This window comes from Asterias rubens, chromosome 1 (assembly GCF_902459465.1).
Source record: "Asterias rubens chromosome 1, eAstRub1.3, whole genome shotgun sequence".
NCBI classification, from domain to species: domain Eukaryota; kingdom Metazoa; phylum Echinodermata; class Asteroidea; order Forcipulatida; family Asteriidae; genus Asterias; species Asterias rubens.
The window spans coordinates 19,173,801-19,245,889 of record NC_047062.1 but is presented as its reverse complement, the minus strand read 5'-3'; the positions used below and the strand labels follow the sequence as shown (position 1 = coordinate 19,245,889).

The following is a 72,089-nucleotide window of genomic DNA, read 5'->3' as shown; positions in this document are numbered from 1 at the left end:
TCTCTCCCTCTCTCTCCAAATTCCACAACACGTTACATGTATCCATTAGTCCGAGATTGTAATATTCCTCCGTGCTTTCAGATTAATTGGTATTTTGTTGCAACCCAGCATGGATGACCTTTTGGGTTGAGAAGGAAATGTTACCGATTTTGTATATTGTTGCCGAAGTAGAGCAAACTGTTAATATTTTATTTCAGAATCGAAAGGAACAAATTGTTTAGGCCTAATTGTTTAACCAGAATGACAAAATTTCAAAGCTTATTTTACTAATGTTAAACATGGGAGGAGAACAAAATCAAATGCTTCTAATTGGGATCTGGAAATAAGTTGTGAATTTCAGACTATTGTGTGTAAAGTGAAAGGGAGACTTGCCTTCTCAACAAATTTTCCCTGCACTATTTTTTGTTTCAGAATAAATAGACACAGCTTATGAAAGTTGTAACTTGTGTCATTGTAAACCTGTAAAAATATTGATTCACAGCATTTCACATTTTCTCCGATGAAGTATGAAGCAAAACTATTTTCCAGTGTGTTAAAGGCAGTGGACACTATTGGTCATTGTCAAGACTAGCCTCACAGTTGGTGTATCTCAACATATGCATAAAATAACAAACCTGTGAAAATTTGAGCTCAATCTGTCATCGAACTTGCGAGATAAAAATGCAAGAAAAAAACACTGTTGTCACACAAAGCTGTGTGCGTTTAGATGGTTGATTTCGAGACCTCAAGTTCTAAATCTGAGGTCTCAAAATCGAATTCGTGGAAAATTACTTCTTTCTCGAAAACTATGGCACTTCAGAGGGAGCCGTTTCTCACGATGTTTTATACCATCAACCTCTCCCCATTACTCGTCACCAAGTAAGGATTTATGCTAATAATTATTTTGAGTAATTACCAATAGTGTCCACTGCCTTTAAGCACTCATTCAATAAGGATGCTGATGACAACACTCACTGAAATATGTGAAGTTACCACCAATAAATCACTATTCCTTTAACGTTTTATTTTTATTTTTGAATATGCAAAGTGCCATGTTGAATTACCACACAGGATGTTTGCATATCCTGTTAAATTCGTTAATTTTCTGTCCATTGGATTACTGTGAAGGGAAAGTACACAAATGTATTTAGAAAGAATAAATTAATTCTAGTTCATCAATAGTTTTCAGTACACACACAAAACATACATGTCAAATAAAGTAAAAACCATTATTCATAAATACCTCAGACAGTTTCGCTATTCCTATTGGTGGAGAGCGCGTCACGTGGGTGTGTATAAACTTGTGTTTATGACCGGTAAAAAGTGTTAATTCATGGGCGTGACACGTGATCTTGCACCTGTTGTTATAAGACAGTTTCTTCATTCCTATTGGTCGAGAGCAACGGCTGAAACAGTTGTGCCACATCAGGCGATACGCGCGACGCGCACAGCATTCCCATGTAAGGAGTTGTTTACCCGAGGGCGGCGGAGGGCTTTACCATTTCATAGCTGGAGGGGTGTTGTGTTGAAAGAAATCATTTAACAATTATAATTTTTGCATTTATTTTACTTTTTGACCAAAAAGTGATGATGTTTTTTCAACTAGTGGTTTAAACCTGCCGAGGCCTGGTTCTTTATAATTTACCTCGACTTTGTCTTGGTAAAATTATCAAGAACCAGGCTTCGTTGGGATTAAATCGCTTGGTGAAAACCTCTTCACCATGCACACATTGATTCCCTTATTAAAAATGACATGTCTGCAAGAGGTCACACCTGAAAAAAATAAAAATAAAATGTATGCATAAACTATTTGCAGAACACAGCCTCTCTCCAAATCATTGAGGGTGTGCATGCATGCAGTATTGTGGTGAGAGTTCATAATTCAATGTTCAGCCACAGGCCTGCCTTGGTCATGACGCCACAACCCCTTTAAACATTTTGTTGAACAAAAATGTTTCCAGTCAATGGTGCAATATTTTCAACACTAAATGTTGTTGTAAAATTGTGTTTGTTGCTGATCTTAACTAGAGTTTTTACTTAACCAAAAATGTGTTTTATAGTCATTCAAGTGTGTAGTAAACTGTAATTTTTGTAACCTATAACTTTGTAGGGGGAGGTATGGACTTATAAGCTGGGAAAAGAAAAAAGCTTTTGTTGCACGCCAGCATGCATACTAACTCAGTCACAGCTCAGGTGTCTACTGCCTCATGAATAATTCATTTAATGCATGGGGAATCTGTCATTTTTCCATGGAAGCCTTCTTCGCCTGTCTGGTCAAAGACAAACATTCAGTAACATTGTTTTGGCACATTCTTCTCCCAGATAACTTGGATGGTCTGTTTGTTCCTGTCTGGGTATTTGTAGGTTAAATTCTGCACAATTGCCTTCTTTCAGAGAAAAAAAATGCATACTGTAGGCTACTAAATATGATAGATGTTAAAGTTTGCATCAGGGATAAAGAATATTCATTTGGGTTTTTACTTGTTAGCACTGTTTACTTGTATACTCAGTACTTATCTGAGTTCTGTGAAAAAAATCACAGGCATATTACTCGGGTGAGATTCGAACCCACGGCCTTCGCAATTCTATAGCAGATAGAGAGATATGATTAATAAAGCATTGATGAGAAAAGAATTATACAAATATTTATCTGCTTCTTAAACTATGAGATCCTCAGAAATCAATGTCTATATTTATGAGTACAAAAACATATCTAAGTGTAATGTTAATGTGGCCGAGCATTTACTTTGTTATTTAGACCTAGTGTAGCCCTGGCGACCTTACACTTTCGTTTTGTACGACAGTGACGTCCTGGACATCAGGGTACATTTCTGGGGCGGAAAATTTTCACAGCTTCATAACTCAAATCTTACCTGCAAGAAAGCACAAATTTCAACCGATTCACATTACATGGCAGCATATGTTTTTCTGCGGTGGGTTTTGATCGTCATATATTCTTCACAAATCCGTAATTTTCATGAAATAATGCAGCTCCCAACGTTAAGGAATTCCCATTTTAGTTCGTACTCTCACAGTCTGCCGTGTGTACGCAAGACGCATGACGCGCAAATTTTGAATTGTGTTGTTAACGCTGTGCAGTCAAGATACGGTGAGCAAGATGTTCATGCGTCTAAGCTTGCATCATGCGTCTTGCACGAGAATGTATACGCGTACGCACGACAACAGACAACACTGTGAGAAAACGATCGAAACGGGAATTTGTTAACGTTGGAAGCTGCATTATTTCACAAAAATGACGGGTTTGTGAGGAAAATATGAGGACCAAAACCCACTGCAGAAAAATGTATGCCGCCATGGAATGTGAATCTGTTGAAATTAGTGGCTTGTTGCAGGTAAGATTTAAGTTATGAAGCTGTGAAATTTTTCCGCCCCAGAAACGGGCCTCAATAGTTAGGACTCTGTTCCTGTGTACAGAGAAAGAGTCCTATATAGGGCTAGGCCTAGCGCTACATTTGTGGTAATTATCGTTCAGATTGTAGGTAATTAAGACTGCTAGCAGGTGGTAGGATTCGAACCTATCACCATGTTCATTCTAGGTTAGATTTGTTATTACCTAGACCAGTACCCTGGCCCTGTGACAAGATGGTCAAATTGATTTTTCATCACTTTGGAACTCCTTACCTGGTGTATGTTTACCTCCATCCTACAATCTGGACTGTTTTAAGGTGAATAACAATTCTACCTTCAGCTCCCCTTTGTTATTTTCATCTGAAACTTTGTCTTCTTGTGGCCCCTTACCAAGAGTGGCTTTTAACCTTGTTTTGAATAAAAAAGTACAATTTACACTTTTTACTAAGTTTGCTTGTAAAAATTTGTGTTGATTAATTTTGTGTATTGTAGTTTGAAGTAATTTGATTGCATTTTAGTGTATTTAAACCAAACCTTTTGTATAATGAGGTTGCAAATATATAAATGCTGTTCTAAAAGAAGTCACAAAAAATGGGGAAAAATAATACAAATATTTTTAGCCTAAACTCTAATAGGAAACATTTGAACCTAATGAATGGACCAGTAAATGACTTATGAGGATTTTGTTATTTGACGTGACCAGAGAATTCATTACTGTTAAGCTATAATAAAGAGTATGTTGTACTTTTTCTGTAGTGACGTGGGTTTGTACGTCATTCTAGGGAAGTAGAATTTGTACACCGAAAGAGTGGAGCTTACATTCCAGAGACGTGAATTAAAACAGGTCAATAAGGACAAGGCAAGAACAAAACAAAGTTGCCAAAATATCATTCTAGTTGGCCGTGAGTGTGAAATAATTTTTCATCAATAATTTTTGTTGAAGTGAAAGATTATATCTTTGCAACTTACATTTGGTTACATGGTGGGTTTTTAAGAGCATGTTTAAGTTATCTGATAACAAAATTAACACTCATCAGTTTTTTTATAAACCGTATTTCTGTAATATTTATAACTATTTTACTTGTAAAATGCAAAGATACGCTGAGCTCCCTTTGAAAATTACTCCTTGATCTTTTGAGGACTTGCATTTTTTATTACAAATATTTGCTTTCTTTCAAGAACACTTGACCCCTTTTTGATCTAATTCCAAAAAGGAATATTTACTCCACTTCAACCCCACCCTCTGTTCGAGATTATTCCTTCCCTTCCTTTGTATACTAGGCTTTTAAACAGGCGTTAACAATAATGGTGTGACATCCATCTTATCGAAAAACCAGCCAGAAAGAAGATGAAATTATCATGTTGCCACTCTTTTCGTGCTTCACATTACAAGCCTCAACCCTGGGGGTAAATCTCTGACTAAGGGTTGTCCTGTGCTGGTTATGCTTCAAATTGTAACCAACTTTTTTCCGGTGTGGAGAAAATGAGGGCGTGTGCCCCGCGGCACCAACGCTCCAATAAGCTGTTTTTTCTTCTCTCTCTCTCTCTCCTTTCTTGAGACATGGAAGGAACACAACGCTTGTTGCCAGCAATGCCAGGGCCTCGGCATTGAGCCGCACTGTAGTAGACCTAATTACCAAGCCCACTAACACTGCAAGTCGGTTGGAACTATGGCTGCAGGCTGTTCTGCTCATACACTCCTAGCCTCTGAGAAACACCACTTGATTGTTGAGTTTGTCACGTCAAACCGACCTCTCCTTTAAGAAGTGGGTCATGTGGGCATTTAAATCAGGCGGTGATTGCATGAAATATGCATGACTTGAAATTGAAACATCGTTTGCCTGTGACTTCGGCAGAGTGTGTGTGGGCCTGGCTGGTCTGAGACCCTTTTGATGTTGGCGTGAATCGGGCTTCGGTTCCCCAGCTATAAGTGCGGTAATGTGGCATATTTGCTTTAATACTGACCGGAATTAGTGCAAATGGTGTGGTGACATCAGTTGAACAGAATCGGATTTTACTCCTGGGGGAAATTTCTGCTGCTGCGAATGTGCTGATTAGTACCGGGCCAAGAAAGCCAAAAAAGGTTAATTAGTTTTGCTTTTCCCCCATTCAGCTGGGTAGTTTAAAGTGTCCGGTAAAAGGTTAGTGTCTATTTGTTTCCATGGTTAAATGGAAACCCTGGATTTTAATTTTGTTTATGTGGGTGAAGAAATTGGGATACTTGGAAGTGATTTTTAAAAAATTCATTAGGAAAAGATCTGACTGCTTTCCAACAATGGCTGATTGATATCAAATTGTTTTGGCTTCTTTCTCATCCATGAATAATTTTGCTATGAAAATCAATCACTGCCGGGTGAAATAGTGCATGTTTCATGATGTTGAGAAAAGTGTTTTTGAAGGTTAAAGCTGTAATGTGAGACAGTAAATGGATATTAATACAGTGAAATTTAAGTGGAAGTTGGTCTTAATTGTTATTTAGTTTTTGATATTAAGGGCCCTCTAATCTGTCATTTGAAACATTATTATTATTCTTTTATTGTTATTAATGTTTTGTTTGCTGTTTTTTATTACTTAATTATTTATTTATTGGGGGTGGGGGGGGGAGGGGGTCGACGGCCTGTGCTTGTTTTATTGTTTTGTCCGAAGAATCAAAATAAATAAATAAATAAACATATTAACCAGTAATTTCACCATCATGAAATTTGTAATAAACTGAGAGATTATACATAAAGTATTGTCATTCAAGTGACAATGTATTATTTTAGAAGTCTGGTAAACTTTTAGCTTACCATGTGAAGGGCTCGTCTTTATGCAGATGATCATGGTGATGTATAGCAAACAATATGGTATCCAAAGGGTCCTATGGTTTTATATGGACCTCATTTAAGTTCTGATAGAAACAATTTTTATGATTGTTCTGCACAACTTGTATGAATCACCTAAGGTCAAACTTTGCTCTCGCCTTCCAACTGTTTGATAAGGAACCTTTAGCCAAGGATGGTAACTTGGCCCTGCTCCATCCTATTAGAGATTCCATCTTAGACTAAGTTGGGAAGGAAGACTGATTGAGGGTTAGATACCAATACCTATATATAAATCTTCCTCAGGGCCTTTAGGGTATAGGTAGACAAAATGTGAAAATGTGTCCGAGGGGGGGGGGGGGTGTTGTGGAATCGGGGAAAGCTGGGGGAAATGAATGTTACCTAAAAATCAGAACGCCCTTCCACTCTGTATTTACATGCATGGTCCTAATTATACTGGCTTCCTATGATGCTATGGAAACTAATGGGGGGCCCTCAGCAAAACTTGTAAAACCTTGGTATAAAAAAGAGGTTGTGATATTTTTAAGTAGCTGTCATGGAGTCACCCCAGAACCCACTAATGTGATTCTGTGTTAGGTTTCACTCTGTCGTGTGTGGATCACCTACATGGAGGGTGGTAAACTTTCAATATGAAAAAAAAGCTTGTATTTGCTCGATCCATTAACAAATTAGGATTCAGGGGCTCCGTATTACCTGCCGAGAGAAGCTAGTTCCGCTGTGCACTCCCCTGCCTGAAGTATAAGTCCAAACAACAGAATTCACATCGGGAGCATTGCGACTTCCTGTCTGTAAGCCAATGGAGAATATCACAGCTTGTTAGAAACCAGAGTTGACATTGCAACAGCAAAGTGTGAAATTGTACAGATCGATAGTTATAATTATTTGATAGCGGATATAACGCATTTACACCCCCCCTCCTGCTGTATCAAATGAAAAGGGGCTGGCTGTTTGACGTCTTAAGCTCTACAGGAAATCCCGTGTGGAGTCCCCGTGTCGAATGGCAGAATTGGGACAGGATTCTGAGTGTATTACAGCCCTGAAAAATCATGCTTGTTTTTTAGGCCAGAATTAGCGGCTGAGTTGCTTGCCATGTCAAACCAAGTAAGGCCAGTAATATTTCTCTCTGAGACCTGAGTGGTTTAGTATGTGGCTTGTGCTGTCATAGCAGAAAACTTGCTTCCCCGTTTTTTTTCCTTGGAGCTTGCTCTGATTTCACATGGTTACCAGATTTCCATTGATAAGGAGGGAGGTCCCCCGGAAATTGGGGTGGAAAGTCGGGGATCGATGAAAGATACTGAACTTAGTTTAGTTTCTAAATATATTACTGCACTCCCTCTTCAAAATACAGGATGCCTCATTACATGGGACATTTTTATGAGGATCAGAGTTCAAAAGGGCAGATTCGGTAACTGTTTAAGGGTGTCCCAATGATAGACAATTTCTTTTCTTGAAAAGGTAATTTTTGCAAAAGGAGTCTTTTTGTGTCTGATTAAACCCCTCCAACCTCCAAATTAAGTCTGGATGTCACTTCAATGAAACTACCAAGCTCAGATCTTTGTGTTGTGATGTTTTTGGTTAAGTTTAGAATTGCCTGTTTTGTGTGGAAATACACTGTCTAATAATCCTGACATACTGAATAAGGTGCTTTTTGTATTAAAATAACAACTATGCTGAACAGGTATGGTACTTCTTATAGTGTTTGTTTGAGGGAGTGCTTATAAAACGTGTTTGTTGGAATAAAGAGTACTTTTCTTCTGAAATTCCTTCAAAATTAATTTTCAGGCTTTTTTCAAAATTTCTTTGTTGCATCTGTTGCTCTAGTATACAAATTTGTATTTACCTCTAGCAGTATGTGTACAGCTATTAAATGGTAGCAACCTCATGAAAAGACCTTTTGGGTCTATTCATTTAACTACAAACTACATCATAACTGGTTAAATTATGCTGGTATCATTCTAACATAGAATGAGCTTTTAAATACCAGTACAGCTGATTTTACGATTATTAAAATAAGATTGAAATTATTTTAAAAAAGTCGCTGCTTAAATTTTGTGGTGTCTAGACTTGCGTGTAAAAATAGAATGGCCACCTATCTTTGTTGATAGCACATCAGTGCATCAGGCCAAAAAAAGAAAAGAACGAAAAACATGTTCAGCGTCCTGCCTTTTTGAAAAAAAAGTTTTATTTTCTCTTCTTTTAGATAAAAATGTGCCGACACATTGAACTGGCTGGAATGTTTTTCTAAATAATGTTTTTGTCCGAGATCTTTAAAATTAATAAAACTTTTTGTTTATATACAAAAAGAAGAAAAAAAAGAAAGAAAAAAGAAGAAGAGGCGTCCTCTACAAACGAAGCAGGTGATGACGCTTTACATGTTTTTATTTATTTGGCCCTTATAGAATCCATGATTCTAACCTCTGACCTCAGCACGAGGCTGTTTACTGCGCACTAAGCTTGAAGCCACTCAACATACCAATATACAAACATGGATGTTATTCACATTATGGTAAAAATCTACCTGGGCAATGATATCAGGTCATATAATGTGGCGGTTACCATTAGCAACCACCCTCTGTCTGTCATGTTATCAAAAATATAAATTGTCTGGCAAAAACATATATTTTTTTGTCACTGACTTCTTTTCTTAAATATAACAACAGGTTTACTCTAGATCTACCAATTTGAACACTGGCCCATAACTAACAAACATTAGAACTATAATGAATGTACTTACTCTTTTCAAGACTTGCATTTGACAAGCCACTGAAGCGAGACCATGTTCCCATCCATATAGACTCATGGAATATTGTCATGCTCACTGCATGCACCCAACATTTGTACAGGTATGCTTCGTTTTTGAAAGGGCAAGGGCACCAAGGCATTTTCTCCTTTGTAAATGGCATACTATGAGGAAATTGTACATTTTTACTGGAGCATTTCAAGGGCACCAAGGCAATGACCAGGGGCATGGAGGCAGTAGCCTACGTTGCCTCTGTGAAGTATCAGGCCTGCGTACCAGCAGTAAAGTGATGCCACCAGCAAGGATGCTGGAGTTTCCCCCCCCCCCCCCAATTAATTTTAAAACCAAACGAGCTTGCAAAGTTATGCCTCCTTGGTGAACAGTTTTCCCACTAACCCTTAGACGAATCTGAGGGACTATAAGGTGCAGCTATAACATGGTACTGCACTGGCATTTTTTGTCTTTGATTTTTGTGACAAGTTGTTTAGTGTTTAGTGGGTGCCTTGGGCACTCTAAGGGTGAATATGAGCACAAGTTTATTTTTAGACATCAATATAAACCACAAGGGAAACTGACTGGGTAAATTTTGAAATGATTTTTGGGGGTTGAACAAAGAGTTGTATCGTAATTTGGGTGTGATCCCTGGCTACACGGCAGTTAACGGTTGTATGGCTTCTGACTGGCACCCCCGAACCAAAGATATTGACAAAATAGGGACACCGCCAATATAGGGCTAGATAGCTCAGTTGGTAGAGCACCAGCACGTTAATCCGGAGGTCGTTGGTTCGCATCCCACTCTAGTCAATTCTTTGTTCAACCCCCAAAAATCAAGTTTATTTTTAAACGACAAATGTGAAAATGGGTCTCAGTTGGATGATTCACAGATAACTTAACATACATTTCAATGATATCTTATTTATGACAATGACAACATGTCAAGCGGAATTGCCTCTCAGGATATGAGCACCATCATCCTAGGAAGCAGTTTAAGATCAAAGATTATTTTCGAATTATTAAGGGTAATTGGTGGTGATGTACATAACCTTATAACATTTTAATTGCACAAAACCCTCCACAAAGTTCCAGAATAGTTCCTCCACAATTCTGATGACTTAAGGAAAAATAGTCAAATTAATTTTAATTTAAAAATTTCATCTGAGAAAAACAGTTTATTAACATCCTGGTCAAAACTCATACTTTTGCAAATTTATTTCTTACACATTTTCATATTTTTATTGCGTAATGGCATTTTCCTCCAGTTTCACATCTTTAAATGTAGCAGTTATATAATCACTATAATTACCCCACTGACAATATCTTAAGATTTATATATTTAAGTTTACCAACTTACTGTATGTGTTTTACATTGAAATACATAAGACAGGCACAGTGCCAAAAAGTAGTTATTTGTGTTTTGAGGTATCAGAAGAAAATTTGTTTGATGTAGATAAGTTTATAGTCTTCACAAACACATTGCTTTGAACACAAAGCTCTACACACATACCTTATTCATTCAGTTGTTTACAAAGAGACACTCTTTAAGTTAAAATAATGTGGGAGGCTCGTAGCTTAGAAGCTGAATTGTGAAGAACAAGCTGCAGGCATGCCAGGACGCATTTGGCAGCCAGCCACATCAACCCATTCATTTGACCACGAAGCACAGCCAGAGATTGAAAGTGTTTGACTTTAATGGAGGGAGGAAAATCTGGAGGGCCAGGAGAAATGGCATTGGCGAAATGATTCCTGTAAGTGGTGGCTATCCGCTGTTGGATATCAATAAATAAATAAAATTAAAATAAATAAAATGAAAGAATTAATATAAATCAAGGGGCTGATCAATCCTCAAAAGCAACTAACATTGACTTCGTATGAGTTTTTGACAGACTTATCTATAAGCAATAATAATAAATGGACATTTAAAAAGCATGTGGTATCTGCTGCAAGTGGTCGGTCTTTCTAAAAAGATTTAAAGTGAAAAATTGATAATGTTGGTTGACTGGCTATTTCCAATATTATGTTTACTCCAAGTAATTAAATAAACCTTCTGCAAAGGGTTTCCCGACACCATCTTTGAGATGAAACCATGGTGTCATAAAAAAACAGCTACATTTGTAGTATGTGCAGCACATTTAAAAAACCAAGAAACAACCTTCTTTTAACCTCTAAGGATTAAGGGTAAACCCTATTACTGTGGTATAATAAATGAACAGGTACTGCGATTGTTTCTTATTCATTCTGAAGGCCAGCACTTTAAGTTCAACAGAATCATAAACTTTTATTTGTCACAGAATGAAATCATTAGAAAGGTTGTAATGTTGTTTCTGATTGATCCATTGACCCAAGCCACAAGAGGATAGTCTGTAGTTAAGCGCACATGCTTAACCCAGTTTCTAATGCCCACGAGAACTTGCGCTCTGTGTTGTTAAGATAATATTGTAAACATGTTAATGAAATAACGCTCAGCGTGCTGACTTCTCTATTACCTTTCTCAATTTGAATTCTTGACTTGTGAATGTCTTCAGTGTGAATGCTCCCAATGTGATTGCATTTTATTTGAAAACCAAGAGACCTTTTCGGCTACCATCTTCTACCATCATTGATAACAATGAAAGTAACAGCTCTTGAACGTCAACAAAAAGTGCAAACTGAGGTTGGCCAGAGAATGTATGTTGTAATGGGGTTCCCATATTGCTGATAAAACCCACAGTAAGGCTACATTGATGTGAGCTTGTGAGATAAGCAACATTAACTATTTTGGAACTTTGCAGACCTGGAATTTTATCTTTGAAAGTGCAAGGCCATTTTCAGTTTGCAATGGGCACTTCCATTGGAAAGGGGCACCAAGGCCAAGACCAGGGGCAATGAAGGCCATGGCCTCTGTAGCCTGCGTGTAATTCCAGGGCGGAACTTCATAGAACTGCTTAAAAAGAAAAAGTAGCCAAGGGCAACAAAAATTAAGTTACCAGAACAAGGTTACCAGCCAAACTACCATGTAACGTGTACAATTTGTGACTGGTATACTGCTCATTTCTGCTTAGCAGAAAATTGTTAAGCAATATTTTCTGCTTAGGCAAGTCTATGAAATTGGGCACTGGCTTGCACTTGTCTACTTCTGCCTAAGCACAGTAATGCTGCACTTCCAATTTTACTACATTCATTCCTCTCCCTGTTCCAAAATACCTTCATGAAGTTTCATAGCTCTCTTATGCTACCCATCCACACTACAACCAACCAAGAGACACCAGGAGCTCTGTGGACTCATTTTGTAATAAGACATTTTTCAGGTAGCATCAAGGGACATGAATAGGGTAGCCTTTTTCAGGGTGAGCTACCTATATATGGTATAGCTGGCCTGGATTGATTTTGAACTTTTGACAGGGGTAGAACATTGAAAATGGTATGAGGACAGGTTTGTAATGAAACAAAAATCTCTGTGAGTCAATCATGCAGTATGAATATTTTGGAAGATCTACCTCAACTATGCATTAGAAACTTTTCTGCTCTATTCCATGTGTTCACTTTTATTTCAGCACTGTCATTATGGGCTTACAATAAGATATGTACCTCTGTAGGGCTATTTATTAGATAGGTGTCTCAATTTGCTAACCAATCAAAATGACCAGGGCCCACCTTTAACTGCTGATTTTGTGCTTTTAAAATACTTCGCAAGTTTACATTTCATAGCGCTGCTAAAAAGACTTTATGCAAATGGTTAAGGCCAACCACAAATGGGTTATGGTAAAGATGAGCAGAATCTTATAGTTTTTAACATGAGATGGAATTGTGCCCCAATTGGCATTTCACCTGCATTTTCTAAGGAGCTGTACAAACACAATGAATCATAAATATTTATTGTGTGAATTGTCACCAAGAACCATAACTTTCATTAAAGATGAAGAAAACTTGTGAGTGCTTCCTCTCTCTCTTCTCTTTTATTGGGGAAACATTTTCTTGACTAATTATGTATTGTGCAATGGACACTTTGTCTGAGATTTCTTTTAATGACAATTCATTTCACATAATAAAATTGGTGAAAGTGCTTGTAACCGTTCCATTGAATGTAACCCAGTCGACTTTGTGGCACCTCGGAACAAAAACATTCTTGACGACGAAGCAATTAATAATGTTAGCATATTTACATTCCTAAATATGTTTTCATATCACATTGTCATTCAGCTTTGCTCAGCACCCCTGCCATTTGACCTGTGACCTCTGCGCCCGACCTGGGGTCACCTGTGTCTGCATTGGGCCATGACTCATGAGCGCATTTGCTGGGGCGAAGATATTCAATGGGAAGAATGTTAACCAACAAAAAGATAGGGGAGTCATGTTATGTTTGTGTGTACTCTATTTGACCCTGTGACCCCTGTGCTCATTTGCATGTCTGGGTTTCATGTTTACAATACATAGTGAACTGTTGGCCTATGGTGTGATTGTCAGAGTGCAACATGAATGTTCTAGAATGGGCCAGGTTTGGAACATGAGTTTTGCTTCAGGTATTTTTCCATTTTTTCCCAATATCTTTTGAAACGAAAAAGCGATATGAGTGGCATTGTAGTTATTTTGAAAACTCTAACAAATTGAGAACCAAGAGTGTCACTCCCTTTTGTCTCTTGGAGGGAGGTGAAAGGGAAGAAATCCTAATGAATTAATTGCAGTTAAATTTAACTTGCAAATGTTTATCAAGCAATAAACCACAAGGGAAATTGAATGGGTAAATTTGTAATAATTTTAAATGAACAAAGACAAATTGACTGGGGCCAGGTTCGAATCTGTGACCTCCAGATTAGCATGCTGGTGTACTCGCTTAGGCAACATAATGCAGCATTTGTAGTAGTCAAATGCACCTGCTCAAAAAGTATGTGAGGATTGACACTGCATGCAAGAGTGCACCAGACACATGGTTGGTTTAACAAAAGGAAAGTCAGATTCTTTTCAAAGCTGTTTTGATTTTTGACAAAGGAAATCATTCAATAAATGATTTTATGAGTGTCAATATCTACAACTTTTGGCTAAAGATTAAATCTAATGTTTAAAAAAAATGCATGAAGTTGATTTGATTTTTGTTTTCCCTCGTAGAGTGTAGGATTGTAGATTTCAAAATCTGTTATATTTTCTTTAAAAGAGTGTTTGTTAATCTGCAAAGCTAACAGGATATAGAGTTGGTACTGTCAATCCTTGTCCTAAAAAGGGTTCCACATGAACAAAATGTCTCTTTCAAGAAAACTTATTTGGAGTCTGCCTTTATAAAAACTGCATGGAAAGCATACAATCATTTAACTGTTTATAAACTGGTTTTGGGGTGTGTTTTTTTCCAATGGAATTTTTAAGGATGTGATTTTAAACACCACATAAATTCACATTCCAAAATATTAAACAATTACTCCTTCCTTTAAATATTTGACTGCATAATATTATTGTTTTTGGATAATTGTTTCCCCTTACATGGTGTTTAAAAAGCACTGTATATAAAATGACTCAATGTTTTTTTAAAGTCCACCAAAAAAAAAAACCTCTGCTGGAAGTCAGGTGGGATTTGAACCCATGACCCAAGTATAATAGAGCAGGTATTTTAACTGCTTGACCTCTGGTGGTCAGAGGTCACCACAAATAGAACAAAGTGCTCATATTTTTAGAGCAACTGTATTTGCAAATTAATTCAGTTAAACAGATGAAAATGCACATATAAAAGCAGTTCTAAACATCTGGAGTACCCTACAGGTCAAGCACTTTTACAAAGAAAATGTTTACTAACTCTTATAACATTTAGTATGCAAGAAAGCTACTCCATTACACACACACACACACACTAATGCTGCAGACAACATTCTGGCCAACACCACATTTTTACTGATGTGTTGAAGGTTTTATTGCACAATATAAAAGACAAGCATGAACATAAACTTAATTTCAAAAGTATCAAAGTTAAGAGGTAACAAGTTCTCTTAAAAAGACAAAAGTATCAGGTACCAAAGTATGCTCTTAAACAAAAAACACATTTTAATCAAAGATCTGTACTGTGATGCCATGTTAATCCAACATTTTATAGACTTCAGTCTTGACATTGACCAAAAGTTTGTCTGAAAACCGACAGGTTAACTCATTGTATTTGTCATGATAATTTTGATTCCATGTCAAATTTAATTGCATTCACACCAAGCTAATTCTCATGATTTAGTATGCTACTTATGAGAACCCCCAGTCTTTAATCACAGTTATCATATCTGAAGCACCAAATGAGCATTGACAGCAGGCAGCTACGTTAAGTATTCCCCCAGGTGCAGTCATGGGGGTGCGGTTTGCCAATTTACACCCCTGCTGACCCCCAGGGGTCAAACCACATCCATTTGCTGAGGGTTCACCCCCAGATTGTGAATGGTTGCTTATACTTTTAAGCCAGGGGAGGGAGAGAGAGAGAGAGAGAGATCGGGAGATTTGCTAGAGGGAAAATTTACTCCCTGAATGAGCACCTCTATCTCTCTTTGGTGGTGTATTTCTGGATGTTTGTTTGCTTGGATGTGGCTAGTGTTCCATCTTTAATAATAATAATACTAACTACAGCATTTAAAGGCGCACTTTACTGAAAAAGAAAAACATTCAAAGGCGCCGGTCAAGTTTTGTCAAGATGTTGGAAAGCAAGCAAGAACAAGTGTGTTTTGAGTTTCTGGTGGAAGAGAGGGATGTTGTGGATTTGTCTGAGGTATTCCGGAAGTGAGTTCCAGAGTCTTGGTGCTATGTTGGAGTAAGCCCTGTCTCCGTAACTGGCCAGGCCAGTTCAAGCAAAATGGAGCGTATTGAATATGCTTTAGCACCTGATGTTAAGGCATTATCTCTTTAAAACCCTAGCATTGCCCTGTCTTATAGAAAGAGTCCTATTTAAAATAAAATTAAAATAAATAAAATAAGAGTATAACTTTGTTTTTAAAAACCATTTGATTGTTCTGTATAGCTGTGTATACAAAAACACTAAAATGTGAAAAATTCACCTGGAGAGGTGGTGGTTTGTGTTTCATCATTGTGTTTCATGGTTCCATGTAGGTATATAACTCTAAAACAATAGCAGTGCCCTGTCTTAAAACAAAATGTCCAAAGATTTACACTAAGCATACACAGTTGGAAGATAGAGGTGGGAGAAAGCTTCCCTTAAAATATTACTTGCTGAGGTGCTGTGGTTTTTGAGAAACGAATAAAAAAAAATCACGAAAAATATTTTAATATTAAAAAATTAAAAAAAATATTTTAGCATGTAGGCCTACAGCGTATTTACCAGTTAAATACTAGTACCCAAACCCTTTAAATATGTTTACCATACATGTAATGCCATACATTTTTACAAGTCTTATTATTATTATTATTATTATTATTATTATTATTATTATTATTATTATTATTATTATTATTATTATTATTATTATTATTATTATTATTATTATTATTATTATTATTATTATTATTATTATTATTATTATTATTATTATTATTAAGCTGTGCTTTAATTTCTACGAACCTGCAAATACAAATTCTAGACACAATGACTACAGTCAAGGCCTACACATTGTAAATGCTCACTCCATAAATTGTCATTTGGTTCTGTCTTGAACTCTCGCAAAGGGCACTTTAAGGTCACACAGTGTGTTTTTAACCTATATAAAACCTGTTATAAATAGGGCCAATTTAAGTCTGAAAATTGGGCCGATTTATTAGGCCCATGACACTGTTGGGTTGAAACAACATTTATCTCTGAATTATACATCATGGACAGAGGTATAGACTATTACTAATAAGCAGCATTGACAGCAAGAACAGCAGTTTTTGCTTTCAAGAACTGATCAAAAATCTAACCTCTGATATTTAATTGATGTATAAGGTGTATGGGGGACTCCCCAAAACTATTCTAACTTGATACTATGATAACCAGTCTTGTTTAGGCATTACAAATAGTGGGGGGGGGGGTGACATGTCCTCCTCACTTTTTAGACTGGAGGGGACAGCATCCCAGATGTTCCCTCCACTTTTTGGTTGACTATTCATTAGAAATATGCAACAGAGTATAAAATTACACACCATTTTGGGGGGTTTTATTTCTTTTAATTTATTTATTTTAATTCTTCGGACAAAAGAAGCAAAACAATAAAACAAGCACAGGCCGTCCAGGGAAGGGCAAAAGTAAAAAAAACTATCATCAAAAAAGATGTGCTCTCCCAGACCTAGCTCATAAAAAATACACATTATATATACTATACAATAAACATTATCAAATTGCAGTAAAAATTTAAACAAAAGATGGCAAAAGATTAAAAATTTGTATCATCAATTTTGTTGAAAACAAAAGAGAATAGAGATCAAACTTCATTTTCAAGTTGTTTCTCTGTGATGGACCATGCGCAGAATGGTATTTTTGGCCTATTTCCGTTTCTATGATATAGACAATAGAAAACAAGTTTCATCCAAGACATGCCATGAACGCAAAAACCACGCTTTACATACCTTGTTAGCATTCAAGTTATAAGTCGTTTGGTATGCAAGTTCGGTACATGATCAATTCACAAAGCTTGCGCGCACGTGCAAATGTGTTACATTTTTTGTTACAATCACACAAGGCACAACATGCGGTAAAATCCATTCAAAGAAAATAAATAGCAGTTTCGGCCATGACAAGATTTGTCAAAGACAAGGAAGACTATACTGTTACAGGTCGTGAAATTCAAAACGAATATTTTACAGTTTTATGGGCCATGCTGTTTTGGGATTTCTTATGTTTGGTAAAAAAACATCGAACATAGAAATTAATAGTAAAAGTAATGGTAAGGTGTGCAAATAATTTAAGTTTTTTTGTTTATCCTTCAAGACTTGCTCTCCCGCCCCCCTCTACTTTTTCAGTATAGCGATCGACGCCCTTGTCCAGACCATATCAACTTGAATGACAATATTCTGTTTACTCACTATTCAGGATGAATTAATATTTTTTTATAATTTCTTATCAGTGTGCAGGTCAGGTCAAACCAGGTCACTAGAAAATAAAAATGACTCCTTCCACACATCAAAAATTTCATAGACGATCAGAGACTCCCCATACATAAGAGCTGTAGTTTTCTAACCATTTTTAAAAGAATAAACTCACTTTAATGTAGAATGTAGTATGAATGTAGTCTAACAAAATTGCTGTCTTCAAATTTAGATTTCTACTGGTATGCACATATTTTAATAACATTTTTAAATCATTAATTTGACAAAGATGTGGCAAACTAGCTTTTGCTTACTCAGCCTTAAAACTATACCCGTATTCATTCTAGTGGGGGATTAAGACTTAAGTCCTAGAGCTTGTTCGGTTCATTTCAAAGTACCTCATAAATAAACATACTACAACATTATGCATGTTTAGCAGACATCATCACCAAGACGCCAGATTGGCTGAAGTCGAATGCATCATATAAGCCAAGTCTTTAAGATTTAAATGATGGCCAATTAGTATAGCACTAACATTGTCTGTCACTCGGCATAAATGGGTCAGAATTAATCAATGGATATACGTATGTCCACGCTTTAAAACATTGGCCCGCTGAGATGTGGGATCTAGAAATGGGGAATATGGATAATTGGTGAGTGCGTGGATGGTCTGAAGATAGACAGGAATCAGAGGCTCTTCTCAGTCAGTGATTGCTGAGAAGAAGTTTAGAGGGGATCGTAGGAAGATGGACTGTGTGCCCTTAACTCTCTTCACTTGTGTATCAAAGTATAGGCCAGGTGGATTCTCTGAATAGGGGCAGATTTGGGTGGCCTTTTTTGTGCTTGGGAAGGGGGGGGGGGAGCTAGTTGTCCCTGTTGTCAGGCTTTAATTTCTTTAAGGTTTCGGTTGTTAATACTGAAATTTAAGCAATGGATTGAAAGTTTGGTGTTGTTCTGTTGGGAATAAAACTGTTCTTTTTAAAGTGATTGAAATTTCATTTTATCTGAATAAGCTAATACACATTACTCAATGGTTGATCTGCCCGGAAGTGATTTTTGAAGCTTTGCATGGTGCCTAGGCCTATCCTCAAATCATGAAGTATAACCATGGAGAGGTTAATCTCTTTTAGGAGTGTTGTCTCTGAAAAGAGTTGTTATGGTCTCAACATTTCAAAATAATGGTATACTTAATCTGATCATCTTCTGAGAAGCTTTCTGGTGGTGATGAATACTTTATTTTTAATAAATCCTGTTTATCATTTTAGAGATACGGCTTGCTCATAAACATCGGACATTATTGGTAATTGTCAAAGACCAGTCTTCTCACTTAGTGTATCTCAACATATGCATAAAATAACAAACCTGCGAAAATTTGAGCTCAATTGGTCGTCGAAGTTGCAAGATAATAATGGAAGAAAAAATACCCTTGTCGAAAACTACATTACTTCAGAGGGAGCTGTTTCTCACAATGTTTTATACTATCTACAGCTCCCCATTGCTTGTTACCAAGAAAGTTTTTATGCTAATAATTATTTTGAGTAAGTACCAATAGTGTCCACTGCCTTTAACAAACCAAAGTGAGACTATAAAAGTGAAAATAGAAGGGCCTCTGTAAGTGCTCCAACATATCTGATATAATAGGGCGTCTAGCTCAATGGCTTGGGGTTATGACTTGCTAATTTCTAAGGTTATGCAATCACTGACTGTGAAGCTGTCAATCCAATGGAACACACACAGTGGGAAAGTCTGTAACAAATTGGTTGTTTATATCCATTGTGGTCACTGACAAAAAAAGGGTGTCCCAGTTTGACCTCTTGGGCGACCTTGCCTGAGGTCAGCCAAGGACAATCTTTCATTCTGGTTTTTAGGGAAACACCCTTTGGTATGTAAACTTGTACATGGGTCTATTTGATATGAGTTAAAGTAAGCTTCAGGTGCATAAATTGTATACAAATGTTAAAAACACTGGAGGCTTTTATGCATCTGAAAGCACAACAAATTGTGCAACAAGGGTGTATTTTTGTTCATTACTCTCCAGTCTTGCAACTTCGATGACCAACTGAGTCCAAATTTTCACAGATTTGTTATTTTATGCATCTTGGGATACACCAAGCGAAAATATCGACTGGACAACTGATTTGTTAGTGTAGTTGTTTTTTTGGTTTCTTTGTCTACAGACTCTCACAGATTTGATGTCTGGGATGTCCACATTATGTTCTAAGCTTGATTTATTTCATTAAAACGAAATCACCCCCAAATGAAAATCTTGTATACGAAAGAGTAGTTCCAGCGTTTCCTGCATTTAATGTTGTACACACTTTCAGGCCTTGCTGAGTTTGCAGTCTAAAATGCTAGTGTACCCTCCACAGTGTATTTCCACTCCATGGTTGGAAAAGCTGTCAAGGTGGGTTACGTCTGATCTTGTTAACCATGGCTGAAAGTAAATTTGCACATTGGAACAGCCAACATTGGCAGAACAGGGGAGATGTCAGCTCCTATTATTGAATGCAGTATATTCCAATTAGTCTAAGAGATGTATGTATACCTACTTCACTTAATAAAATAATGGGACTGTAGAATTATCTCATTAACTTCAATTGCAACCTGCCTAAAGAGTAACTTGTCATTTTTTCTTCTCTCCTCGTTGAGTTTGGAAGAAGGAAGTGCGTCTGTTGTTATAGTTAGGTTTAGAGAAGCGTTTTGGATGGGAAGAAGAAAGATTAAAGTTGTAAATAAGGGAGATGGAGAAAGAGAGATGTGGCAACTCATTGATTGTGATCGGGGAGGGCGGGGAATTAGGTCAAATGAAGAAGAGTGTAGACGGCACCAGGCTGTTTATTTGATTCAAGATAATTTATACTCTGCTCAGATCTAACTTCATATATGATTTGTCCTATGATTTATTCTTCAAGGATTGCAGCAGTGGATATTCAAACTAAAGTGATTTAAATATAATATGCCCTGAAAATACAAATAACCTTACAAATAATCAGATATTGAAAAGAAATGCAGTCTGAAGTATCAGCAATATACACACAGAGACGCATTTAACTTTCTATTGGGTTGATGTTAGCAGGGCCTTGTTTCAAAAAACGTATCTTCCTTCTTTCAGTGTGTGTGTTTTGCGTTTTTAACCCCAAAATCCAGTTTTTTGTGTAAGCTTATTTTTTTAAAGTATTTTTCGCCAACAAAATGTATCTTGCCAACTTGTGTTGCCTTGGTACATCCCATAGTCAATTGTATTTTTTGAGTGATATTATGCCCACCCGTTATAGCATATGGGTTGTATACATGAAGGGTTATGACACTTTTTTAAAAACCAATTTTAAAAACAAATTGTGCATGGTTGACAATGGCGCTTTCGAACTTAATAAAATAGATTGTATGACCTTGCACTGACAGAGTTAACAGAACCCCTCTAGGCTTCCTGTATTGGCACAGTTAAGTACAGTTTTGTGACAACGCATTTTGCATTTTTAAGGTTGATTCCTCAGCCTACTCATCATAAATTATAAGAGCACCTTGTTAAACTGAGCAGACAACTTACCTAGAGTTCATTCTGCAGTAGTGATTCAAACTTAAAGTTACATCCGTACTTGAATGATGATGGTTTGGGTGTAATGCAACTTTTCTTAATGTTGTAAAAAACAAAAACTCATTTCAGCGTCCTTAAGGCTGTAAAGCTTTTATTTGTGAAATAAACCAATCAATAAAAATAATAATAAGTAAAAATCTTTTCTTTAGCCCAGAACGAAAGAAATGCTTGAGTTAATACACATTCAATTTTCAATATATATTTTCAGTCACTCGGAAGGTTTTCGGGTGTGATTTTATTGCAGATAGATGTAGAGCATTGACATTGATCAACATTGTTATTGTGTCCCAGAGTGTATATTATTGGTGTCCAAACATTTACACAAATAACCACTTTACGTTTGTTGAAAGTAGGACACATTGGTGTAGCCTATCCAATTCCCTTCCATTAATTCTATTAGCCAGCTCTATTTGATTAACCCAATTTCACTGCAAGACTCCTTCAAGAAAAAAAAAGAAACAGTGACGTAACCCCCTGCACTTAGAGGGCGGACTAAAAGTAGACTATTTCTGTGTCCCAACAGTGCCAGGAACTGTAATTGTTTCTGGCTGGGGTTTTAGTATTTACTTCTTGGTACGGAGAGAGCAAACATCCATCTCCCTTGATGGCTTCTCAAACAGTCAAGATGTGATCTTATCAGGGATGTAGAGTGCTGAACTCTGGAATGAGTTAATTGATCTAAGGAGGAGGAGGAGGAGGGGAGGACGGGGAGAGATAGTCTGGGGAGGAATTCTCGAGTGTCCATTATGACCCTATAACATAAAAACTCCTGGCATATAGAAATTCTTTTCTTCTGTCACTATAACCAAAGTTTCTGCCAACCAGGCTCTCTGATGGCCACAAGTGTAAAACAAAGATATAATTCTAATTGCTCATTACTAAATTGTATTTATTGAAAGTGATTCAATATATCAAAGGAAAGTGCCCAAAACTTTAACACAGCTTTTTGTTTCAAAGATAATACTTGAAAACTTTCTTAGAGGGAACACACTGACTTAGGTAATGCATCGAGATGTGGAGTAATGATTGTTGATATGACTAAAATAAAGCAGGCAAGGTTTTCTCCTTAAAAAGTTGCAAGGTCAATGTACAGGATTGTGCAATTTTATAAGGATAAAAGATCAGCAAAAACCTGGAGCAGTTAGAATTCACCGTTGTCGCTAAGTGGCCTGAAATTCCACAAGTTTGTCTACCGTAAAAGAGTGATTCTAATTTGTGCCAAGTTGGCCTAGCGGGATAATTTCATTGGGATGTAGAGCTAGAGGCAACCAATTTCATGAACTACTGTCCCATTCTTGTAGTCCCCTAATAGAATCATAAGAGTGGGTCCGTCGTAAGTCCAAGGACCATGACCAACAATAAACAGGTTACATACGGTTGGGTTCTCCATCTAGGAGTTCAAATCAAGGGAATTGTGCGGTGACCAAAAATAACTTTTTTCTTGTTGAGAACTTATGTTGAGAACTTATGTACAGCATAATTGAAAAGTTAGTCTTGCCATAGAGCAAGGGTCTCACTGCATGTGACACATGCAGTTATGTCCTCTATGCAATACTATCCGGAGGACATTATTGCTTATGCAATAATGTCCGCCGGACGGTTTTGCATATGCAATCATGTCCGTCCGGACGCTGCTGCATAATGCAATTGTGTCCGCCCGGACACATTTGCATATGCAATTGTGTCCGCCCCATGCAAAATCATCCTTGCAGTAAATTAAATGCCTTTGGTCAACGGAACATGTTCGCCATTTTTTTTAGAAGCTAAGTGCTTGTCATGAATAACATGGGAAATTTTCGGCCAATGGGTATTCGCTGCAATCATAAAATACATGAATATTCATGCTACATATATGTAGGTTCAGGGCATGCACGCTCGTTTACGTGCACACACACATGTACAGTCATGTACATGTCCGTTCGCCGAACGGTTTTTGCATAGCCCCGTACACGATTTCATATGCAAAAGTGTCCGGAGCGGACAGTATTGCATGGCGGACACAATTGCATCAGACACAGGCCTTGAACCCCAATCATCTTGAAGGGGCACAGCAATTTCTTTCTGGTAAGGGCCACTTCTATGAGGAAAATGTAAATTTGTATTGGAGCTTGTATTGAAGGGTACCACAGCAAAAGCATAGGGCATCACAGCAATTGATGTGGGTGCAGTTGGTTAAATCGAGGCCTGTCACAGACATGAATAATGTATTCTGTTTGGTGAAAAATCCTCCAAGTTCTAGATTTGGCCGAGTGTTGGTCCTCAGTTGACTCTTGGAAAACTATGGAGTACAGTGCAATGAATTAGAATGGACTTGTGATTTGTGAGACCATGAGTTTGTCACGTCCGTCTTCTGATCACATTTCAACAACTTCACCACACATTATTGTCATGCAGCGTTGGATCACATCTCTCTCTTCAATTGACTAGTCCTGTCACAGTCCTGCCACAAGAGGGCAGTAGTGCCTCATCGGAACAGGAAAAATGAAAAGGTGTATACAAGGAACGCTTTGGAGGCTAAGGCCTTCACTTAAGGGATGTGTATTTTGTCATTCCAATTGCCTTGTTGATCAATTCATCGGAATCACTGTTAATTTTTACCTGGAAATAATCGAGGTAACCTTTGACACTAGTTATTGCTGGTTCCATTTAATTATCCAAGTTCGAATTTACAATTAATGGTTGTCAGTTTTAAGCTGACAATGAAGGATTGGATGATCCTTGCCTTGCAAGAATCATAGAATATAACTTAGAGCGAAGACATAGTTCCAACAATGAACCAATCCTGATAATTCTTGCAATTCTGAGAAACAAATGCTTTGTGCATGTAAGTACTGTATCAAATCTGTCACTTCCCCCCATGCTTAAACATTTGTCTTTTTTTTCAGTCTGAGGTTTACATCCTTCTTGAAGAAGAAAACAAAATGATTTGTTAGGCTCTAAGACGAGTTGCTGGGATTAACTTTCTCAGTGTTTTGATCAGTTTTTCCATCTAATCATCTTACGTTTGTGGACCCTGTTTACTTTTTCTTTTTCTAAAAACTTTATTTTCACTACTGAACATTTGAATAAAAAAATACAAAAAACACAGAGACAAATAAACAACAAATGATGATATCCATTCCTTATTTTCTCCAAGGAAGTATCATTGACCGAACACCCTTCCATGACAAATGATATCAATTAGTGGTCCTAGGTTGAGTCCTAGGATAGTGAGGCCACATATTGAGGACACACAAGCAACAAGACACATGACAAATGGGTTATTATTGCCTCATTGCCTCATTGCCTCCCAGATTATTGCCGATAGATTCCTTCTCGGCAAACACGCCCGTGTCAAAAGTTGTTGCCATGACCAAGAAAAATGGCACTGGATCACCATGGAGGCAGTAATGAAAATTTGAAATTAAGACGGAATGAATAATTTGGTGATGATGCGTTTTTTTTTTTCCTTGGGAGGGGACGAGGCATTCTATGGAGCACCTGATCTTTTTTGTGCCTGTAGGAGGTTGGGCTTGTGCAGTGCTTGCACATCGGTTCGGATTATGAATTATTTGGGTCATTATTTGTTGAATAATTAATTTCAATAATGGAGAAAGGATGGGGGGATATGGATGAATAATTGATGTGTAATGGTTTGCTCATCAATCATAATGGTCTGTGTTGTAACAAAATAGAATAGCTCCCTTAAATCAAGTATATTGCCATATAAACTGCTCACAAAAAGTAAGGAAACTTTTTTCAATCCAGTATACTTGTTATTATTTAATACTCTCTTTGTATATGGTATATATCATTGCAAAGCTGAACTGTTCCTCTTTACAATGATACCACATTTGCAATGATTACATGTTGCTGGACTTGACCACGTTAATGAGAATGAGACAAAGTCACAAATCAAATGTGCCAAAATTAGAAATTTGTGTTACTGTGTGAACAATCAAATTGACACTGTAATTCAAACAAGCAAGACAACTTACTGATCTTAATCCACTTTATTGAGACAAGAAGTTTGGTATAGAGCAAGACAACTTACTGATATTAATACACTTTATTGATACAAAAAGTTCAGTAACAAGTGGATGATCCGAGGCGTTGATGACAGCCTGGCACCTTCTCATGCTGCACACAAGTCTTGTGATGCGCTGATGATGAGGGATGGCGTTCCATTCTTCATTAAGGAACCTGGTTAGGTCAGCCACAGTTGATGTGTTGGTGGTTCTGGCGTGGACAGCGATGCCAAGCTGGTCCAACAGATGTTCCATGGGATTCAGGTTTGGACTGTTAGCGGGCCAATCCATGCGGTGCACCCCAACATTTTTCGGGTAGTCAGTCACCGGTCGGGCTCGATGGGGGCGAGCGTTGTCATCTTGAAAGATGGCATTGGATCCAAGAGTCTTCAAGTATGGGACTGCATTCGGCTGTAGAATATCGTCTTGCAAATACCTATTAAACAAGGTGTTTTTCATGAGATGAGGGTTTATGTCCGATGAGCTCACTGGTGCAAACCATTTTGTAAGCCATTTATGGTTCTGAAAAGCTTGATCGGTTTGATTATTGAGCATTACCTATTGACCATCCACAGACAACGGTAATTTTGGCACATTTGATTTGTTACTTTGCCTCATTGTTATTCGTGTAGCCAAGTTCAGCAACATGTAATCATTGCAAATGTGATATCATTTTAAAGAGGAACAGTTCAGCTTTGCATTGATATATACCATATACAAAGAGAGTATTAAATAATAACATATATACTGGAATGAAAAAAGTTTCCTTACTTTTTGTGAGCAGTTTAGATAGAGAACCTATCATTAGGAAACCTACACGGTAAAGTCAGGGGATAGAACTTTTGACAAAAATCAGTAACAAACCATCAGAGCATTTTACTCTTATCTCTTTGTTGTTGCAGAGTATTTCAGTATTATCTCGTGTTTTTTTTTATAGAGCATGAAATGAATTTCATAAGTGATCACTCGCCTTATTCAATTTGACTTATGAATCAGTACAAACATTTTAATTCACTCAGGCATGGTGGGATGTTGGGGCGGGATAAGTTTCATGCTAGGAGTGGCTTAAAAAGGTTGACTACTTAGGCTATGTCTAATCTTTAGGCTAGATAACTTGACTCTCATAGAAAACTTAAGCATGAGTTAGTGACAACCAAAAGTTGCAATAACTTCAACTGTATTCATTTAACACTGGTTTTATTTACCCGGGATGGAGTGGGTAGGTTTAAAGGTTAAATTTGTATCGCTTGTGACTACTTGGAAGAAAGATGATTGTTGATAGTTCCGTTCATCATATAAAACCAACAATATGTCCATTTTCATTCTATTCAAAGAATAGATTTTATTGGCCCATTGTAAGATTTGTACCATCTTTCACAGAAGAAATATCGAGTCAGCAAAGTCAGGTAAAGAAGTTTGAATTTCAAAATTGTGTAAAGTTGTCAGTAACACTTTCATGGGTCACTCTCACTGGTCTTGTTTTATTGGGTGTTTATTGTACGTTTCTCTTGATTGCTATCCAACACAATTGCAATTGTCCGATGTATATTGTGTTTCTTGTTAAATGTTAACATTTCATATACAGGACAGATCATACAAACATTTGATTGAATAGTTTGAAGACGCCTTGAGGCTAAAAGTTTTCCAGAGTTTAATGCCCCACCCAGTTCTGATGGATCCTTATGTCGGTTATCAATCTATCTTGGGTTTTGCCTTCCAGAGCCCCCATGAGGGACTCGACTTCCCCCTCCCCTCCTCCCCCCTTCTCCCCCTGTATCTTCGCCCCTAGCATCTTCTAGTTCCCCCATGGGTTACCCCAGGAGCATCTGTATTCAGCCCCCATTGGAAAGCGGTCGTCCAACCCCCCTCTTCCCATTCTCTCTGTTTTGCCGGCCATTTGTTCCGCATCCCTGATCTTAGGATGATTCCTGGGCAGGCCTAGGTGGGCCCGAGGGACTCCTCATACCCTCATCTGTATGCAGATCATGGGCTATCTAGCAGGCCCTTCACACTGTGTGTACCCCTGGCTGGTTCATAGTCTCCACACAGACAGGTCTGCTCCTCCTCCTCCCTGCCGAGGTCGTGTGGTGGCCTCATTCTCATTTTGAATTCCAACCGAGTTTCTTTTGGGCTTGTATTTCATGGTTAAATAAACCTTACAAATTAGGAAGAAATACAGTTACATACGCTTTAATAATCAGGTCAGAGAATTACACATGAAACATCTGAATACTTTGTGTGAATTGTTCGTGTTACGTTTAATCATAGAGAAAGGACCACAGAAGGAGTTCGAACTTCCTAACTTCAGAGGAAACACGTTCGTCGCCGCTAATCCGTTGCAGTCTTATGTTATGTTAAAAAAATCATCCATTCATCAATGTATCACATAATTTACTTTCAAAAGTTGCTGTATGGTGTTAGTTTGGGGAAACATATCCGCATTTCAAATATGTTTTTTGTAGACTCAACTCATCATGGCAGCTCAGCCTAGCAATTGTGTATTTTCTTGAGGACAAAAAAACCCTGCAACCTGAAATGATTGATCATTATGCCAACTCTACACCACCAGTTTGAGCTTTCAATATAATCTAAACCTATGTTCCCGATCTTGTTATCTCCCTTTAAATTTTTAAAAGAAACAAGCACGGAAGTCAAGTGAGACATACGGGCTCTGAAAACTGCGCGTCAAAGACTTGCGCGCACCGAGACAATTCAACCAGACAAGTAGAGACTGAAAGATCCCAAGTCAGATACCACATGACACACCAAAGTGTCAAGTCTCATTAAGCAAAACCAACTCTCCGACAGGATGGTGGGCTACAAGGAATGGAGAGGGAAATTAAGCCTCGACTCGCCCTAATTGCTCAAAATTAAAAGCATATACAAAGCAGTTTCCCCCCTCCTTTTGGTTTATAAGGGCTTTCTGTGAACACCCCTCTCCTTAGAGCAGAAGTAAGCAGTTACCTGCTTTTTTGGATCTGCTGGGAGGCTGCTCACATGACGAGGGATTATTGGTGGGTCCCGGCTGAGGGAAGTTTGAGCGACTACCATCTGTGAATGAGTCAGGGAGTAAACATTAATACTACCGGGAATGAGCCAACCTGTAACCGATAGCTGGATCTGTGCACATACATCTTGAGTCATTCAGGAAGCCACCCTCAATTTGCTGCTCGCCCCTGGAGGTTGATTTATAAACGACCCTGTTCTCCCCCTGCCCCTCCCCCTAACCCCCCTCTGTGGTGTTAAACTGTGTGTGTATGTTTGTATGGTACGCGCTGATACACATTCAAACTGGGGACCTATAACAAAAGAGGACAATAGGGTCCACAGTTGGAAAACCTGTACAAAAACAATGGGAGTATAAACAAAAGAAAGGCAGTAGGTGGTCCACGGTTGCAGGCATATACAAGCTTGGGTGTGTTTGTGAGATACACGCTGAGGGATGTGTGGGGGTCTCTGTTATGTGGGGTCCCTTGAGCATGTTGTGAGAGGTATTTACCAAGAATGAACAAAATATTATTGTACGTGAATTACAATTTCCAGGGATTACTATCTATAGGCCCTATTTCCTCCTACTATTTAACGAGAATCACTTTGTCTGACAATGTTCATGAAATAATTACTCTTCTGATCATTAGTGTTTGGTTTCCCAATACTTTATTTTAACGGCTGTCATTGTCCAGAATATCAAAATGACCTAAACTTTCCTTTCAACCCATACCGTACTCTTTGAGGAACTGAGAGGTTGCTTCACTCCAGAAGCAAATTATTCCACACTGACCACAAGTTATATTAAATACATTCCAGTACAACAATAATAAATGTTCAAAAGTGGAGGTAGGCTATAACTATCCACATTTGAAACAATGGGATGCTAGAAGTAGGTAGTTTGATTAAGGGCATCAATGTGTGGTGAAGAGGTTTTCAACTAGTGGTTTAATCCCAACGAGGCCTGCTTCTTGATAATTTTACCGAGACAAAGTCGAGGTAAATTATCAAGAACCAACAGAAAACATAATGAGTTGTTCAAAGTACCTTTGTGGAATGGTTGAACTTTGAAATCCTCCTCTAAAGTCAACAAACTTCTGTTACTACACACTTGCTAAACAGGCACATTGAAGCTACAACTGTATGTTTCTGGTTAATCTGTGGAACTTTTGAACAACGTGAGGCCAAAGTAGACATAGTAGTTATGTTTGTTTAATCATGTTGCAATTAAACAACTGAACAAAAGTCAAGTAAATGTACATTTTGTACAAATAAAATTATCAGATGTTGTGAGTTAACGTCTGTTATATTGTGCCTACACACTTGCTAAACAGGTAGCTGCAACCCAAGTTTGAGTTGATCTGTAGAACTTTTGAATAATTTGATTCCAAAGTAGACACAGTGGTTTTTTGCTTTATCATGTTACAATTAAACACTGAACAAAAGTCAAGTACATGTGTCATGTATGCAAACAGTTGTTTTGATTGTTTACATGGTTTTTGTCACAGCATAGAAGCATATTTTGGGGAATATTAAAGGAACACGTTGCCTTGGATCGGTCGAGTTGGTCTTCGAAAAGCGTTTGTAACTGTTTGTTATAAAATGCATATGGTTAGAATGATGTTTTAAAAGTAGAATACAATGATCCTCACAAATTTGCCTCGAAATTGCGTGGTTTTCCTTTTACTTTGCGAACTAACACGGTCGGCCATTTATGGGATTCAAACATTTGACTCCCATAAATGGCCGACCGTGTTAGTCGACGAGATAAAAGGAAAACCACGTAATTTCAAGGCATATTTGTGTGGATCATTGTATTCTACTTTTAAAGTATCTTTCTAATCATATGCATTTTATAACAAACGGTTACACACACATTTCAAAGACCCAACTCGACCGATCCAAGGCAACGTGTTCCTTTAAATCATTTGAAAGAGCTGATTCATTCAACATATCTTAAAACCAACCTGTTTTTAGTCTCATCAGAGTAAACACCCATGTTCCTATGAATTTATAATAGAAAACAGTGTTTTGGTTTACATTGTTTGATAATTGGGGGAAAAAATAATGAGAAAAGCTTAGCCCAATGTTCTCATAAAAAGTGTCCAATACAAATTGTTTTAATGATTAAAAAAAAAAAACTGTTTTTTCCTTGAGGAGTGGTATCAACTAGTCAGGGACATCTTTTTGATTAATTGTTTACCCTTTTTGTTATACTGAAACTGCAATATTGACTTCCACCCAGAAATGATGTAGCCTAGAAAATGTTCATTTCTAAAATAAAGAATGGAATTTGAAGGATAAATTTACAAGATTACCACCTATTTACTTGTGCCTAAGTATAAAACAATGCACTACCAGGTAAAAGTCAATATTCTTGTGGATGGGAATATTTTCAAGAAAACAAATTAATAACCCTTACTCTCTGTGTTTTGTTACTTATGAAATTGTTGTTACTTGGTCCATTTCTAGACATAATCATCCTCCTGTACAACAGCAAGAGGTACACCCTAAATTAATTGTCATACTGCTCAATTGTTTTAAGACATGTTTGCCATATAATGAAACACACATGTTTTATTTACTTGTCTTCAAATTCTGCGGTCATCTGATGTGAAATAAGCTTTGTAATTGGACAGGGCTTATAAGACTTGCGCTCAGTCAATTGTCTACAGCCTTAAGGCATTCATGACTCCAGTTACACCTATTAACAATTCATTGTCAAAATGTCTCAGTTAGGGACAAAAGGCATGCGCCAGATCAGTTTCAGTCTTCATTTTGTGAATTACTGCATAACCCAATGGACCGGATCAATCGGGGACTCCTACATCGGGATTATATTGGAGTGGTAGGTTTATAGCTAGAGGGAAAGTCAGTCAAAGCTGTATGGGTTTCATTGCCATTGTATATGGCCACTTATGAACAAAACATTTTGTTACAAAAGCCCATTTTACACGACAAAAAAATTAACCAATGTCCTTTTTGCTACTATCTTTATTGACACTGATTGTTTATTTGTCATGGGTGATTTGCTTTAGCGAGCTTTCACTTGGCTAAAGTGAAAAACTAACGATGTTTGTCGACATGCTAGTGCATACATCAATAGTAACCAGCGAACAAGTGATAAATAAATACCAGAAAAAAACAGATAATACTACCAGTGTTATCATGTCTTTGTAATTGTTTTGCAAGTATTCTGTGGGCAAAATCCTGGCTCAGAAATATTAATGGAAGAGTTGTGCAATATTTTGTCAAGAAAGGTTCTTGGTGAATTCTTGTAGTGTGTGTCTTACCTATTGTGTTGATGAAACAACATGCTAGCTAAATTCTTGCATGTAGCTCATAACAAATGTTCCTATCGACTGACCACTATAGGACAAATGCTATGTTGTACACATAGCGGATAACAAATGTTCTTATTGGCTAGCTAAGCTGCCTTTTTCAGAACCTAATTAACATGCACGCTAGTGTTTTTCAAAGGGGATTTCCCTGGTACTGCGAGCGCATCTTGATGTGTGTTTACTACACGTTTTATTGGCGTTAACAGTAACATAACTTTTATGTTTTGTTTTGCTAACCAGTCTAGTTATGTCACTTGAAGTGAAAGTATTTGCATTTATTATACATAATAAAATAATAGTTAGATAGTTTAATATAAAGGTCGGTGATTTTTGTCTTCTCAAAGAAGCAAGTCTCTTTCTATGGTTGATTTTTATTTGTTTCTCACAAATTCTTTGTTGAACAAAGTTAAGAAATTACCTAAAAAAAAGAGCACCAGCATAAATGGTTACAATTCTAGTCAACAATTATGACAATTAATTACATCCCGATGCACACGCAAAATGGGAGATTTCATGCAAGACGTCATTCAATAAACAAAGGTTCCTTTCACACAATGATTTTGTGCATGTCCTTAGCAAAAACTTCCGCTGGCGGAGGATTTTGTCGTAGATCCGGACCTCCAATAAAAAATTAGCAATGTTTGAGAAGATTTCACTGGGGACCCTGGACAGTCCAAACATTGCTGTCCTTTCACTCAAAGTACAGTTTGTAAACAGTTCACAACCATTCCAAAATAAAAGCAAGGAACCACTGCTAAAATGGTATTTCGTGAAAAGGGCTAAAGACCCTATGCAAAAGTATTGTATACTCTTGGTGTCTACTTTATGCAATTCCATTGATTGATATTATGGTGTTTAGAAATCATAAAGAGAAATGTTTTAATTAAGAAATGTGATGAGCTCCACCAGGGCCTTGCCCTTTTTGCCATTTTCATGAGCAATGCACTTCCCTCCCTCAAATTGAAAGCATGGTATATTCCTCGTCAGATTATTTACAAAGGATGGCCAAATACTCAACATGCTTTCTCATATCGCCTTTAACAGCTGGGTAAAATTGTGGAGCAGCATCCCTGGCACTCTACAAATACAGCGTTCTTTCTGCTGCGGCCCCCTAAAGCCAACAATGGAAATGGTACATTAAGAAGACAAACATGTCGGGTACGGCCTAAGTTTGGCCAGCTCATGGGTCTGCATGTCGAGCAATTACTTGCTGGTTCCTCGGGAGGTTTCAAGTGACAACTGAAGGGTTTGGTGGTGACGCACACTCGTAAAAAGGGCAAATATCGCTGCCACTCACGGGCCAATCACAGGGCCAGAACAAAATTTGGGCCGCGCAGATCTGGTTTTGCCCCTGCTGCAGCGGCCGAAAAGAGGATATGCTGATAAGGGTGCATCTTTGTGTAAGCTATGCTTGGACTGGTACAGAATAGGCTGAGTGGTGTGGGCGTCAGCAAATATAACCCTCCACGTAGTGGTACGATAGTGTGCATTGCAGTCTTCCGTGAGCTTTCCATCCATTTGGACCCTCACCAGTAGTCAAAGCAGATGCAAGTTGTTTACCGAGGACTTGTTCTCGCTGAGGGAAAATGGATGCAGGGCTGCGCTGCAAACCTGCCCTTGACTTTCTGTGTCCCCAGCAAACATATCCCACTAGTACTAGGCCATGAATTATTTTCTCTCGACACAGTTTTTTTGCCTCACTCATATCTTTCTCTTTTTTTTCTAAGTTTTTGTCAAATTTAGGTCAGGTTTCCCAAGCTTTTGGATGGGCTCAGTGTGTGGGTAATCCAGCTAGTGTGTTTTGAGCTGAGAGGGGGGGGGGAGGTGGAGTTCTTGAGAGTAATACATGGGACACAGATGTATTCTGAAGTACCCACTCATTAAATGCAGTCATTGATTCACCAGTGTGGAAGATGCTCCGTGTAAATTTGCCTAATCAATGCCCAGACCCAAACTAATGGCTAATGGTACAAGTATAAGGAACGAAGTAAAAAGGTAGGGAGCCGGAGGGTTTAAGGCATCGGACTTTGTTTGTGGACTAGCTTGTAAATAAGCACAGGTCCACTCTCAGGAAGGGGAACCACTTATCACAGACTGGTATATTTGTTTGCTGCACACATACAGGTGACAATCGTAGAAAGGTGGGAAGGAGAGGAAAGTTCAGGGTTTCTGGAAAAACAAACATAAAAAATACAGATTCTTACACTTTTCTAGTCTGCGAAAACCTTTTGCCTAGAGTATAAAGGTTAGTAAATCTGTATTTTTATTTTTTACTAGTCTCTCATTGTGAAAACCACTACCAAAGCTTTATGTACATCGGTAAAGGATAATATAAAACACAAACTATAATTCAGTTACAAACTGTATACAAGCTATTAGAAGACAATTTACAAAAGCAAACTTTCTATTTCAATGATTACAAGGACAAAACTTACTATTCTAATGAATACTTAAAAAAAGTTACTATTTTAATCAATATTGAAATTGTTATCTGAATTCTGTCCATGATTTGATAAACTCTGGTATTTTTATATGAAAAAAAACAAAAACCCAGTCATTCAACATGATATTCCTTTTCTTCATCATTGTTTCTCTGTGAGGTTAAACTGACTTGGTGTTTGTTAGGAAACATAAGTCTCCCAACACAAGGTCTGCATAGTTTTTTTTAAGACACTAGACATCTTTGGTAATTTAAAAAAAAAAAAAAAAAAAAACTGCTTGATTTTGAGATCTGAGGTCTCAAAATAAAATTTGTGGACAATTATTTCTTTCTCGAAAAACTACGTTACTTCAGAGGGAGCCATTTCTCACAATGTTTTTATGCTAACAACTATTTTGAGTAATTACCAATAGTGTCCAGTGCCTCTAATGCTTAAAGAAAAATGAGAATAGACACAACTTTACATCAATCTTGATAAGACTGCACTTGAATCAATTATAGACAGAAAGGATTATTTCTGTAAAAAAATAAATACAAAAAAACCTCAATGTTGTGGTAAACGAAGACAAAAAACCCAGCAACAATGTTGTGGTAAACGTAGGAATGGCATGTTCCACTTCAATAAGGATGAGTTCAGTCAATATTGAAGCAAGGTTTGCAACTGACATTTGTGTAATCACTCAATCTATCTCAATGGTCGTGGACTTTAATCCCTGTCTGGCATTATTTAACTACTTGGCTATAATTGCAGGGATTTTGTTATATATTTAATTATGAAAATCAGACATTGTGTTGATAAAATAATGATATGTTCAAAGGAAACACATGTGGGCTAGCCTGGGAGATCCATGTTGGCAATGCAGTGGCCAATCCAGGGAGGGCACCCACCCGGGTAAATAAACTTTGACTTAGCAGACCTTTAAAATAATTAAGCAAGAAAAAGAGGAATAAAGAAGCAAGTGGAAAAGGTGAAGCAACATTCTGTAATTTAAAAAAACGCAGTACAACTGCACGTTTATATTTTGACTACTGCAAAGCCTGTTCTAGTATTAGCGACAGGCAACTGATATTGTTCTATAAATATTTTCACTCCTGGAAACTTTAAAATCCTTGACAGATTAGACTTTCTGAGAGCCCTGTAGGTGTAAAAAATAATAAAAGTGACATGTGCAAAGTCTCAGTCTAAGCAGAAATAGGGTGATTTACTATAAACTTCTGTTTCTTATTTGCTTTACTCAACAAAGGCTGGTTTAGGGTATGCTCATCGGAGGTGCACCACCCCATTGCCCTTTTTCCACCGGGGAATTATTATTAGTTTTCAAAGCAAAATCTTAATCTCAAAATGAGTACAATATAACATGCGACGGGGCGTCTTCGGTAACTGTAACTAAAGGCTGCTACTAGGTTTAATCCATAGCCGTAACCACAACACACTGGACAAGAGTCAGAATGAATCCCTAACAGCAGAGGGTTTCTCGTTATAAATATTTTATCAATAAAATTCTTACATTATAGACTTTTTAAAATTTCCATAATTTAAAGGCACTGTACATGTTTGGTAATTGTCAAAGACCAGTGTTCTCACTTGGTGTATCCCATCATATTCCATCATAAGCAAAAAATAACATGCCTGTGAAAATTTGGGCGCAATTGGTCATCGAAGTTGCGAGGAAATGATGAAAGAAAAAACACCCTTGTTAGACGAATTTGTGTGCTTTCAGATGGAATAAAAGACTAGCTAGAAGTCTTTAAATATTTTAGTGAGAAACTACGACTTTCTCAAAAACTACGTTACTTCAGAGGGAGTCGTCTCCCACAATGTTTTATACCAGCAACAGCTCTCCAATGCTTGTTACCAAGTCAGTTTTTAAGTTAATATTTGTTTTGAGTAATTACCAAACATGTACCTTCCCTTTAAGTAAGGAGAATTACATTCTTAAAAATGACATACACTGTAAGGTCTCATGTATTTCATTATCCAATTCAAGAAGCAAGCATTCAAAAAAGGGGGATCAGAGTTCAGAATGGTTTGCTGAATGCAGCAACAGTCGGCAGAAATGCAACACACTGTACATAAAGTATACACCATTACATAGTGTAGCAGGCTTTCAGAGAAATCAGACTGTCAAAAGAGGGCTCCATTCACTTTATGTGCAGTCTAGTTGACATTTAAAGTATTTTGTTGGATCATTAGTTCTTCAGCTTGGAAATATTTGTTAACTTCTGTTATCAGAAAGAAAAAAAAAAACTTGTTCAAATAACTCAGGGGTTTTGGTGTTTCTGACATAAATCTTATCAAAAACTTTATAGAAAAGCTTTAAGAATTTTGATTGTTATCCTAGTATGGAAATTAATGTTCCTCATATTGGTCCTGTAAATACTGACATCTTGAAGTAAAAGTTTAACTTTGACTTTGTATTTTTTTTTAAATGCAAAGACGCCCAACATTGTATGTTTTATGAAGCTTTCTTTGTGTGCATAGTCACGATTTATTTAATAATTGTTTTATGTGTTAGTTTGCATCTGGGATAAAGAATACAATTCGTTTTTATTCTTATATCAATGTGTATTTTCTGTGGAAAAAAGTCAACAGGCAAGTAACTGGAGTGGGATTTGAACCCTTGACCTTTGCATTGCTCCGTGATTTTCCTGTGGATTTGTTCACAGAACTTTGGTACTCTAAGTACAGTGCTTATACACATTGATTTTTGGGTACAAACAATTAAATTAGTTTCTTTTTTAGTTATTTTTTATTTGTAAAGAAGCTGATAGAGTTTTGGGGGTCTTTTTTGCAAAGTTTGAATTTGTTAATAGGTTCTTTACCTAAATGTTTATGTTGACAGTATCATGCTCATGCATCACTCATCGATTGGATTTAAATACAATTAAAATTTTATTACACAAGTGCGAGTGGAACACACAAATATAGCACTGATGCAAAAATAGTGGTCTGATGTTTTGACCCTATACAGAGTATTTTTTGAAGGCTAAAAACTCTGCTATGGTCGAAAACGTCAGGCCACTTTGGATATTTAGAATGATAGAACAGGGTTTGATATGAGCCTCGCCATAATAGGTTTATATCACACTCCGGTTGCTGTGGATCGACCAATCAGAATTTAGGATTAAAGTTTGCTTGAAGATAAAGTTGTTTATGTCAATTTCCTCTTGTGGGGAATGAATTCAACATTCTCGTGAAAATAACTGTTATTCAGCTGAAACTTTCAAAGTTTTCTAATCCTCTCATAATTCAGGATTTTTTACAAAAAGTTTCATTCAGCCTATAATATATTTTAGTTATGAACTATATGTCTTGCATAATAAGCTTAGTTTTGAAACAATTAAACAATAAGAGAAAAAGAAATGCAGGGTAACAATCCAATTTCAATTTTGTATATCTTTTTTAACTACAAACTGCCAGTGTTTCCTCATCCCTACTTCATAGCATCATTTGGCATTCAGAAGCTGGTCTGTAAGTGAAGGTAGCATGTAAACACTTGTGAATGAGACAAAAGCAACACTGCCAACAAGAAGACGATGTGTGAGGCAACCCTGCCGAGGATGTGCCACGGCAAAGAAGAAAAGGTTGGAGAGATAAAAAGAGTTTCCAGTGTGTGAAGCTGATTGGTGATTAGTAGTCCATGGTCATAGCAGGCTCAATGACAACACAGGTGCATAGAGCCAAAGGTCGCCTTTAGTGGCTATATAGGGACCCGGCGCTGCCTCGTCACGGTCACAAAGTTGCAAGTCGGGCCTGAAGCCTCTTCACACATCTCATAGGACTGGAATTAAAGCACAGGAGCCACTTGGAAGTGGGCAGATGGACGTAGCGGAAAACACTTCACACCTCCCTTGTCCGTTGCTGCCCCATTGGGACCCCTACTTCTCTGGCTAAGGAGACGTCCGCAAGGCACACTTTCCAACTTGTCAAATACAGGAGGGGCCTGTGTTTATCAGATGACTAATTTGCGAGCCAATGAATGGATGCGCCACCTTTTAATAAGTGAGGCCCAGGATGATGGGGCTGAGACTTGTTTTAACTGGCCAGCCGCGGTGGCTTCCTACGATTAGGTGACGGAACGAGCACAGACTGGGATCGATGGCTGCTTGTTGCCCCTCTCTGTCATGGCAGGCGCCCAGCATGGAATGTTTCATGTATCCAGAACCCTATGCCTCCAATCTGGACGCTACCATGTAAGTACGTGCCGCGAGTTTCTGCGCTCGTCGGCTTTAGATGTAGCACGTATTAGATGTAGCACGCATGGGGGCAAATTCAGCACTATGTAAGCCATCTCCAGCGTGTCTAATTTCTGTATGCTTGAATGTTGACACCAATACCAGGGCTTTTAATGCTCCTATTGCTCTTAAAACCTAATGAAAGTTAATGGTCACAAAAGATTGACTATATGACTGATGTGTAAAGGACTTCTGGTAAATTAGTTCGCACTTTGATGCAGTTAGCACATAGCATACAAATTGTTTGTACCAACTTGGTCACAATGTTTGCTTACATATATCATTGAGGGCTTTTGTAAGCATAGTCTTGCAAACTTAACTTTCAACTGCTGGTTTTCTTGAATTTACTTTTAGTTATTTTTCTGGCCTTTCTTCTCATAGTGCCACAAAGCAAGGTAACCCTTGGCTGAATTTGTTTAATCTTTGATTTTTTTTACAATTTTTTCTGAACATTAAGGTGTTTATATTCATTTTAGCTTTAGGTTTCTGTTTGGAAATGTCACTGTAGAGTATTTTCATATTTTACATCAGATTTCATCCTGTATTTGAAATTAGGTATTGTTTGGACTTTATGTTTTATCTGTTTTTGTGGTCACATAGGATCTGTTTGTAATTTGTAGTCTACCTTTTTTTTTTGCAATCTGCAGCTAATGAGTACAATCAAAATTGTTACTTTTTAGTGAAAGAGTTTGTGTTTTCTGAGGGATTTCGTGTGTGTTCTTTGCCAGGCTTATTTTGAATGCAGCAGTTGAAATAAGCGAGGGGATTTATGGTGTGAACTTAGTGAGCATTCAGATTGAAACTTACCAATCTTTTGCTGATGCTTTGAATGCAGCTTTTGGAAACTTGTAGTTTCTATCACAAAGTTTCAAGGAGTGCTATTTATACAAAGTTGTTTGCATTTGGCTTCATGGTTGACTTAAGCTGTTTTTGATCTTCTCTTTAAAGACAGAGACTTTGATTAGGATGAGAAATTTAAAAGTTGCAAGTTTTATTGAAGGAAATAAAAGAGTGGCGATGAGATCTCAAACAACCGTTTAAAACCAGCAGGGTTGTGTCCGTGTGAGCAATGAGGTGCTTTATCGCACGGCCCTGAAAGGTTTTAAGTTGTCATACAGGATAACGTCACTACTCTTTCATTTCCATTCATAATACGATTTTTCTTTTTTTAAGTTTAAGACCGAAGGAAAAACTTGCATTGAACTTTGTTTTTGGTTAAATTTTTCAACTCATGTCCTCAGGCTGTAAACCAAATTGCATGCGAAGCTCAACAGTTGCGTGTACGCTGGTTGTAAAACAATTTACATTGAGAACCCTATGTAATGAGTGTGTAACACGTTATTAGCATCGATGTAAGCTTGTGCGCCAACACACGTATGGCAATGAAACTGAAAAGTTTAAGGATGCAGTAGAAAATTCTCTTTACTGCAGGACATGTTTAGTTGTACGCTACTGGTGGTTCAGCTTTTAAGCACCCAGTGTACTCTTAAAAAGGCTGTTATAAAATTGTCGTGATGATGCTCTTGGGCAAGTTTTGAATACTTATCTATTAAAGACAGTGGACACTATTGGTAATTGTCAAAGACTAGCCTTCACAGTTGGTGTATCTCAACATATGCATAAAATAACTAACCTGTGAAAATTTGAGCTCAATCGGTCATCGAAGTTGCGAGATAATAAGGAAAGAAAAAAACAACCTTGCAACACTAAGTTGTGTGCGTTTGGATGGTTGATTTTGAGACCTTAAGTTCTAAACTTAAGGTGTCGAAATCAAATTCGTGGATTATTACTTCTTTCTCGAAAACTATGGCACTGCAGAGGGAGCCGTTTCTCACAATGTTTTATACCATCAACCTCTCCCCATTACTCGTCACAAAGAAAGGTTTTATGTCTATAATTATTTTGAGTAACTACCAATAGTGTCCACTGCCTTTAAAGGGAAGGTACACGTTTGGTAATTACTCAAAACAAATATTAACTTGAAAACTTACTCGGTAACGAGCATTGGAGAGCTGTTGATAGTATAGAACATTGTGAGAAACGGTTCCCTCTAAAGTAGCATATATTTTGAGAAAAAGGTAATTTCTCACTGAAATTATAGAAGACTTCTAGCCAGAAGTCTTTTATTCCTATCTGAAAGCACACAAATTCGTCCAGCAAGGGTGTTTTTTCTTTCATCATTTTCTCGCAACTTCGATGACCAATTGAGCCCAAATTTTCACATGCTTGTTATTTTTTGCTTATGTTGAGATACACACGAAGTGAGAATACTGGTCTTTGACGCTTACCAAACGTGTACCTTCCCTTTAAATGTCTTGACTTAACCCATGTGTACTATGCTCAATACAAAATGTTAAGCATAAGAGCATTTTAGTTTCGGACACATACTTTTTCAATTATGTTTGGCTTCTACTTAGAAAACTTAGAATAATATTATAGGGAACATTATATGGAAATGAAATTTATGAAGAAGAAAGCTAGATTTTAAAATAAAAAATAAAATAAAACAGAGAGTAAATTATTATGCCTTGTGCTATTTACCAAAGCTAGTTTTGCAGACCATATAACTGATAGTAATCAGTAGGTAATATTTTCACTTTAATTGAAATCTTCGTTTCCTTAAAGAATCTTTCTTCCTTTAATTAAAAATGTTCCCTCCCCGCTAAAGCCACTTCAAAATGAAGCAAATTTTATCACATCCAGTGGCACCTTTCTTTGTCACTACTCTGCACACGGGTTATAACTTTTGCGAACGTGTCAGAATCTAGTCCTGCCCTCTTCTTCAAAGTAGCAGACATCGCATATGGAAGAGGACATTAGAGCAATCTGTCATTATCTTGTCATCTTCTGCTCAGGCCCCCCTCGTCCAAGGGGCCATATCTGACATCATCCGGTAAACAAACAATGCTTTATCTCTCCTCCCAAAATCATTAGCGCACGGCCGAGCCACAGCTTGGAGGGCCACACTGGCAGATATTGCATCATTTATAAAGCAGGAAATATAGGGTAATACTTGTGTGTGGGGGGTAATCACTCAGGGTGATCATCATGTTTTGATGACAGGATCGTCAGGATTCGGAAAATTGATTTGAGTTTATGCGTGAGGCTGGACACTAGAGAAGCGTCGCATTGAGATGATATTAGTCCTGGGGTTATTGTCAAGTGGTCGAGGGGGTCATTAAGGGTGCCAATGAAATCATCTCTCTCTCTCCTGCGGGGGAGCTTATTACTCGGACTTGATTCCGCTGTATCCTTGGGAAATTAAACTGACCCCAAATCCAATGAAGATCAACTGTGATTGAAGTTAATTCAATTGTTTAATTCAAGTTGAATTTGAAATTGACTGTCAAGGTGGAATATGTTTAGCGAATAACTTGCTTATTGTGTTACAATTATATTAGACGGGAACTGTGGCTTGGTCTGTAAAAGGAATAATGGATACTTGTTTATGGGATTTGAGGCATTGCATGGTGAGGTATCAATATATTTTTGGTTTGCGGTAACACCATGTATGTGTCCTTCTTGCTACTTGTGTGTGTTTTCATGAGTTTTATCACATCCCTGGATGATTTTTGTGAATCGCTTCACATTTTGCTGTCAGTTTTCAAATTAGTGTAATGTTTTATATTCTGTATAAGCCATAGTAAATGCATTCTGTAAACTCTGTTGATGAAAAGAGTTATACAAAGTTTAGACTAATCAACTGTGATTTCAAACATGAAAATTGAAGTATATTAGTCAGGTTAAATATTTAGTTGTTACATCACCGTCTCTTGTTAAAGCTATCACAATGCAATTTAGTGTATTGTGTTATTTTGTGTATTTCTTAGGTTGGTTAAAGGCAAACCATCGTTTGAGGACCATAGTTCCCTTAGTTTTTGTATCTGTAAGAAATGGTGTTTTTTGATATATCTATCATTGTAATTGATGTAGAAACATTTCATATTGTGACATCAATACAAAATAAAATTGTCATCAACATGTATATCAACTCGTCTTCCACAAAAGAATTGATACCATTAGATCATCTCATGTATGTCATTGGCAATCCCCGCCCTCAAACTTCCACTGCAAAGTGAAATTATGATCACAATCTAAAATAAATTCCACTATGGTATTATAAAGCAGAAATATTACATTAATACAAAAGTTAGTCATCAATATAACCTCCTTTCCTATAAAAGAATTGATACTATTAGAGCCTCTCATGTGTTTCATTTGCAATCTCTGCCCTCAATCTTCCAGGTGAAATTACGATCACAATCTCTAAAGCAAAAATCATCCTTTCAACCTTGGCCTTATTTCTCTTCCATGTTGCAGGATCATCGCGCTTCGCAAGGAGAAATCTCGAGATGCAGCCCGTTCCCGGCGAGGCAAGGAAAACTATGAGTATTATGAGTTGGCCAAGATGTTGCCGTTACCAGCGGCCATCACCAGCCAGCTTGACAAGGCTTCCATCATTCGGCTGACCATGAGCTATCTTAAGATAAGAGACTTTGCCATGCAAGGAGATCCACCATGGCATACCTACCTGGAGAGTCACGGTGTCGGAAGAAGTATCGCCTCCGTCTTACAAGGTGTGTGCTCTCACGGTCTTTGAGATAAATCATGCCTCTTATATCAAGGCTAATTATTTTTATTGCATCCTCCAGAAGACAATCAGAGCAAACTGATCGAAACGTCAAGTTGAAAACCTACGGTTCTCTCCAGAACCACCCCATACTCAATAAGAGATTATCATTACATGGTGTTACTGCAAACCTCACTAAATTTGAATTCCACCATGCAAAATTTCTACTTGCTTAATTATTATTTGGTTTTACCATTACACCGATGTGTGTTGCACTAACTTTTCAGAGGATGTGAAAAAATTCAGCTGCACATTGTCAGGGTGGGATTCTAACCCACGACCTTTTCCATTGTAGAGCAGATGTCTTACCATTTAGACCACCAAGATTTGCTAGAGGCAGTTCAAATCCTATGTTTTAGCAGCAGGTATCGCATCGATTTAATTGCTTTTTATTGTCAAGGGAAAAGAGGAATTAATTTTTTTTTCTTTCCCTGTTTTCTGGTGAAATTTGTCTGCTTGTTTGAACCGTCCAAATTAGGCCTTCCCTCTTTTTCATAAAGAGGGATTCATTCTGGTCATTCAGAAACATTGTATCTATCTCGGATGGCATGGGGTACTAAATATCTCGCAAAGTTTGGTGGCTTTTTCACAGCTTGGTAGTGTGGTATGTTTATTGAAAACTACAAAATGGCAATAGATGTTTACTCCTATGAAAACTAAGGGTGTAATATTGTGTCTTAAAACATATTTTTAGTTTAGGATCAATCTTATGCCTAAATAAGTCAATTTCACTTGTTAAATACAAGAGGACTTCAAGTGGTATTTTAAACCAGGATACGAATCTTCACTTATGTAACAAGTAGATTACACTTCCATTGAACCTTGATCAACCACATTTACTTGCGACAAAAAACTTCATTTGTAAAAGTGATGTAAAAATAGGGAGCCCAAAGTGCAAATTATCTGTTCTTAATAAAAAATAAATTGCCAGATTGGAATGATTATAAATTGTTTCCTGCTCTTGAGCCCTGTCCACTTCATGGTGGAATTATCAAATTTGTGATCCAGTTCAAGCTCCAAATAATATTTCCTGTTTGCTACATAACTATAAGCTCAGGATGTTTGTACCATCGTAAAAGCAATCTATCAAAAATAAAAACGCTCATTTTGTAAAGGATTGGGGATTGTGGTTGTTGCATAAGGAATCACCCTTTGTATCATGGTGTAAGATTAATCATTATTATGATGAGAGTTTTCTCTGTTGAATGAGCAACTTTGTTGAGTGTCACTCGAGGCCTGCCGTCAGTTTCTGTTGTTTACATACGAATTTGTCATGTAAACTTGCTGTTGAACATGTTCCTGGGAGTGCATGCCGCCTGCGTTACGTGTAAACAAATGCCGCAAAAAATCAGTGTTGTCTGGTGTACACATTTTATCATGTCACTGGATTTCTTTGTAGGATAAATTGTTCTGAAACCGTATGAAGATTTACTTCTTGGTATTGCTGTGGAAGTGTCGTGGCCGAGCGGTTAAGAGCATCGAATTCAAACTCTGATGTTTCTGATCAGCAGAGTGTGGGTTTGAATCCCCATCAGCCATGACACTTGTGTCCTTAAGCAAGACACTTCACCATTGCTTCGTCCTTCGGCCGGGACGTTAAGCCGTTGGTCCCCTGTGTTATGTAACGCATGTAAAAGAACCGAGTGCACTTATCGAAAAGAGAAGGGGCTCGCCCCGGTGTTCCTGGTTGAGTGACAGAAAATTGCGCCACAGCACCTTGTAAAAACATTACATGGTGCTATCAGAATTAGGTCTCGTAAAACGTAGTCCCACATCTTGCAGGAAATACTGTATGTTACAGCGCCAGGAGTGTCACTGAGTGACGGTCATGTGCGCTATATAAGAAGCCACGATTGTTATTATTATTATTATTATTAGTATTATTATTATTATAGTAATGCAAAAACATAGGATTCGAGCTGCCTCTAGCTACCGGGCAACCTCGGTAGTCTAATTGGTAAGACACTGCTCTAGAATTGCAAGGGTTGTGGGTTCGAATTCCACCCGAGTAACATGCCTGTGATATTTTTTTCACAGGACTCGGGAAAGCACTGAGTATACAGTGCTAACACACATCGGTGTATGGGTAAAAACCAAAATTAATATTATTATTATTACCTAATTTGTTTTTAGATTGGAAAACATTGGGCAATTTCATATGAAGAAATTCCTAAAGTGTATCTGATTTAGCTGCATCGGGCTCTTTTCTAAAGATTTGTCGGCATCATGAACAAAATTAATATTGGAAGTGTACATCCTTACCAACAAAGTAATGTTACAAGTTTTGTGACTTGGACCAATGTAATGTTGGTTAACTAATTTCAACGAAGCCGTTGCTAATTGAGTTGTAAATTTGACCAACTTCAACAGCTTGCAACTCTCTGACCAGAAAACAACTTTCTAAAATCATAAGTTTGCTTACTTCGTGGTGTTTCATGCTAAGGTTTTAATTAGGCGTGGAAATTTATTTACAATTTTGATAAATCCATATGTACAGAAAGTGGGTTCTTGGGGAACTTGCAACTTGGTGGAGGTGTTTGCTCAATCAAAACACCCCTATTTGGATTCTTTCTTATCTTATTGAAGGGGAGAGGGGGGTTATTGGACGGGATGTTTATAGCCACACAAGTGACAGTTCCAGCACCAGCCTTTTACAGGCAGTGTACACTATTGGTAATTACTCAAAATAACTATTAGCATAAAACTTTACTTGGTAACGAGTAATGAGGAGAGGTTGGTAGTATAAAACATTGTGAGAAGCGGCTCCCTCTGAAGTGGAGTAGTTTTTAAGAAAGAAGTAGTTTTCCACGAATTTGAATTCGAGACCTCAGATTTAGAATTTGAGGTCTCGAAATCAAGCATCTGAAAGCACACAACTTTGTGTAACAAGGGTGTTTTTTCTTTCATTATTATCTCGCAACTTCCATGGCCGATTGAGCTCAAATTTTCACAGGTTTGTTATTTTATGCATATGTTGAGATACAGCAAGTTAGAAAACTGGTCTTTGACAATTACCAATAGTGTCTATCCCATGTCTTTAACGCTTCACCTTTGATCAATATATAGATACGATTGAAAATTTGATCATGAGGTCTATTAAAAGTATAACATGGATAATTTGTGGTTGTTTTTTTAGGTCGATATTCTCACCAACATTCCGGAGTATCTGCAATAGCTCAGGAGGTTTATGAGCACAATCTAGGTGGACATATTCTTCAGGTAACGTTAAGTAACCAAGTCTAATTATATTTGTTTGTATTTTTCTCTTATATAAAAACTTGTGGACTTTTTCATTCATTCAGTCATTTGTTATGAAATTCCATATCCCGTGTTTTAAAATAAACAAAACATGTACAAGAACTTGAAATATATAATATAAAAAAACAAAAGTTATTCTAAACAGGCTGTATGCGTCAGAAACGGAGAGTTGTGTGAAAGATACTAAAACGGACATATTTTCAAGAGATTTTATAAATGTTATAGCGTTTCTCTTAGCTCAACTTTCACTAGTTAATTTTGTTATTTTGATATAATTGCATATAAGCCCCTTTCCATTAACGTCAATTGCTGTACTAATGCCTCTTAATAGCAATCAAGGAGAAACACATGAGGTTAAGTTACGCTGCTGCTTCTCCCTTCAGAAAGAAAGAAGAACTTGAGAACCGGAGCTCAAGATGTAAAACATTCCCATATGCGTTGGGGGAGCCTGTCCCTTCAAGTGTATTGTAACAAGCAGTAATCTTCTGAGTGAAGGAACTGCACACACTTAGTGTCCTATTGAGTGTTAAACCTGCTCTGTCATCCAATTACACTGAGGGAGAGTGGGGGGGAGTGAGGCAGAGACAGAGAGAAAGACCCTAAATATGTCATTAAAGGGTCTAGGTACTTTTTGTAAGACACAAACCACAATGTCAACTTACATTAAATTCACACAATTTGAAGATAATGATAGTAGAAAGCTTCCCTTAAAATATTTGTTGCTGAGGTGCTGTAGTTTTTGCGAAATTAGTAAAACAAGTCCTCAGTGAGACGACTATTATTTAGCATGTAAAACCTATTTTCCCATCTCAAGTTTGGATTGACAGACTTTAGGGTCATAGTGTTCAAGTACACTTTTATTAATCCTGACACTAGCTTGAACTGGGTTCCCTGCTGTTCCCTCTCCCACCCACCCCATTTCCTATCCTTACCCATCTACCCTCATCTCTCATCTTTTCTACACATGCTCCTTGTTGTATGCAAACATTCTGTCAGTCATCTTCATTTAGGCTTTAATTGCTATTTAAGTATTGTTTTTGTCCTTTGTGAAATGGCCAAATAAATAATAATAACAATAATAATAACAACAACAATCTCCCCACAGGCACTTGATGGTTTTCTCTTTGGGTTGAGCAATGACGGAAGATTCTTGTACATCTCGGAGACTGTCTCCATATACCTGGGTCTCTCACAGGTATGAATTTTTGCTGAAATTTTTCGCAAATACAAAAACTATTCAACTCAGTAACATTTATTTAAATGCTGGCATTCAATACAATCATGCACATTTTAGAAGTTTCCCATTTGAGTAGGCCTATATTGATATAGTTGACAGTTAAACTTGTTTTATTTCCTGGATTGATAGACATCTTTAATTGCTGACACTGATTTTGGTCAGTAATTATATCTTGGTACTGAAGAGAAAATGGCGAGTCATTGTTGCAGTTTCTCTTTTTTTTTTTTTCTCTTTTTTTTTTTTTGGGGGGGGGGGTCTTTAGAAGTTAATCTTGAGATTGACCCAACATTCAACTTGTATGTTCTTGCTTAGCCATCCTTAATTGACACCATGGTCAGTCTATGAAGCCGAGTTCATGTCAAGTTTGCTGCGAAACACGCAAGTTAGTCCTTTTCGTTGATTGAGTCTGAGTGGTCCACTCCATCTTACTGTCCACCTGTTCAGTTCCAATATTAATTGATTGATCACCTAGTTGTGGATACCAAAAATAACAAGCATCTCAGTATTACCAGACTATTACATGCAAATATAGATTACAGAAGCAAACACCTGAACTATGAATCATTGCTGTGCTGCGACACAAAATTAAAAGCACTTGGTCTCTGCTTTTTGAAGCCATCACAAGATGCTAGAGCGAGATTAGAACGGCGGTGAAAATAGTTAATAACACAGGTGCAAGATCGCAGTATAAGCATGTCCACGTGTGGATCATTTCCTCAGTAAATGTGCAGTGAGACTTCACTTCTTCTTTTTTTTCTGAGCAGAAATTCATGCGGGTCTAGTTGGGCGTTTAGTGGGTGGGTGGGTCGTTCACAGGTATGATACACTGCGGTATGCAATTTTTAGCACATTGATATCCGATTATGCCGTATCTGAATTGGCAGCTTCGGCTACAGCTACGGCTGTTGCTATGGACGTTGCTATGTATTTCTTATACTTCAACGCATGAAAACGCTGCAAACTAGCCGTAGCTGTAGCCGCCCAAGTTGGACACAGCCTTAGTCTGCACATTATGTATTTGGTTTTGTTCAATGGTTCAATGCAGGGTTTTTTGGGTTTTTTTTCAACTAAACTTTAGTGCCAAAGACTTCCCCAATAGGTTTCATGCATTAAAGGCAGTGGACACTATTGGTAATTAGTCAAAATAATTATTAGCATAAAACCTTGGTAAGGAGTAATGGGGAGAGGTTGATAGTATAAAATGGTGTGGGAATTGGCTCCCTCTGAAATGACGTAGTTTTCAAGAAAGAAATAATTTTCCACGAATTTGACTCTGAAAGCGCACAACTTTGTGTGACATGGGTGTTTTTTCTTTCATTATTATCTCTCAACTTCGATGACCAATTGAGCTCAAATTTTCACAGGTTTGTTATTTTATGCACATGTTGAGATACACCAAGTGAGAAGACTGGTCTTTGACAATTACCAATAGTGTCCAGTGTCTTTAAAAGGGAAAGTAAACTAAACTTGTAACACATTGTGGACTCAAGCATATCCTGGTAATGTGTGTTGAGAACCAATACATTCATTCATATTTCTTTTTGTTGTTAGATATCATACTGTCATCTCAGTACTTACTTGTATGAAAATGTTTTTTTCTTGAGAGTCTTTCTGTATCAAATAAAAAGGTAAATATTTGTTAGTTTTTGTAAATTGGAAAATTTTTCTTTATCTCTCCTTTCTTGAAATGCAACGCACTTCAATTAAAAACAGTTTTGCCAATCTTGAAGTTAGTGTTCAATAATGCACCTGTCATTCAGGAGGTAATAATATTTTCATCGCTATATTTTCACAAAAGAATGAGTGTCACACATTCTGATAAACCAGTTATCTTACCGCAAATAACCACAAACAATGGACACCTACCAGAAGGGGGGCTGCTAAACCAGTTATTCTTACCGCAGTTAACCCCAAATATAACATTGGACACCCACCAGAAAGAGGGGGGGGGGGGGATGAAGAGAAAAAATTGTGTAACTTTTGCTTCCCCGTCCAATTCAGCAACCATGCATCAGTGATATGATTAGTATGCCCAATTACACTGGCATGTGTGCAGCATCCCGCTAGGGACCGCTTCAACGAGGGAGTACGGGGTGTCAAAACACCCTCAGCATTTCATACTTGCAGCTGTGAAGTCGCCACAGTCGCTGATTAGCCTCCGCTTGCGCCACCTGGGCCGTCTGCGAGTTTCCGCGCGGCGGCTCCTCTTGTCCCTGTTCTAGCTCTTCGTTTTCCCTGTTCTAGAGCTGTACACTCGGGGTGCAGTGCTCTCACCCGATCGGGTCTGACAAGCCAAGTCAGACATGGTCGGTGTGGCGGGCTTGGCGGGTTCGGAGTATCGTATGAGCGCGTGAGGAGTAAACAAAGTGACAATGTCATCAGCTCTAGTCTGGAGATGTATTACTTGCATATTTACAGACTTTCTAAATCTCTCTAGTGGAAGATGTGTGATTTGAGGCACTTTGCCTGATACGCTGATATTTACTCATGTCATATAGTCAGAAAGGTATTGATGTTCCTCGGTTCATTTTGTAAAACACTTCTATTTTTTTCTCTCTCTTTTTTTCCTCTCTCTGGGTAATTTTGAAAAAGCGGTCAAAAACAAAGTTCATTGATTTTACAAATAATCACAATGTTTTCTTGTCTTTTTTATTCATCGTACTGCAATCAGTTTTGTCTTGTCACAAGCTAGGGCAAATGTATCGACTTTGATTAATTTGTAGCAAAGTAGATATAAATGATTCCCAAAGAAAAGTGGTAAATATCAAAGTGAACCCATAAAATCCTCAGTTTAAAGAGATTTCACAGAAATTGTTTGTTTAACCTTTTTGGTTTTTATGATTTTGTCCTAAGTTCATAAATATATTCTTACTTTGTTTGTAGCATTAGTGGTAAATGAGTAGTGATAAATGGTTCCCCAAGAGAACTGTGAATTTGTGAATACAAAAGTGAATTTTAGCCTTCCAGAAAGTAATGCTAGGGTTGAATTGTCAGGCCATTAAATTGCAATTAGAAATTAATGACACATAACAATCTAACAAACTAAACATTAAATTGCATTTGTTTATTATGGTGTCCCCAGTTTTCTGGGTCTGAGGAAATGATTATACATGTAGAAAAGCATATTTTTGTCTGTTTGTTTGTTTGTTTGTTTGTTTGTTTGTTTGTTTGTTTAGTTTATTTCCATTTGCACACCTTGAAACATACATTAAATAATAACAGTTATAATAGTAAAGAAAAATATAATAAGGTACAAATGGGGAGGAGGTATACCCTCCTGTAGGAGAGTACTTAGACTGCTGTAGGTTAACATTTATATTCATAAATACCTCAGACAGTTTCGCTATTCCTATTGGTGGAGAGCTCGTCACGTGGGTGTGTATTAACCTTTGCTAATGACCAGTAAAAAGTGTTGAAACATGGGCGTGACACGCGAGCTTGCACCTGTGCTTATAACACAGTTTCTTCATTCCTATTGGTCGAGAGCAACGGCCGCGGCAGTTGTGCCACATCACGCGATACGCGCGACGCGCACAGCATTCCCTTAAAAGGAGTTGTTTATCTGAGGGCCTTACCATTTCATAGCTGGAGGGGTGTTGTGTTGAAAGAAATCATTGAACAATACAATTTTGCATTTATTTTAGTTTTTGACCAAAAAGTGTATTTATGAATGGGAATCAAAGTGTGTTGAATCGGTTTTTAACTAGTGGTTTAAACCCGCCTCATTGGGTTTAAACCACTAGTTGAAAACCTCTTCACCACACATTGATTCCGTTATTAATTGCTTGCAAAACTGCATAAAAAAGAAAACGAAGAACATACTACATTGTCCAAAGGGTGTGTAATTCAGGTTCCATTATCACAAATCACTTTGTAATGCTTGAAGCAGTCCGGGTACTCTACCCCTGTGGATGCATACTTGGCCTATTGACCTCGAGCACACACAAGGTATCCTGTTAGAATTCATCGGCTTCCAAAAAGTACACACCCTATTTACACTGATCTCCATCCGCAAATTGCTTCTAAATGAAATGAGTGATTCTTTAAACTCCTTGGTTCTATTTGACTGTCGGGTCTTCAGGGCATCTCCCTGCCGCAAGATCTACACTCACCCTTCCTCCTATCCCCCCCCCCTCCTATTCGAACCTCTCTCAGGCAAAAGTGCTTTGATATGAACAGATACTTCTGGGAGTGGGTTGTACCGCATACCGATGCCATGGGTGAAGTGATTGCTCACCATTAAGGTGGGCATTAAAAGCCTAAATGCTTCTTGATTAAAGGAATAAATGAATGAATTGCACACGCTGCTGTGAAGCCTTCGAAATTTAAAAACGGGGAAGTGTGCATAAATACCACAGTAGTTGAGCTGGTGATTCAGAATATTTTTTTCCTATGCTGTTTCTCTTCTTCTTAATATTCAACAATGGAATATTATTGTTGGATACAGACATTAAACAAAAATGTTTTAATACAGGACTATTTAGACTTTGAGTTAAACGAATGTTTTGGGTATTGTATTGTGGGTTTGTTGAAAGTGTGACAATGTTTGATCAAAAATGTGCACTCTATGTCAATTTGCAAACAGTAACTAATTATTCCTACTGAAATAAATTGATCTCAAAATGGTATTACCTTAAAAATGAATTTGTTATTCAACTACCAAAATCTTGATCTTCTTGATTTTCCTTGACTCACAGGTTGAGTTGACAGGGAGTAGTTTCTTTGACTATGTCCACGCTGGTGACCACGCCGAGGTGGCGGAACAACTGGGTATGAAGTTACCCCCATCCCGGACTATATCCCAGACATCGGTGGGTACCGGTAGCAGTGATGGTTGCCAGTCATCACCCGTGTCGTCGCCCACCTCTCCAACGCATAGTGATTGTAAGTCATGATTATAAATTTGTCATTGTTAGTTTGGGTCCACTCAGGGATGAGATGTTTCAGACTTTGATCTGAATTCAGATGTTTTAAAGTCTTATATTAAAAATCCTATGTTTTTATCGAAATAAAATAAAATAAGTCATACTATTTGATCCACTTCTCTACTGAGGATACCGTTACCCAAAAGCTCAATGGAATCTATAACTCCAGGGGTAATCAAAAGGTGGGCGTTCCATCATTTCAATTTACCTCACAGGGTCTGGATCCCAGTTTCAGACTTTTTTTGTCAGAAATTACTCCCATCCCTGTCACCCTAGGTGTTTATATATTGTCATATCGTTGTGTCTGTGCAAAATTGTTGTATCACCTAAAGTAGCGAGTTACAGGGTTTTGAAATTGTCAAAAGGTTGTATCTCGCTTAGATAAGCAAGTATTTATCCAAAGACGAATATCCACAGTATCTCCTGGGTGTTGCATTTCAGATGAAAAGACTTTGTCCTTCATAAATTTACACAGGTTTTTTTTGTGCACTGGTCTTTGACACTTACCAAAGGTGTCCTGTGCCGTTAAGACCCTATTGTGTTTTCAGATAATTTTTCCAGTCAAGTTTAAAGTGTGGTTTTTTTAATTTGTTAAATATGTCATAAAATTGGGCAAAAAATGTTTCTGAACTTCTGAGGGAAAACGCTTCTATAAAGTTTCTTAACACTCTCTATATTGATGATTGAATAGTATCCGATTCTGTTTGACAGAATGCATCCATAATTGAAGGGTGTTCCACTATTGGCGATTCAGAGCACATTTAACGTCATTTAGAGAAGTGTTTTGGAAGGTAGCGCTAAAACAAACACAGAAATACCTCCCATTAGAAAGGAGACTTTGAGTGTTGACAGACCAACTTTGTATCATCTCTTGCGTGCGTCTTCTTCAAGTGTTTTTGTGTGTGGTTTAATTGAAGTCGTATAATAACGAGCCACTGTCCCCACGAGAGTAGGGGTACCGGTGATAGCAGTGATATAAGTGTCTTGCCAGCTACCTGATGCCAATGCCAATTGTTATTATTCGTGCTGGATGTGTTCAGTTTTGCACCGTATTCACGTAGTATCATCGTGGAGGGATGGCCCTTGAATGGACCCGATCTGCGGTTAGTCAGCGCGCTCGCCTGACACTCGAGTCAAGGAGCTTTATTACAGAGGAAACACTTGTTTCCACACCTCCTTTTTTTCAGATCATCATATAATTAAACTGCATCGTCAGGATGGTCACATTTCCATCTCACTGTATTCCAGTACCACTTTTAACAGTATCTGGTAGGTTGTTTTGTTGGGTTTTTAAGAGGGGAAGGGGGACGTGTGCGAGACATGCACGGGCTGGACACTGTTTACTGGATGCTTCAAGAAAGTGAAGTCATCAAAACTTCATGAATTTAGATTGAGTCAATCCGCAGTGGGGCGCTGTGCCTATTGGGTCATGGTCAGATGTGATTAGCTCAGCCTTGGTCCCCGTGGGGGCGAAGGCAAGATCTGTCTGTTGTATCAGCCATGATGGTCTTAATGAGATGAGATGCATACACTAACCTCATTCCATGCGGATGCAGCAGGGGTTTTACGGAGCATGAGCTTGTGGAGGACGAAGACATAGAACAAAGCCTGGGGATGATGAGCGGGAAAAGTCAGGGAAGGCAGATGGGAGGGGGGAAGGAGATGGTGGACGGAGATGATGGATGAGAAAAAGAGTAACAAGAATAGATGGATTATTGGAGAAAGGTGTGGGAGTAATTAGAATCTGAAAATGAAGAGCAAGCAATGAGAACAACACATTAATTACACCAGGCATTAATTACAAACAAAATAACGACGAGCACATGAAAAGATGAGACAGATCTTTTCCTTCCTGTGTAAAGAGAGAATGAGATTGATTTGGAAGACTGAATGTGCACATTTTGTTAGTTTCTGGGAACAGGTAGAATCGGAAGAAGACATTGGCGTGATGTTGATCTTTCCATGTTATTCCAACTTCTGCCTAAGAACAAATTTATTACTTTGTCATCTTCACCTTGCCTGCAGTTATTAGTAAGTGATAATACATTGTTGATTTACTTCCTCGCAAAGTACAATGAGGTGTTAATATAATAGGCTGGCTAGCCCGCTAGCAAAGTGGGGATGTTTCACTTGGAAAGTGATATCGATAGCAGCTTAGTAAACGATACTATTCTTGTCAAACAAAAGTATGGATTTGTGGCTTTCAAACAAATACAGAGCTTTGGATTGCTGCACTCCCTGTGGCCATTGCACACCCCTGTGCGAATCCAACGCTACATGCCTATCGCATTTCCACACTTCACACATTGTATAACTCGAACCAGGCAACAGCTTGCTTGCAAATTTGCCTAGGGGGTCTCGAAGGAACGGTGCGGCTTGATTCTTCCCTTTATTTTTAAGTCTCAGGCACCACACAGCCCGCAACATTAAGCAACATTCAAATGTCAATCTGGTCCGAAACCGCTCACGCACAACTGATTAAATTTGAAAGGGACTGGGTGTGAGGTGCTGAAAGTTTGATGAGTGCCGTCCACGCGATGACTCTTGAGCATATGCTCCCACCTGATTGAAATGCATAGCAATAAGCGTCTCCGCTCAGCACAAACGATGTGAGCTGAATTGGACTGACGGGGGCCAAATGCTAATCGAGGCATTGCCATGCAAATTGGACGCCAGCACTCCACAAATTTGAAGGCAAGGCAAGTCGGGCAAGAGTGTGTATAACCGGCTGCCCATGGGGTGCATTGGGTTTGGGAGTACATGTCGTGTGACAAACGGGATCTTGTTAGGAGTGTGCACATGATTACACACTCTGGAGTCGCCGGGGATAGTCCAAATAGGGGACACAAGGTTAAAATAAGTTTTTAGTACTTATTCAAACCAAGGCATGAAGACATGCAGGAGTGGTATTATTTTAAAAACTAAAACAGAAGAAAAAAACAAGCAGGGTGTTTCATCTTCCTGTTTTTTATCTTTCGTTTATGGCATGATGATGAAATATGGACCTTTAGTGTTGATAGAAATGCACTATTTTATCTTTTCTTGTTCATACTTAAGTTATACATTTATAAATTCAGATCTAATCCTTTGTACTTCAAGGTAATAAATTGTTATTAGTGTGAAATTACGAAGGTAATTGTATTTTTCCCCTGAGGCTCATTTTTTGAAGGATTTCAAATCCCGTAAATCTTGGAGATATCTTTTCACAGAATCCAATGAGTTCCCAAGCGGCAGTTTTGCATTTTGACGAGAGGCAAGTTTCCCAGAAGAATGTATGCAAAGTTTTAGGGATGAACAAACTTACAAGCCACTTGTTGGCAAGTAGCTCTTGATTTTTTTAATGCACATTCAAAATACATTTTTGGAAACATTAAGACTGAATTTTTAGTCAAAAACAGCAAATAAACTAATAAACAGAAAGTCAACAGAATACTATCTTCTTTTTTCAAAGTTATAAACCACAATGAAAACTGATTGGGTAGATTTAAAATAATTTGGAATTTGAACAAAGGAAAATTGACATAGTTTTATTTTTTGGTATTAATAGTAATAGTTGCAAAAAATAGTGAATGGCCTGATATTTTGACGCTTTCTCAAAGGCTAGGGTCGAAACATTAGGACATTAACTCTTTTTTGCTTTTATACCATCGGTCCGATTGGTTAGTAAGTTGTTTGCAACAGCTAATTCTACTTTCTCAATTACTTTTAATTTAAAATAATAATAATGATAATAATATCAGAGTCTTATCTAGCGCACGTACCACCAAACAAGGTACTCAAGGCACTGAGTGTGTACAAACTATCAAAAAGGTTATTGCAGTGATGAATTCTGAGACCCAATTATTTAGCACCTAAGGGTTATTAACAAGGTGCTACAGGGCATACAGCAACCACAGCCAGGAACACCCGGGCGAACCCCTTCTCTTTTCGATAAGTGCACTGTTTTTTGTTTGTTTTTTTTACATGCGTTACACAACACATGGGACCAACGGATTTACGTCCCATCCCATAAGGACGAGGCAATGGTCCAGTGTCTTGCTTAAGGACACTAGTGTCACGGCTGGGGATTCGAACCCACACTCTGCTGATCAGAAACACCAGAGTTAGAATCCAGTGCTCTTAATCGCTCTGCCACAACACTTCCATTAAAGATTGTATTGGCATTTCCTTTTGATATTAAAGTAGAAGTTTTATCCGCAGCTAGTTCTGGTTTTGTAACAGCTGTGGAGGCCTTAGTGCTGTTCTCATTCTATTAGTTATTTCTTACCATCCCAACAATCCATATGCAGTGCATTAATACCACTTATTACAATCACAAAAAAAAGGAATGCTTACCTGGGCCCAGTTTTGTGAAGCCTGTAAGCACATAAACTTGCTAAGCACAGAATAGTATTGCTTAGCAGAAGTAGGTTACCAGCCAAAATAATGTTCAGTTTGCATTGTTCTGGCTGGTGCCCCCACTCTATTTTTGCTGAACAATGAAATTTGTCAAGCAGTATTTTCTGCTGAGCAGCTTTATGAAATTAGGCCCTGGCTTAACATACTCTTGTAGAACACTTTGTGACCCTTGTATTGGCATCATTTACAATTTCATTATTATATTATTCATTGTTTGTTGGCCAGCAAACGTTTGTTGCAATGTTATAGCATTCAAAGGCACAGCTGAAATGTATGGAATTTTCTATAAGAATTAAAATAAAATAAAAATTAGGGGGGTAAATATGATTGAAGCATATGTATATGATTTAAGGCAATGCATGTTGAGGTTTCAATATAATATGTGACCATCCACCACCAATAGGCTGTAAAGTTGCACTTGTACATTGCAGAGCCTATTAAATTGTTTGGGTTTTCAAGAAATCTTTGAGAAATCTGAATAAAAAAGTAGGTGGCTTTGAGAAATCATAACTTCGTCAAGAAAAGTCTGATTTAAATGTGGATGGTATCATTTTGAAGCTGATTACACACTCTCTCCAAAAACGCATTGAGCCCATAACAGTAAAAGTGTCAACTTTACAGCCCATTGGTGGTGGATGGTCACATATATGTTTGCGTATACCTACTTGCCAGCAATTCATCATACAAGTTTTGATACAAGTTTTGTGGAGCTATATACACAAACTTCAAACAAAAATACTATCAACCCTTTTTTAAAAAACCTTTTAAAAAATAGGAACATCAAAGTAAGGGGGGGGGAGGCCTAATTTTGGTTGCCAGTTTTAGGGATAAGATTCCTTAAAGACAGTGGACGCTATTGGTAATTGTCAATAACCAGTCTTCTCACTTGGTGTACCTCAACATAAAATAACCAACCTGTGAAAATTTGAGCTCAATCGGTCGTCGAAGTTGCGAGATAATAATGAAAGAAAAAACACCCTTGTCACACGAAGTTGTGTGCTTTCAGATGCTTGATTTCGAGACCTCAAGTTCTAACCTTGAGGTCTCGAAATCAAATTCGTGGAAAATTACTTCTTTCTCGAAAACTGCGTCACTTTAGAGGGAGCCGTTTCTCACAATGTTTTATACCATCTCCCCATTACTCGTTACCATGTAAGGTTTTATGCTAATAATTATTTTGCGTAATTACCAATAGTGTCCACTGCCTTTAGTTGACAGTTTCCAATAATTAGTAAAATAAAATCAAGTAAAATAAAACAGTCCTTCCTTTCTACAAAGGAAATCAAAATCTTTTAAAAATGACTTATCTATGAAACAGGAGGAAAATTTCATAAGTGTTATTTTGTTTATGTGCAAAATCTGTTCCTTAAAAGGCTTAGTAACTAAACCAGACATGAACAGCTCTTATATCAACCACAGACAGTGTTTTCCCCCATTTAAATGATGTAGTCAATACTGATTCAAATCCCTACAAAGAAAACACTGCGGGTTCAGAAATACGCATACAATTACCACACAAAAAACAATCCCGGAAACTCTCAGGAGGGTTTGTCCCAAATAGATTCACCATTATGATGCATCGGGCTAAAGGATGGGAAATTATTCAGCGCTAGCACCTACATTAACTACAATGAGATAATCTATATGTATTAGCCAGTCAAGCAAAGCCAAGCCTGTCCTCAGAGAACGCCTTCAAATTTGCTGTACATATTAATGTGATTATTACAACCAGATAACGGCCTATTGCACTCTAGGGACACCACTCCCCAGTACAGGCTGACTAATACCAGTCCTAAACCCTTGTGATGGGCCAAGAAATCTCGGTGTGTTTTATTTATGATCCAGTCTGTTTCTTCAAGGAAGCGATAGAAACATTTTCGGCTGGATATTTTTCTGGGTTTGTATTGAAGGATATCAGTCTTGGAAGTTTATCAGGCGGAGAATTGTGAAGGTAGCCAGTCGTGCGAAAAGCTCACTGGTGGTTGATTTTTGGCTCACTTCAAGTTCAAACAGACTTGGTTCAGAGGGATTCACCATTGGCTACATCATCATCTGCAAATTAAAAATGATAAAGAAAGTTTGGATTATGCAATGTTATGACCCTTTTGACCCACTTTCTCGTAACCAAATAGGTCAACGTAAGATTATGCACAAAGTTTATATTTTCTAGTGTTTTCTACGTTTACGTGGCTAATGCATTCTAAAATGTAACCATATTTCTCTTCTTACTTTTCCCCCAGAGAAATTGTTAGTGAGAACTCTGTGTAATAAAATCAGTATCAGCCATACCTGAGCATAAGCTGATGATTATACATAAATGAATGCTTTGAAACATCTTGATTCATTCAAATCTATGTATGGCAGTGTGGTGTGTCCGAATTGGCCGCTACAGCTATTGGTATGGCTGGATGGTCATATCATCATGCGTTGAAGTATGGGACATGCATATCAACACCCCTAGCAACAGCCTTAGCAGTTGCTCTAACCACCAATTCCGATACTGCATAACAAAAAGAGAGACCTGAAGCAAAACAAAGAAGTTTACTTTTTGTGAGATGATAATTCACAAAGGTTGTGGGTATGGAATCCCACCCACCCAAGTAGTATGCCTGTGATTTTTTTCACAGAGCTCGGAAAAGTACCTGTGTATATATGGGTAAAACCAAAATTTATATTTTTTTTATCCCTGAAGCAAATTTCCATGGATTAATATTCGAAACTTTTACTGTGTATGAAAGTGTGTCAAGTCAAATTGTCAACTCCCTAATCAGGTTAATCCATCAGCTTCTTAAGACAGAACTTGAACTCATATCTGACCCTTGTATTAGCATTGACAGATACCCTGAGGAAACACACATAGACACGCCCATTAGATACTATGGAAATTAAAAATCCTGCACTTTTTAATTTCATCCTGTTGGGTTCTTCCGTATTTTTGTCCCAGCGTGGGTTGAAAATGAACGACATCGGAAAAGAAGACAGGATATGTACATTTAACAAACTAGATGTTTTGAATCATTTGGATTGCATCAGAGAACATCTTAACGATAAGGGATGCTGATTAGTTGGGGGTTGGCATGAAGGAAACCATCTTAGCGTGCAGGAGTGGTTTCCAAATCCAAGACAAGTCTGTCTGTGGCGTGCAGTCACTAAGTATGAAAATGTTTTTAATTCCCCTGCCGGCACTCTCTGTGGATGTTCAAAAATGATGGATTGCGATGAAGTTTTGTTTATTGAATTAAATTTGAGTTATTAATGGAGAAAACAACAATTTTGTGGTTTTCTGTTTCTGTTATGGCAAAGAAGTTGAAACACTCTTGAATTAGAAACTTTATTTCACACTTGCCCGTCATTGTGAATAACGGTGAAAAGATGCAATGTTGCAACAAAAACTTTTGATTCACTCTGCAACAGTATCAAAAGGATTCACGTGTGAATTTTTCCCATGAAAAAAATTATACACAAAAATAAAGTTTCTTGTCTTTCACACTTTAAAAAACAAACTTATGCTATGCCTACTTTGATTAATTTGTCTTCCCTTCTTACTCTTCAATTTTAGCGGCCCTGTCACTGAACATGTCTTCACCCGACTCCAACTACCATCGAAGCTTCGTCATCAGAATGAAATCCACCCTGACCAAGAGAGGTGTTCACATTAAATCATCTGGCTATAAGGTACAGATCTCTCAGCCCATTTAAAGTGAAAACTTTTAATAGACAAGCACAAGTCTTGCACGTGTACACATTTCTTTTTGACCACTTACGTCCCACTTATATTGGTTTTGTACTGGAAGGACACAAACTCAGGCACTTTTACAGGTCCCAGTTTTCAAATTATTGTCTTGCACAGTCTAACTGTTGCAGCTTCAATCTGTTTTGAGACTCTTATTACAATGCAGCCAGCCAACAATTTGACCCTGTTTTGCAAATAAGATACAAATCCAGTCCTGGTAAAATAAAAATAAAAACATTAAAAAAATCTTTAGTAACTTTTTTTTATTTTTCTTGACAGGATGCCAAGCAAGTACCAAATTGCTGACTCGTTAACAAAACAGAACTGATTGATAGTGAGAGCTTTAATAAATTGTTGCAAGTGGAAATGTAACTTGCCCCAAGCCAAACCCCCTCACCTCCTCAAAAGTTCATGAACGTGCCCCGTAGTCCCCAAGAGATGGACATCCAAATCTTTCATCTTAGATGCGACCTGAGTTTTTCTCACCCAATAAGAAACAAGATACCCACCAAAACCACAATACTATTCAAAACATTTACTAATCAGGAAACAAACTCAAATTTTTAAAGCATCTAATCATCCAGATTTGCTAGCTCTGTCATATTCATTTGCATTTGCAAATTTCATCAAAGGGTAATGCAACAATTGATTAAGCAGCTATTTTATAACTTTTATTTGAAGTATCTCTTCTCAAACAACAATTGTTCAAGAGTAGCTATATATATATTAATATGAATAGTAGACTTTCCAGTACAACCATGTGTGAAATCTCTTTTGAGGGAGTGTTGGTTCTCAAAAAGACTTGGTGTGGTCTCAACGTTTCGTACAGTATGCTCTGCTCGTCTTCAGGAGAACACCATTTAACAATTGTTCAATGATCTGAATAAATAAGTGAGCCTTGGGCTCTGGAAATGTTATTATCACCAAAATGGTTTGTCACACCTTTCAGAAACATGAACAATTGGTAATAGTTAAAAGCAGGACAGTTCTTTTCAGAACTGAGAAGTCTCCCGAACCTCCTATTATCTACTCCGCGGCAGTAGAATAAAGCAAGACAGTTCCCTAAGAACAACTCTACCTGGCAAGTAGATACACACATGGTGTTACCCCAAACCAAATTATACATTGATACCTCACTATGCAATGCCTCAAATACTATATGACCAACTTAGTTACACAAACTTTGAATTTAGGTCGAAAGTTAAAAACAACTGCTTATAATTTGTTTCCCCTGAATTCTTAAAAAAAATACATTTATAGAGGTTTGAAGCGTGATTTTCTTTTTACCAAGGGTAGGCATTGTCTCGATGAAGTAACTATGGCTGAAAGCTGTTAGCAGCCGTTGCAGCATTGACGTATGGACCTTTGCAGTGGTCTGGCCTTCACCACATCAAAAGCTGTTGATATGGATGTGACTATAATATAGTAACTAATCTATAAGATATTTTCTCTCTTGATAAACCCTTCTCTGTTTTTAGGTGATCCACATTACCGGTGCATTACGTCCTCGTATAGTCTTGACTCAGTATTCCCGCCACTCCCCAGTCATCATGGGCTTCACTGCCGTGGCTCAGTCCTTACCACCTCCCACCATCAATGAGATCCACCTAGAGCCAACCATGTTTGTATGCAAGCTGGATCTAGACTTCACAATCGTCTTCTGTGAAGCTAAGTGAGTATTTTATTGCAAAGAAATAAATACGAAAGTGTCAGTTCTGTATTCATTGATTTTTGAAGAGTACATTCATTTAGATTTTCTTGTCCTCGAGTATGGCACCGTTAATGTAAAATAGTACAATTTAGAGAAGGTTTAATTACACGTGGAAAATTTAGTAACATCAGCTGGTAGCATTCGGATAAATCAACTGGAATAAAACATACAAACTGGTTTATTAGGCATGCAGATAACTTTGGAATTTGTCAAAGACTAGTATCCACACATTGTGTGACCATAACACGTACATGAAACAACAACCTGTGAAATAATATGCTCACACAGTCATCAGAATCACAAGAAGAAGACAAAATATAGGCCCTAAAAATAATTGTTTTTAAAGTTGGAATATTTTCAAATAATAAAGTTTGGGGCTCAGATATAAACTAACTTTTTACTCATTTCTCAAACGTTTTACCAAAACAATTTAATGGGAAGTTTTTCCAGCCTGACCGTCTTTATGACATGTGCAAATCTGTGAACACTTTATAATTTCAATCTGACCAATGTTATGCACACCTTTGAAGACATGTTTCTTGTACTTACAGGATTCAAGAGTTCATTGACCTATCAGCTGAAGATGTAACTGACAGGAATTTCTACTCATTTCTTCATGCTCAGGACATCGCTAATATGAGAGTCTGTCACAATGATTGTAAGTAGAGAGACAACTCATTGGTTCCTGTTACTCCGTATTTGGGAATTTCTGAAACAGTAACCAACGAAATGCTTTACTTTTTGTGTTTGAACCTCAATCAAGTCAAGAGCAGTTGATGAAAACTATCAACAGAAGATGAATTGGCAAAACGGTATCCACCTGAACTGAATTTGGGGGTTAATTCGCTGGGGTTCTTCAAGGCTGAGATTAAAGACTCACTTGTTCCTGGAAGCTTATGAACTGTTATTGCACTTTAAAAGTGTTTTGTTCCCCCTTACATGGGGTGAGGGTGTCAGTTTTATGATCTTTATGTATTATTTTTTCTTTTGTTGCATTTGTATAGACTTTTCGGTCTGTTTTTTTAATGTTATTTTTATTAATTGTAATTTGCTGTAATGTGTTATGATTTCTTTCTTGTGATTTGCGCCTTCGAACATCCTCGGATGGAGATGGTGCACAAGAAATGCCATTAACTTTTATAATCATAATATTGAGAGCAGCTTTGCATCAAGTGAGGATTTGATAAAGCAGGATTTGAAACTTTGCATAGTGGAATACAATCTAGTGAGTTGCTGAGACACCACGTACGTGAATAAATCCCTCCATGAGTCGTGGTTTCATCGGACCACTGGTTCCTTTCGGAACCACTATAACCTAAAGACTGAGTTTTATGTACACTATGTCTCTGCAAGCGTCACTAGAAAACATGAAGCATTATTTTAAAAATTGTTGAAAATCGGTATGGTCCAAACAACCTCGTTAGAGCCAGAATTTTCAAACCACAAGAGGGCGCTGTTATCATGCAGTGATTTACTAAAGTTGTCTTCATTCCATAATACTGCTTGTAGAAACATACTTTCATACAAACAGGCGAGCATTATCCATGCTGCATGATTCGCTGAAGAATATTTTTTATTTTGTATAATGGTTCCTTCGTTTGAATCCTCAATATTTATATTAATTTATAATCTAATGCTATAACTCCTTTTTATGTTTACATACACTTGTACTATTTTGTAGTAGTTTTTGTTTTTCTCATGTTAACGTAGGTCTACTTACTTAGTGTTCTCGTTTTAGTAATTTTTCACTAGTTCCTCATTTAAAAAAAGTTATCGTTATACATCATGCAATTTTCTCCGAAACAAAGTTTAAAAGAAACAATTAGACATAAATGTATAAATCCAATGCTATAACTTCTGTTTATGTTTATTTTGTAGTAGTTTTTGTTGTCCTCCTTTTAGAGTACTTGCATCTTTTTTTGTTAGTGTTTTCGATTTACTTATTTCTCATTTTATCCTGGAACTTTCTGCTAAACAAAAATATAAAGAAACAAGACATGAATGTAGAATGAAGATAGCTATTGTTGTTTCTAAATATTTCCAGTGCTAAACAAAGGTCAGATGATAACGAGATATTACCGCTGGATGTGCAAGTCCGGGGGCTACATCTGGATCCAGTCCACAGCCACCCTGGCGTATGCAAGGACCTCAAATGATCGATCCTTTATGTTTATCAACCAGGTCATCAGGTAACGTTTCAAAGATGGCTCCAATCACACAAATTTTTGCCATTTGTGCTCTTTTTTCTTTGTCTCCTCATATTTTGTGGTTTCTTACAAACCACATAATGGCATAGGTGATGCACACGTTAACTGTTCATACAGCTTATCTAATGTTTTTAAGGAACACGTTGCCTTGGATCGGACCAATTGGTTTATAAAAAGCGTTTGTAACCGTTGTTTATAAAATGCATATGGTTGGAAAGATGTTTTAAAAGTAGAATACAATGATCCACACAAGTTTGCCTCGAAATTGCGTGGTTTTCCTTTTACTGTGCGAACTAACACGGTCGGCCATTTATGGGAGTCAAAAATTTGACTCCCATAAATGGCCGACCGTGTTAGTCGATGAGGTTAAAGGAAAACTGTGCAATTTCGAGGCATGTTTGTGTGGAACATTATATTCTACTATTACAACATCTTTCTACCCAAATGCATTCTTTTACTGTTTCAAACGCTTTTCAAAGACCAACTCGACCGATCCAAGGCAACGAGTTCCTTTAATTGTTATTTTTTTTCCCGGTAGAGTTGGAAATAACTCTCAGAAAAATTGTGAAAAGTTTGCACAATCACTGAAGTGCCTTGCATCCTTTGGTAATTTGGCGCTCTATAAATCCGGTTATTATTATACAAATACCATCACTAAAATGTTGATTCATGAAGGAAAGAATTACAGACAAGAATATCTCACATACTCCCAGCCCTTTGACTTAGGAATTCTATGTTTTTGATTTCAACTGTGACACCCTTTTTTTATCTTCTGTTAATTGTTTAAATCACAGTCATGCTGAGGCTATGGACACCGTCATGGACATTAGTCAAATGAATTCCCTTCCTCCAGATCCCATCAAATCAGAGGCATCTGAAGGGTCAGGCCATGAGTCAGATACAGAAAACACTAGCACAGGTAAGCAGAGACAACTATTATTTCTCATAATAGAACATTAGATGACGAGGGCTAGAAAAGTTGGTTGTTTAATAATTTCCAGGGATGCATTTTCTTTAGACCTGCAAAGCTTTGCAAAACACACCCTGTAGCTTCCCCCTTAAAGCCATTGGACACTTTCGGTAAACAGTATTGTCCAAAGGCCCACACTTCTTGTATCACAACTTATAAAATAACAAACCTGTTAAAATTTAGGCTCAATCGGTCATCGGAGTCGGGAGAAAATAACGGGAAAACCCATCATTGTTTCCGCACGATTCGCCGCGTCATGACATGTGTTTAAAATAAATCCGTAGTTCTCGATATCGAGAATTGATAATTGTTTTAATGTTTTCTCAAAAAGTAAAGCATTTCATGGAATAATATTTCAAGAGAAGTCTTTCACCATTACCTTCTGTAAACCCTGTAAGTTATTTGTAAATCTGTGAACTTTTTTTTTCTGTTCCGAAAGTGTCCAATGGCTTTAACAATGACCCTCAGACCAACCCATCACATACTGAGCTTCCTACCCACATCCCATACCATCCAAAACTGTTCAGGAGAAACATTGCCCCTGGAGAAAAAACTTGAGTGCACCACTGTTGTGGTTTGCAGTAGCACAATGTTGGACAATCTTGTAAGAGATCAAATTTTGTCAGTATGCTTTGATCAGAATGTGATAATCTTTTTCGGTTCATGTACTGTGATCAATCTATTGTGACACAATTTTTTTCTTGTCAAGAAATATTTCTTAAAAGTTTCTATTACCTTGCAATGTATTGTCACAGCTCAGAAGGTTAAAAGATCGAAGATGAAGGACATGTTGATAATCTAATTTATACATTTTGAATTCTTAGCCAACTTAGTATTTCTCCCTTGGTAAAAGTTTTCTTTTGTTAATATTTTGAAGATGACAGCAAGGGCAAAACATCCAAGATGGAGAAGACACCAAAGTATCCAAAGAAGACTGGCCATCAAGAAATCACAGCAAGTCGAGGCAAATCTCTGTCACGCTTCAGGAAACGGAAGGCCCACGGTGACCAGAGGGACTCCAAGAAACACAAACAAAGCAGTCAAGACATTACGGACAAACCCTCTATCGTCGCTGCCGATCCCTCGGAACTGAAATCAGTCATTGTGGAGGGGTCAGGATTGAAACGTCAAGAGGGTAATAAATGTCCGCCCCACAGCAATGCTAGAAAACCAAAGAAGGTGATGGAAGATCAGCACCTGCGGCAGTCACTGGAGGACAATGCGGTTGTGAGCCCAGTGACTGTTGCCAGCAGTGATGCTGGCTGCCAAGGCTGTGAGACAATTGAGAGTGAGCCCTCGCCAGGCTACATTTCTCCACTTGATCAGTCTGTGAATAGCAATGGAAGAGACTCAGACTCGTACAGCAATGGGAGTCAAGGTACTGGGAGCCGGGCTAATGAAGGATGGGATAACCCACCCAACAGGGAGGTGCCCAGAGAACCTGAGGTGTCAAGGAGCTATACAGAAGTAGGAGTGAGTAGTAGGCAAGTAGGAACAGAGGACAGGATTGTTATCCCTAAAGGGTCATACTGTAAGGGGGGCTCCGGGTGTAGTCCCAAGCCCCCTGATTCCCTTCTGACCCCACCCCTATCAGATACTTGCCAGTCCCAATTTGTGCTTCCACCAGTCAGCTCGTTGAGCGACACCAAGCCCAAACACTACACTACGGATTCCATACCCACGATGCTGACTAGTAATAACAACAACCCGCTACCTGTCAACAAGGGCTTCCATCAACCAGCGGTCAGTCCCGAAGTGGAACTCGTCAGCCATCATCCTGGTCCGACAATCCTCAGCAAATCACACCCTGCCAATAACACTGAAATAGACTGCCCAGCCTCCACGAAGACTGAACACTTGTACAATACCCATCCCAGGGTTATAACAGCTGTGTCAACAGCATATGCAGGAATGCCTTACGCTAACTATGGGCAGTACTCTAACTTCCAACAATACGCAAACCCCGTGAATCTAGCAGCTCATGGATACCAAAGCAGTCCCTACAGCGACCCCTACAAGAACTTCCGCAGTGCCCATGACATGCCCATGGACCTCTCGTACAATAACATGGGAAGTTATGCCAACATGTCCCTGCTGCATACCAATGTGACATCGGGAGGAGCCCCACATCCATACTACCATGCTGCCAAGATGGGATACCCTACTGCCCCCGATTCGGGATTACAAGTTATCCATGATAGAGGATGCCTGGATGATGCAACTAAGGGTACCAACACAAAAGTTTGATGTTAGATCAAGCCTAAAAAACCTAAGAGGATTTCTTTCTGGTTCTCTTCCTTTTGTTTTATACTGACCAAAAGCAAAATATTGCCTTGTGAGAAAGTAGAGGATTTCTCATACTCTCATGACATATGATTGACCAATATAAGCGATGGCATCACACCTTTGGAGGGGGGGGGGGGGGCATAGTTTAAATGTTAAGGGGCAAACATTGATCTTTAATGTTATTTTGTACTGCCAAAATAGCATTGACCTACCACAACACCAGCATTATTCTTGAGCGGGGGTAAGGTGAACATAATTTGATTAATGTGGGTGCAATGATTTGGGGTTGAACTCAATATCGGCCATCAGGGAAAATATTGTAGTGGGTGTATGGGATGAAAAAGAGGGGGTAACTGGGGGTATCTCCCAGCACCTGCGCTGATCAAAGCAATTTTTATTTTTAATGGCAATGCATGGGCTTAATATAAACTCTAAAAGTGCAACATTTATGTAGCCATATATTGGTTGAATGGACCAGTTAAGGGGGCTTCAGAGGAGCTACATAGAGACCAAAGCGGCCAAGTGGCATATACAAATCTCTGCAACAGCCGCAATTTGATCTACTTCCATTCACATAAATGTAAAGGTCTTGTTCGGATATGAAATTTTCCAGTTAACATGGTATCCCAATCTCTAAACACAAGACCAAATTTTCTGTTTCATGTTATTTTCGGTGAACAACTTAACTGTTTAAAGAAATTACTTGGCGGTGTCTGGCCACTTTGTGGTAATTATAAGGAGATCATTAAAATACATTGACTTTGGCCAGCTTGGAAATGTTCATGCTCAAAGAAAAATATCAGGGATGCTTTCACATCGTAGTTTCAATACCCGAAACTTCATGTTACAGAAAGCAATTTAAAATGAAAGTTTGTATTTTATCTGAATGACAAAAATAGAAACTGTCAATTTTTGTTTACAATATTTGGGGATAGAGTGACTGGAAGGATATCGAAACAGTGGTTTTCAGACGTGGATTGCTTGATGAGCAGAAGCTACTCTTGCCTGCCACATGCTTTGCCAGATTAGCACAAACTCTTTTAACTATTATCTTAAAGATTAAAATGAATCTTGATTTTGTGTATAAAACATTATTTTGAAGTTTTTAGTTTATATTAATTTTATCAAAGCTTGAAAGGTTTCTAAAAAGGGGGGAAATGCCCTTACACAGTACTTTAAGGAAAATTAAACTGAAAATATTATTTTCATCAAATGGGATGTTTTTGCAAATGAGCAGTGGATTACCTTGATGAGTTTCTCTGTTGATGTATTCAATCTTTGTCAAATGGTCTTTAACTCAAGGTATGTAGATGTGATATAGAGGAAACTAGGAAGGTCCGTATAGATTTGTATAAGTTCATGGTGATTTAAACTAGGAGCCATTAAAGTATCACAATGTGTTGCTTCCAACTCTGCTTAATGGAGCTTAGTGCCAAAAATACTACTTTAAAATATCACTATAATTTGAAAACTTTGTTCAACAAAAGTCTGCAATAGTGCCTCTGGCTTTAACTATCATTTTGAATCACTGCAGATTGAGTGTGGCTACAAATCACTGCAATTTCATAACGTTGTATTTTGTTTTTGCTCTATCTCAAGCACCAACTATAGAGTGCTTCAAGCTCTGGTAAAGGGATATAATGTCTTCTTTAGTTAACTGCTAAATTAAAGGAAATTGTCATATTGTTTTGTTCAAAACAAAATCACCCGACATGCATGTCTGACTGCTCCATTACCTCTTAGTATTAAGGAAAAAAGGTATGTTTGGATTATTTCAAACCCAAAAGTGCCCTTGATTTAACTGTTATTATATCGGGCACACTTAAACTTGACATTGATATTGAACCAGCACATGTTTGTTTATCTGTCTGTTTGTCTGCCTGTCTGTCTGTTTGTCTGAATGGTTTATAACAGCTTAAGTCATTTGCAGTGAAGTCTAATTGTAGCAAAAATTGACCAATGCCTTTATAGAAAAGAACATGTTCATGCCTTGAAAGTGTTGTGTGTTTTATGGACCAGTTATTCTAAATGCAGCTGTTTTTCTTTTTATGCATTGCAACGAATTCCATTATTGTCTATTTTAGTTTTTTTTGTTTTTTTTTAAATGTTTTATGCCACTTTTTAGAAGATTTTTAAAGATGGGAATAAACCCTGATAAAATAAGTGCAATATTTCTGTGACCCCCAAATCTTGAGAAATGAGTTCTAATGACAATTTCAGGAAGTACTTTTGTATCAATTAATCTTGATTAACAAATGAATGACCACATAAAACAGAAAAGCCTTTTGCAAATCCAACACATGAATTTGTATATACACAAATATTATATGAACACTTTTGAAAAGTAGGGAGAACTGACAGAAACAAATTTATATATAAAAATTAACCAACAATTATTATAATCTAAAAACAAAACAAAATTAATTATTTGTTGACATTCCTCTTCTGGTTTAAAAAACTGTTCCTCCCTGATGTTTCAGAACTCTTTTAAAACCAATTAAAGGCACTGGACACTATTGGTAATTACTCAAAATAATTGTTAGCATAAAAACTTACTTGGTAATGTTAATAGTATAAAACATTGTGAGAAACGGCTTCCGCTGAAGTTTTTTAGAAAGAGGTAATTTCTCACTCAAATGTTAAGAGACTTCAATGAAGCCTATTTTAGGAATCAGAACGCACACAAATTTTGTGCAACTAGGGTGTTTTTCTTTAATTATTTTCTTGCAATTTTGATGACCAATTGAGTCCAAATTTTCACAGGTTTGTTATTTTATGCATGTGTTGGGATACACACCAAGTGAGAATACTGGTCTTTGACAATGTCCAAAGGTGTCCAAGGCCTTTAAGTCCATTTTGCTGGTGATCTACATATATTTTACACAACTCTCTCGACTGTCAGTAGAATTATGACAAACACACAGTAATTTTTGTCGGCCATTCCAGAATTACTTCACAGCATTGACTACAAAAACAACACAGCCATTAGAGGTATTGTGGTTACTATTTGTAAAGTTTTAGAAAAATTGTAGGCTATTTAGATCTATATATTAAGAGGACTGGAATTAAATTGGATTTTGTTTTTCAGAAGGGTGGGGGGTGAGTAGGCCTAGATTGAGTGGAAGAAAAATGTGTCATTCTTAAAGGTGTGTGCATTCTCAGAATTATGACTGAAATTTACCCTGTAGCTTTGCTGTCTCTAGACAATAAAAGTCTTCAACGGTTCTGTGTCTGACCAATAAAAAAGGGATATTTCAGTAAAATTTAGAAATGTTTGGTACATTTAATAAATCGTTCATATATCACCAGGTACAACAAATGTAACCGTCAGCATTTTACTCCAACATTTTGACCAAGCATTTAAAAGTTGGGAAAGATGAATTCTTGAAAAGATGGCGTTTTAAAGAAGTATAAGTTGCCAATTTTAGTAATTGGAACCCTAATGTTCAATTCAACATGAACCTAACAACAATTTGGGTCGTTTCCCAATGGTTGACATGTTTACTGCTGAGGTCAGTTAATCACTTTTGATTAACAATCTGTGTTACTTTCCTGGGCTCAACTTTATTAAGCCGTTAAGCAGACAAATACATTGCTTAGCACAGAAAACAGACACAGTTTACTAGCCAACCTATCATATAATGTATAATGTTTATGACATGTTCTCTTCTCATTTTTGCTCAGCAGGAAAATTTACCAGCATTAATTTCTGCTAAGGACATGTAATTTAATTGGTTGAAATTTGTTTCATACACAATTGTGTCTAAAATGAACAGATTACGTACATGGCAAAGAACAAATACAAAGTATGGTGTAAAGTCGGTAGGTGAAATATTATGTATGCCTAATATAGACCTTGATGTTAATTGTCACACGTATAAGCAAGTGCACTTTGAAGGGGTACACCCTGTGTTCCTGGTAGGCTATATGATAGGCTGCATGGAAGTCTCCTTTTAAGAAGCACTCCTTCTATAAAGGAGTTTTATAAACTTCTAGGCTTATGCGTTTTCCATTGTTTGATCACTGTTGTTTCTTTAAGAAGGCAGCCGGATGACATCAATGCATTAGATTTTGAATTGGTGTAATTTGTTAAGTAATAAACCACAAAGGAAACTGACTTGGTAAGTTTTAAATTGTTTGGGTTTGGCAAAAAACTGTACTTCAAATCATCATTAATGTTGGTTCGCATTCAAACAAGCTGCATGTACCCACCTTTAATAGGTAGGGAATCGGATTTTAGAATTTGGGAGATGTAATTAAAAAGGTTTGGA

General features: G+C 37.6%; 1 protein-coding gene across 1 annotated transcript; it reads left to right on the top strand.

Annotated features, from left to right (window-relative positions):
* The first annotated feature begins 38,296 nt into the window (after positions 1-38,296).
* Positions 38,297-70,389, top strand: LOC117288420 (neuronal PAS domain-containing protein 3-like). The gene is made up of 11 exons (XM_033769281.1): positions 38,297-38,421; positions 42,784-43,040; positions 46,230-46,312; positions 47,457-47,546; positions 52,286-52,472; positions 60,471-60,586; positions 62,123-62,316; positions 62,907-63,013; positions 64,400-64,544; positions 65,357-65,481; positions 66,410-70,389. Exons 1-11 carry the CDS (start codon positions 38,327-38,329, stop codon positions 67,777-67,779), a joined length of 2,769 nt encoding a protein of 922 aa, XP_033625172.1. The 5' UTR covers positions 38,297-38,326; the 3' UTR covers positions 67,780-70,389.
* Positions 70,390-72,089: the final 1,700 nt, after the last annotated feature.

Coding starts and splice junctions, on each gene's coding strand:
- LOC117288420 (XM_033769281.1), top strand. CDS start 38,327: ATGGCTGCTTGTTGCCCCTCTCTGTCATGGCAGGCGCCCAGCATGGAA. Junction 63,014..64,399: donor GAGAGTCTGTCACAATGATT/GTAAGTAGAGAG, acceptor AAATATTTCCAG/TGCTAAACAAAGGTCAGATG. Junction 65,482..66,409: donor TACAGAAAACACTAGCACAG/GTAAGCAGAGAC, acceptor AATATTTTGAAG/ATGACAGCAAGGGCAAAACA.